Genomic DNA, 69,869 nt, shown 5'->3' on the forward strand with positions numbered 1-69,869 from the left:
CTGCTGCATTTAAATGTGAAGAAGACACAGAAATCCAGAGCTGCTGTCTCTCACATATTGCTTTTTGAAGATGCCCCCACTACTTTGCTGTGTGCCACCCCTGGCAACCTGGGCTGTGGGCTGCAGATTCTTCTCACAAATCCTCTAATGTGCAGACCCCAAACAACCCAAAAGCCAGAAGGAACAGAGTGCAATGAAAGATGCAGACAAATTCTTCTAGGAGGGAAGAGGGTGTTATGCCTCTGCCCAAGCTGCGGCACTTTTGCTCCCACAGCAGGAAAATCAGTTTTGCTGGATGCTGGTAGTGCTGTGAGGATCCAGAGTGGGCAGCCCAGAGAAGGCTGGCATTTTCCTTTCCCTTAGGAAGCAGCAGGGCAGACACACGCAGAGATGGAATGCACTTGCTGGAGCTAGTGGGCAGCAGCCCATCATCTGACTGGCTTTTTCTTTGCACCTGAGCTCCCCCCAACTGCTTAATTAGTCACACGGTTTCCTGGAACCTGGGGGAGAACATCACAATTTTCGGTGGTAGAGGAGAAGATGATGGGGGGAGGCGGAGGTGGGGGGAGAACAAACGTTTGCAAATCAGACTGAAAAGAAATATTTACTCTAATTTGGGAGTCATGAGCAAATTCAGGACACATGGCCTCAGGCTGCAGGTGGCAAACACAGCGAAGGGGGTGTGCAGAGAAACAGTGAGTTTTAGGGAGTGCAGTTTTGGTTGTGTGAAGTCATTGGGTACTGAGCTGTCTGTGGGCTCTGCCCTAGGGACTTTGTACTTACCCCCACTACAGCTTTTCCGTTTGAAATCGCATCTTTTTCACATTCCCTCATTATCCATGGCTTTAGAAAGCAGTGTGGAGGATTGCAGTGCTAACACTACCACTGGGCCAGTCTCTTGGGATCCTGCTTCCAGCCCTGCCTGGTTTTAGTTGCAGACAGTACTGTTTGCCCCTGCACATTCACAGATTTGAAGGTTAACAGAGATTATTAACCACCCCTTAGTATTCACATAATACCTGGATAATATTACCCTGCTGTAAAACTCATAGCCCCTTCAGTAACTTGCAGTTGTCTGCAGACTTTTTCAGATCACTCAAGAAATGAATAATCTGTTTTTTCCCCAGGGTAGTTTGCTACAACTGTTATCTGCTTTCACAAGTAAGGTCCATACACAGTTTTATCTGGTTTTAATTTCCACCTGCCTTTCTTTTCAGTATGTATACTTTTTTCCCCCTGCTGTTACTGGAAAAAGCATTTTAAAAGGCATTTTTAAATGCTTTTTTCAGTAAACCTTTCATTTCTCACTGGTGGCAATGGCAACTGGAAGAGGACATTTTGCACATTTATGTAGCTTAAAACAATGTAAATGAGAGCTGTCAGAGACTCCCCTTACTCAGATACACAGGCACACCCTCTGGGTCACGTTTATGTGATTTAGGACTGATCCACCCAAAGAGGGGATCTGCCTTTCTCTTGAGCAGCTTCCCAGCTGGACTGCTGCACAATCCCACAATCCCACAGGCACTAGGGCAGGCATGGGAGGTGAGGCAGGATGGCAGCAAACTTCAAGCAGTGCCCTTGCACCCTTGGAAACCTTGGGGCCAATCTCAACTACAAAGAGTCGTCGCAGTCTGCTCAGAGGGCCACCAGCAGCACACGGAAACTCCACAGCTCTGGAAGCTGCTGTCCCACTGCCCATCTCCCAGCGAGACTGGCAACTGGTGCATGCTGTCTGCTGGCACTGGTGCGGAAGTGTCTCATGGGCAGCATCCTCAGCAGGATCTCTGTGGCGGCCCATCCCTCCTGCAGCACGGCGGCTGCTCCATGGCGCCCCAGCTCCGCCCGCCCCTCCTGCGGGAATGGGATAACAATCTCCCTTCTCTGGTTTCAGCCTCACCTTATCAGGTCTGAGGTGACTGCCAGTGTCATCTCCTCCGTGGCTAGTCAGCATCATGCAAGGATCCCAGAGGCCCTGGCAGATGTTTTTGCAAGTTTTGCCTCCAGCTGTCTCGCACGGAGCCGCACTAGAACAATTCCCCAGTGACGGGAGTTAGGGACTTTAGGCTCTTCTATCCCATATAGTGGAGACAGGGTAAGGTTCTGTGTCCCAGCCATGGAGAGAGTGTATGGTCTCAGCAAATGATCTCTGGTCCCAGCCATGGTCTTTATAACAAAATTTGGCACTTTGCCATTGTAAAAAGTGGATGGAGCCAGGCTCTTCTCACTGGTGCCAGCCACTAGGACACAGGCAGAAACTGATGCACAGGAAGTTCCTCCTGACTATGAGGAAGAACTTTACTATGTGTGTGATCATGCACTGGAACAAGTTGTCCAGAGATGTGTGGAGTGAGACAGAAAACAGCTGGCAATTAAACTTTCTAACACAATTTAAAGTATTAGAAAGCAGGGATTCTTTATTATGAGTGTGCTGGATTCCCAGAAGGTATCTTCCCTAATATAGCTGTATCCAGAATAAAATTCCATCATGACCATACATATTCATTGCAGTATACTTCCTAGCTAATAGAGAAACATCACTTTTCCTAGAACTAATTTGCATGGGTCCAGCTCAGAAGTCCTTTATGGTCCTAGAGGGTCATCTAAAGGGGTCTCTGGTGGTTATACTCACTGAGTGCCCCTGAGAGGAAAGCTAATGTCTTCACAAACAATTTGATGGGTAAAGGTATGGGTGTTAAAGTCTTTGACATGGGTCTTAATGTCTCTGCCAACTTTGGGCAGCAGGTTTGTTGCAAAGCCCAAAGAGCTTGGTTCCTGAAAAAGACAAGGGTCTGCACAAGCCTGAACTTCTGAATTTTGGGGTAAAATAGTAGGTTCAAGGGGGGAATGTGTGGCAGGCAGTTCAGGAAGGCTGTACCTGCCGAGTACCTCAGCAATGGGGAAAGGAAGAGGGCAACACATGGCCGGGAGTTTAGGATAAAAGGCAGCTGTGCCCTCCGAAACCTCAAGAAAGAAAACCTTACGGGTGTGTGCCCCAGTGAACTCTCCCTTTATTCGAATAAAGTTGCAGGACACCTCTGTCTCCTTTATAGACATAAACCTCTGGTGTTTGTGGATTTTCCTGACACCCCTAATGACCTTGACTTGATGTAGATGACCTTGGCTTGAACTTCTTTTAGGGCATGCCCTGTTGCTTCTTGTTACATGGTGTGAAAAATGCATATTTTATGATTGGCTTTTCACAAATATTAAAATGAATATTATATGTGTTGTGTTAGAAAGTAATGCTGTATTAATTCTCTTAAGTAGTGTGTTAAATATAGTTTTAGGTTATAACAAAATGTTAAAATAGAAACTATGCTATGTAGGATACTTTTTTTCTAAAGAAAGGACTCCCACTGAGATAGCAGTCACAGGACACCTAAATCTTTCAGAAAAAAAGAATTTATTGCTCCATTGTCAGGAGAAATGAACATCTTCCTGCCTCACTCGGGCAGGATGACGCCGTTAGGATTATGAGGAAGAAGTTGCTGATGACCAGACAGAATCCTGTGTTTGAATGAATTTATGCATCATGTATGAGGTGTATGAATATGCAACAGGCTATTGTTTTTAAGGGTTAATCCTCTGTTAACGGGTGCCCTTTTTCAGGATTGTACTGCCAAGAAAAAGGTACCTGGACATCCGTAACTCTTGTTGCTATTGTCTCATATTGTCCTAATTTAAATTGTCCAAATTATTATTATCCTAATTATATTGCTAGTTTTATAACCATTTTATTACTATTAAACTTTTAAAATTTTAAAAACAAGTGATTGGCGTTTTTGACACATGGCTTTGCTACAAAAGCCACTATATTCCTAATTCTCTGTTCATCCATTGGTTCCAGTTATATTCAGCATCCTGTGTGTCTACTTTTATACTCCTTTATCTATTTTGCTGGTTAGTATTTAAGTTCTATTTAGCAGCTTCAAGGGGAACTGAAAACTTCTATTCTCTGTGTTGTCTGTCAGGAGTCTCCCCCACTGGAGATACTCCAGAACCGTCTGGACACAATCCTGTACCGTGTGCTCTTGCACGATCCTGCTTGAGCGGGGAGGTTGGACCACAGTGGTCCCTTGCAACCTGACCGCTCCTGTGACTCATATTTGTTTTCTGAGCACTTGTAAGGAGACAGAAGGGTGGGGGGAAAAAAGACGAGTTAAGACGGACGAGGTGAGGAGAGAGCCTCCCCGGTAAGCACAGCTGCGTCACGATTGCTACGGAAATTACAATTTCCACACTGGCAAGGGAAGCGGAAAGCGCTGCCGTGCCGGGGGCGGCGCTTCCCTCCCGGCTCCCGCAGCCATGGCGGCTCCCGGCGGGATGGTGCCAGTGCTGGAGGGGCTCTACGTGGGCGGCGCGGACTCCTGCTCGTCCCCGGCGGCGCTGTCGGCGGCGGGGGTGGTGGCGGTGCTGACGGTGGACGCGGAGGAGCCGCCGGCCGTGCCGGGGCTGCGGGCCATGCACGTCCGGGCGCGGGACGAGCCCGGCGCGGACCTGCTGAGCCGCCTGGACGAATGCGCCGCGTTCCTGGGCGCGGCCCGGGCGGGCGGCGGCGCCGCGCTCGTCCGCTGGTGAGCCCGGGGCCGCGGCGGGGCCCGGCGCTGCCCGCGGCCGCGGCGCTGCCGCTGACGGGCCGCCCTTGCCTTGCAGCCACGCCGGGGTGAGCCGCAGCGTGGCCGTGGTCGCCGCCTACCTGATGAAGACGCAGGGGCTGGGCTGGCAGGAGGCGCTCGCCGCCGTGAGGGCCGCCAAGCCGGACGCGCAGTGAGTACCCGCCCGCGCCCCATGGCCCGCCCGGCCCGGCCGGCGCCCCCCTCACCCCGCTCTGCTCTCGGCCCCGCCGCAGGGTGAACTCGGGCTTCCAGGCGCAGCTGAAGCTCTACGAGGCGATGGGGTGCGCCGTGGACACCAGCAGCGCGCTCTACAAGCGGTACCGGCTGGAGATGCTCAGCCAGAGGTTCTCCGGTGAGTGGCAGCAGCGCAGGTGCGCGGAGCAGAGTCGCAGCAGGGGAACGGGCTGGAACAGGCTGTCCCGGAATGAGCCCTGTCAGAGGGGCTGGACTTCGAGTGTGGTCCTCAAAGGAGCCGAGCCTGCACTTGGCCAGGGCAAGCATTCACCTTACACCAGCCCTAGGGAATCACAGCTCATCAGTGGGAGAGGGGGGAAAAATGTGCCTTTGGGAGACGCGTGGGAAATGAGATCTGTAAGGAGCTGCGCTCTTTAGCAAAGTGCAAAAAATGGTAAAGGTCAGTTTGATATTTTTCGTGATTTTTACATCCCTGGCAAGGCAAACAGCATCCTCAGAAAATATGTCAATGTGATGAAAAAAATAACATGCAAAACTTGAGATAAAGTTGAAATGCAGGTAATGAAGTAAATTTTCCTCTTTTAATTTGCAAGAGATACATGTGCATCGGCGTAATTTTATAATAAAATAGTAATCTGTAGCTTTTCTTGCAAGATCTGAGTGTTGCATCACAGTACTGTTGCCCTCTATGTACCATTATCCTTAGCAGTTTGCAAGCTGACTTTGTCAAATTGTCCCATTTGCAAGCTGACTTTCTGTATTTTGGGCACTCAAACATTGGCACAACTGCTCAGAAACCTCCTCTACCATTACTTTCTGCTGAAGTAAGAACATAAAGCAAAATATCATTATTTCCATGGTTGAGGCCGTAGTCTAGATCCCAGTTCCTTGCATTAAGCAAATCCCAGTTTTAGGCATGGTGGGATGAGGCTCTTTTGTTTTTAGCTTAATCTATTGGAATTGGTGAGAGAGCAAATGAAAGGGAAGAAGGTGGCTCCTGCAGGCTGTGACTGGGGCAGAGACACACTCCTGTCTCATTCCCAGGAATGCAGCGTGGCTGAGCTGACCTGATTCACAACATGGTCCTGACCCCTCTGCAGAACCTCAAGACTTGCCCCGAGAAGTCTTTGCAGTTGATCCTACCACTATATGTCAAACTTTGAACACAGAGGTTCTCTACAGATGCAGGAAATGCAGGTACTTTATATATTGAAAAAATACGTACTTTTATATATTTATAAAATGCTTTATAGTTCTCCTTAAAATGTCATTGTGAAATTTTCTCAAGAGTAGAATAACCAGTGTGAATCAATGGGCATGTCATTGTTGTCAGGTCAGGGATGAGCTGTTGCCTAAGTTTCTATACTGTGTTTGCAAAAAAAAAAAAAAAAAAAAGTCAAAACTACAAAATACAAAAGCTTTTGTTCCCTGGAGTGGTGCTTGTGAACCTTCTAGACTAATCAAAAAACATGTATAATTTGTACTCCTGTTTAACTATTCAGAGTCAGGAGGCCCATATCCTTATTTTCTATTGTCTGTAGATTTGCCCAGTTAAAAAACCCGTTTGTTTTACTTCTTTTTTCCCGTGTCCTGGAGGGCAGACGTGCTCTGTTCCGTAGCTCCAGCATTTTGTCCCACACGGAAGGAATGGGACCGACAGCCTTTGCCCACAAGAGGATAACAGAGTCTGCACGGCTTTCTGGGAATGGCCAGGAAAAGTGCACCTCATACTTCATCGAGCCTGTGCAGTGGATGGAACCGGCATTGCTCGGAGTAATGGAAGGACAGGTGAAATGGAGCATGTGCTTTTTAGTCTTTGGATTTTTGGTTTGGGTTTTTTTTTTTTTGCAAAGGCAGAATTGTGTTTCTTCCCTGAAAGGAAAACCCCCACACAAGGTCCTAGGCCTCCCCAGCCTTTTTGATGTAAATTTCACAGCTTATGGGCAGATGCTTAAATGTAAAATACTCTTTCATAAGGAAACGAGCTGATGCACTGCTTGTGCTGACAACAACAGCCAGGATCTTGGAGAGGGTTTATCTGTTTGTTTCTATTATGAGAAAGATTTGTGGCACTTCAGAAGCCTGTTGTGGTCTCAGGCTGACCGAGTCCTTTGGACCCTGGTAAAACTGTCTTGGAATCCCACCAGGTCCCAGCGGCTGCATCTCCACACCCTTCCATCTGCCAGCACAGCTGCCTGCTACACCCCAGGGCTAAAGAGCCCTTCCAGTTTGGCTTTTTGGCCTATTTCTAACTAAGTCCACATCAACACATGTCTTAGACTGAGTCCTGGGTCTTTCTTGCAGCTTCTGTGTCCCAAATGCTCGTCAAAGCTGGGCTCCTTCAGCTGGAGGGGGGACCAGTGTTCCTGTGGCCGCTGGGTGACACCGGCCTTCCAGATCCACAAAAGTCGAGTGGATGAAGTGAGGACATTGCCTGTTGGTAACTTCCAGACTGCCAAAACCTGAACTCATCGCTTCACTTCGTGGATTTCTTAACATCCACTGAGAAGTAGTAGTCCACGGTTGCCAGGAAATGAGCTTATGACTTCCAGCCCTTTGTGAGGTGGTGGAATTACTTGAAGACCTTCAGCTTGATGTATCTCTTAATATATTCTATGAAATACCAGAACACTTTCTTCAAAGAGGTGTTACAGAGTGATCAAATCTACAAAATGGGCCAAGTGTGATGTTTTTAGTGTATTCTTCATGTATGTGTTGCTGTTTACAGAAGGTCTCAACTCCTTATTCAAAAGGAGTTGCTGTGGCCAGTAGTGCTGCTCAGCTTCTGATCCAAAGTGCCAAGTGCCCTCAAATGGTACAACTACAGTTGTTTTGCTTGCATGGCAGCAAGAGGCAAACTTACAGTTATACTTTTATTGTATTAAAGTAATGCTAAAAATACCTGCTCCAAGAGTATTTACTACTTGTAACTCATTCATGTAACATGTGAGGAGATTGTGCAAGCTGTAATGGAATGGGAGAACTGAAGTAGAGCCCATGCCAAATAACTGCTTGCAGTTTTGAAGAAATCCCTCAAGTGATGAAGTAATTTTTTCTAAGCAAGCTGTCATCTTTTGTGATGGGCTGCTGTGTACACCACTGTTTAGCATAGGTTTGGTTTGACATAACAAAAATAGGACAGATAAAATCTAACTTAAATCAATTTTATTTTCATTGACTTGAACAATTTTTTTAATTTATTTTTTTTACACAATTTCCAGCAACGTACATTATGAAATATACAAGATAAAGTAGGTGGTGGGGTTCTGCCCATGTTGTAATTCCTCCCACAGCTGTGGAAGGAAGACTTGCAGGACACAGTGAACATCAGAATCTCAACACTGAAAACAGACACAAAACAAAAAGGACAAAAATATATATGAAACTTTGAACTGGTCACACTTCAGGGCCAGGTACAGCACAATAAATATTAGAACTGCATTATCTTAGACATCTTCTGTAAAGTTTATAACATCCTCTATTTAAAGAGATAAGAACATCTGGTTTCTAGCATGAAATGCTACATTGTACAGTGGTGAAGGGTACAAACGATGAGCCCAGCAAGGGCTTGGATGGTGACTACTCATTCACACATGCTCGTTGATAAAATAAGCAGCATACACCAAAAGTTTAGTGAGCTGTAAACTTAAGCGTTCACTACCAGAATATCAGCTGGAGGAGCAGTTTCTTTTCGGGAGAACCAAAAATAGTCAATCCCTTTAAGTTACAGCTGGGCTCTCCCCTGACAAACAGTGGGTTGATACCATAATGGAAGTGGCAGCATTTGGTCCGTAGCACAAGATCCCTTTGCATCACTACTGTTCAAAGCTGGCGCCGGTGGAAATACTTCAGTGCAGAGTTAACGCTCACGCAGGCACAGTGTCACCAACAACAGGTGCTGTCTCAGGACTAACAAAGCCGTAGGTGGCAGCTGGAACCCAGCTGGGCATGGAATGCCACCTGACACAATCGAGAGGGAGAGACTGGAGAGGATGCCAGCATCTCTCTCTCGCACTCTGGAGCAATGGGATGAGTGCTGGGCTTGGGGAGTTTAACAGAAAGGCTGCGCTCTGCTCATTTCTCATCTCAGTCTAGTTTAACCAATAAAAAAAGCCCAAGAGGCAGCAGTTTCAGCTGCTTGACAGAGTGCTTCCAGAGCACAGAGCAGAAGACCAGAGCCACTGGTTTCTCTTGCATTGTAATCAACAAGGCAGGAGTAAATACATTTGTACTCGTCAACCCTCCCCCGTTCATCCCCTGCCCCCAGCTGAGCATCATACATTCCTCTTACACAACAACTGGGGACCTTCTGTGCCACCACCCAACAGGCCAGGTGAGCACAGGTGGAGGAAGAAGGCTAAGCACGTGCTTTCCTTTCCTTGGCATAACCTGGGCGTTGCACTGGGGGCAACTGCACTGGCAGAGCACCACCAAGGAAGGACCACGCTGTGGTCAGCACGTGTGGCATCACTGTACCTTGCCAACCATGACCTGCAGTACATGGCAGCATCACAAGCTTCACAAAGTAAAGTAGCTGAGTGTCAGGAAAATTTACGGGATGAACGGGAGCCAAGAAGGTAAAATTCTGCTGGAAGCTGAGCACCTGTAGCTGTGATTTTAGCTGATGCTGAGTCCAACAGTCCTATCTGTATTAAGCAGGAAGATAAAATTGTATTTCTCCAGTGTACAAAATGATACCAGTCACTTGCATATGCTTATCTTCTAGTTAGTCCCTTCTTGAAGAGGACCAGAGCTACCACATTTCAGTACCAAAAGACTCAGCTGAGAGACTCAGAAATGATAGAGTAGTGAAGGATTTTTGGTTGTGTCAACATGTCATCAGAATATGGTCAAAAATTCTGTTTGAGAACAGGGAGTTCTATGTCTGATAGTCACTTAGCAAAGTGGCAGGTGTAAATGCCCTTCCCACTGCCAGCTCGCAATGTACTGCATGACTGCATGAAGACCTACACCTCCTCTGCCAGTGCAGCTCAACTGGTTACACCCCGAGGTGAAAGACTGGTTACCAGGAGAGCTGGGAGAGGAAAGCTGACATTTTTCCCACCCTAGAAGTGTACAACAGCATTTCCTCACTCAGCCAGGCCCATTCACACATCACTCACCAGACACACAAAGCAATGCCAAATACAAACTAAGAGGAATGTTTCTTGTAAAGACGCTCTCTGAGTATGAACAGGGGAAACACAGGGTTATTTATCAACTCAAGTACTGTTGCATCATAAGGTAGGGAAGCAGAGGAGCTGAGATGAGGAACTGAGAGGACAAACTGGAGTGGTCACAGAGGTCGAGTCTACTCTTCCAGATTTCGAAACGCATTCTGCATGTCCTCAAACAGCTGAGCATAGTCCGCCTTGATTTTTGTTTCACCATCTTTGACAGGGTCCTGAAAGAACACAGCAAGTAAACAGATCCATCAGGAAAAGCCCTGGTTTGCCACTGCTGTAACCTCTTGACTCGGGATCAACACTTGCCAACTGCAGAGCAGGCACTGTAGCTCTGTCTTTGCATCCTGTCTGTCTCACCAACAGCCACAGGGTTTAAATCTCATTCTCTTCCCACATTAATGAGCAGGCAGAATGGTTACTGGAAAGAGATTTTTTTTTTCATGAGCAGTGGTTACTGCACTGTAAAGCAACTGATTTGGAAAGCTATCAAAAACACTGAGGGTCTTGGTTAATGCTGTGTGATTTAAGAGCTGCAGTGATTAATACCAGCTCCTATCCCCACACCAAATGCAGTGCATCCCCAGTAAGTGGAAGAGTTACTCTGCAATTACTTAGAGGTTGTTTCGTTCAAATTAAAATGTATTGCGTAATCATGAAAATCCCAAAAATTTCTTTGTACAGCTTCATTTTCTCAGAATATTTTTCATGAAAGACAAAGGCAAAAAATTTATCAGCTTTGCTCTGAGGCTGCAAGGCTTTCTCTGCAAGAAGCATTAACTGTCAGGCTGTGAAATCTGTTCAATGTCTTCACCATGCTCCTCTGAGTGCTAAGATCCTCTGGGTCAGTGCAACTCTTGGTAAACACAGAGGCCTTACACGTGTGGATGCACTACTTCTTACATTGTCTCTCCAAAGTACCCAAACCCCAGGATGCAGGACATCTGAATCCTCACACCTGTCAGACTGTGCCCTGGGGAATACAATTTTCCTTTCATAACTATTAGAGGTCCAGCTCCACTTAACATATATTCACTCTCTGGACTCCCATTTTCAGCCATGCTGTCCACTGCTCTGCTGTACTACGGGTGCCTGTTGGTGGGCCAGGGTTTGTAGGGAGTGTTTTAATTATTCTATCTACATCAGCAGCTCTCAAAGAAGCTCATGTCCCCAAGGGCATCTTGTTATGTTCTTGATGCTTTGAGAATATATACCAGGAACCCACGTACTGCAGAAACAAGCCAGTACCCTGCAGGAACAGAATACATTGGCATGGCAGAATATTTAATTCTACACGTATTTAATCTACTGCGACTTGTTCTCCAAAGATCTGCAGTATTGACTTACATGAGTTTTAACAGAATAAGCATTTCATTTCATAGAGGAGATCAGTCAGTATTACAGGTTACCATTGTCCTACCAGTAACTGCTATACCAGCACGCTCTGGATGAGTTTTATTAAAGCTGTACCCTAAAATGACAGCTACTGAAGTTACCCAGAGCAGGTGCTCCAATCCACTTGTTTTGTCTTAAGCCCATGCTAAAGTTTCTCCTCCCTTCCTCTCCCCATTTTGAGCAGTCTCTTTTATATTAGAGACAGATATAAGCAGCCTGAAGTTTAAATCCAGGAGAAACTGAATGAAAGAAATATTAACTGAGCTACTGTAAATAGAAGTTAAAGAAAGAAACACTCCTGCAATAATATATGACATGTCCCATGTTTGGCTTCAGGCTGCTTCTCTCTGATAATAGTCTCCTTAGAACATGTTATAATATTATTACAGAATTTTATCACAAAACCCCCAAAGCAAATTGGAAAAGATGCTTGTACTGTTACCATGACTATATGTAACATAAAAGAGAATGCTGAAGGTGGGGTTGCCAAGGCTGTGTGCAGTCAGTATCAGCTGACTGGATTTCTGCACTGACCTCTGCTCACAAAACAATTCTTTACTATCTTCAAAATGATGGCAAAGAGTCTCTGTTCACAGACCTTTATCAAAGCTCATGGGTGTGTTTACTACTTAGTCTTCCAGAGGCCCTGGAAGCTCACAGGAAGCAGGACAACCCAATTCTTTACAACATACCTTGAACTTCATGGAGGTAAGTCTGTAGAGGATTTCACTCATGTTCTCTCGGATGATGGACCACGTGATCTTATTGTCACTCTGAGCTGTGGTTTCTACAGCACGGCGTGCCATGTCATAAAATGCAATCATGTTGGAAAGCATTCCCACTGTTTTATAGAAAGGGCAGAACCTGATGGAACAGAAGAGGACCTGTCAGGCATCTTGGAACAGTATCAGCATCCTTCCCTGACAAAAAGAGTGCCAGCCTGCTTTACTCCAGGGATTTTTAATGTATACTGCCAAAGGAGAGGGGCTGCCTCAAACACATCCCACATTTTTAAATGGTCAAATTGCAGGCCAAGACAATTATCCTGAGGCTGAATGAAGTTGAGGTTTCTGAAGCAGTACCCAAACATTCAGGCAAAACAGGAGTGAACAGGAACTGCTGCTCTACAAATCTCACATTTCAATCTGTGCCAATACTAACAAGTAAAGGAAAACAATGAGCAGCCAACAGAATTCCTCCTTCCTCTTTTGTCCATCAAGGGAGCAGGCTTCCTCCTAACAGGCTGGGATGACAGCTCTGCAAGTTTCTTTGCCCACAGGAAAAGGAGTTTCTCTATGACAGGAGCACTTCATGCAGTTCCATTTTTAATGGGTAGGTGAGTCCCATAAAAGGCACCTCATTATTATTTATGTGCTACTTCCTGTGCTTCCTATAGCATACGCACATACCTGTCCTAGTAACCTGATCAAAGGCACACTGTTACAAAATGATGGATGTTGACATTTCTAGTGATGAAGTACTCGAGATTTCCTGATCTACCTGGGCTGGGGAGTGAGATGAAGTACAAAAAGGCCCCTTGTCAGGCTGTTAAAACACAAGGATAGCATGGAAAGAAGAAAAGAAGAGTTCACTAGGGAGAAAGAGAGAGTAAGGGTTTTTTTTGATGGATCAAACTTACTCAAGAATTATGCAACAGTAACTGAAAGCAGATTCTTGCAGTTCCCTGTGTATTGATGGAATAAACAGGAAGACTTTGTATGTTGTCTATGAAAATAAAGCAGTCCTGTCCTCCTCAGATATTCTACTGCAGAAACATTGGCTAACAGAACAATAGAGGAGGGTTCTGCAGGGTTTTGCTTTCAGAAGGGGTCTGCATGCCTTGGGTAAGACAATGTGAATGCACTGCTGAATGAGCTACCTAAGCACAGTTCTTCCACTTCTTTACAGACAGTAACATGAATTTCTGCACTGGTCAGCTTCCATGTGAAATAACTGTATCAATCCAGACTGCACAGGACTAAGAGGGCAGAGTGGCCAGTCAGATCTCACCTGTCATAAGGCGTGTAACCATTCTGCTGCAAGAAGTCATCTTTGATCAGCTTGGCAACCTCCAAGGTAATTTTATCTGTTTCTGCCAAGGAAGCCTAGAAAAGTAAGGTAAACAGTTAGTTTAGTACTCAAGGTCATGAAGACACAGAATGTCCTGGCCAAGAACAGCTGTCTTTCAGTACTTGTCTTCCCACCCTCCTAAGACAGGATTAAGCAGAACTCTGTCTTTTGAGTATTTCTCACTCCCTGCTCTAGAATAGCTAATTTAACTGACTGCCAGATTAATATGAGCCAAATACTCAGTAAGTCTGCTTTAGGTCTATCTGATGATAAAGTGAACTTCCTTCCCACTGTTTAAGACCATGGAAAAGCCACCAGACACTGAAAATGCACACGGCTTTGTTATGAGATACATTGAAACATCACCCTCCTACATAGAGAGAAATTCATTTTTACCTTCCTCAACCCTTATGGAAGAACGACTAGATCTCAGCATGCTAGATCAAGAAGCAAGCTAAAGGATTTGGTACTAGTCTGCACCATTACCAATGTCCTTTTCCCACCTGGCATTCAAGAAAAGAAAAGGATTTTATGAAAATTCCTCTCATACTCCACAGGAAAGGCACAACTGCTGCACACTACTGCTCTTGGCACCACTTGGCTCTTGGTTGCTCTTCTCCACCTTCATCATCCTTTTGCTAAAGGGGCCTGATTAAGCTTTAAGTAGCACAACTTCCTTTCTAGACAGGAAATTTGGACCTTCTTTCATGAGGAGACTAACAGAATTCAGAATTCATTTCTAAAAAGAAAAAACTACACTGACTGTACTTCCACAATTACCCCTTTCTAAAGGTTTGTTGCAGTTGTTAGCCAAGCCCTGACAGAAAGGAACTGTCAAAGATAACATCTCTGAGAAAAAAATCACCGGTTCCAGTAATTCTATCGTGAGAACAATGCCTAGTCACAAGTACTGGCTTATGAATATCCCTTCCACACCAAGGACCTCATCCTACCCTGCTTTGCAAACCACCCTTTTAGAAGATGGTTTTGTAAATAGAGAACTGCAGAAGGTCCTATGACCCCACTTCCTTTTCTTCAAAGACACATCAAGAGAAGAGAGCTCCACTAGACAAGATGTGATGAAAGGTCTCATCTTGGTGGGACTAGAACATCAGTGAAGAGACAGAGCACCATGAGCAAACTTCCTCTGTGTAACTGTATTTAATACATGTTACTACACACTACTACAGCTCTGTAAATCATAATAGTTCATCTGAACATCACAGAATTAAAGTACTGTCAAGTATGTGCCAGGAACCTGCCAATTATCATATTTACAGTGCTAAGCTGAAACACAGTTTTCACTAGGTCCTTTCTGAGAGCTTTCAATTGAAATTTTCCTGTCCAAGTTTAGCTTTCTCTTCAAAACATTGAAGTGAAAAAAGGAAATTAAAGAATGCCTGCAAAATGGAGCCATATGTCACAGGTTTCCAAAAGAAAAAAACAGATAATCACAAGTTCTTTAAAAAGCAGACTTCACATTGCTTCTACAGGCCAACTTGTAAATGCCAAGACCTCTGTCCTGCAGCTGGCAACATGGTTTCTAATAAACTGTAACCCTTCAGACAACTTCAACAGTAAAGATGGGTTTGCATAATTCCTCTACGAACACTGCTTCCAATGGAATAGTACTTTTAGTTGCAGCAAAGGGCATATCAGCAATAGAACTGAATAGAACACTGAAGCAAGTGAACTTTAAAGCAAGCAGTAGATGTCCCAATATCATTTACATGAGAAAAGCAGCACCAAGCCAAGGTTTAGCAAATCTGAAAAACTATTTGTCATTAGAAGTCAAACAACATGTAGGAAAGTTGGAATAAAGCACAGTTTGAGGTGAGAGAGTCCGACACCTCCCAATGATCTTCTGTGTGCAATGCAGTATCCATCAGGTCTACTCAAAGATATGGTCAAAAGCCTGCACTACCCATAAGGAAATGGAGGATGGCTCAATGACACCACATCTGGTCACTCACCTTCCCAACAAGCTGCACAATCTCTGCAAGGTCCTCTTCCTCCTGCAGGATCTCTTTGGCCTTTGTCCTGAGAGGGACAAATTCTGTGAAATGTTTGTCGTAGTACTCGTCCAGGGCTCGCGTGTATTTGCTGTAGCTGATCAGCCAGTTCACAGATGGGAAGTGCTTGCGCTGGGCCAGCTTCTTATCCAGGCCCCAGAAAACCTGCCAGGAGCCAGAAAGGTCAATCAGCCTCTCCAAATCAAAAGTGAACTAAAATAATTGAAGGCAATTTAAAAAAATAGAGAGGAAGTTGAGCAAGTTGGAGTTAATGTAGCATAGCAAAGGTTTCACAAATGGAAGCCCGGGAGCCTGGTAACTATAGCAGTGACATTCAAATAACACTTCTCAAAAAATGATGCAACTTTTAAGCTGAGTTCAGATTTATTCAGCTTGAGACTGCTCATGAGGAGCACTTAGCCACAGCAATGTCAATATTGGAGTCTAGGTAAAGCAGAGACCGAATAGATGTAACTGCTTTTCCCAAAACTGCAAACAGTTGCAAGACACTCCCAGTCAGCTTCACTGAGGATTTTTTGTGGTTTCAAAACACCTATATTAAGAGTGGTCTGCTTTCCATCTCAGCTGGAACAGATACATTTGCAGTGCAGCTCAACGGGCAGCACTTAGAAAGGACACAGACATCCCTGAGCAGGCAGTGTTGGAAGGAATTGCTGTCTTCACTCCCTCTTCCAAAGGGATCTCAAACACATCAGTTTGAGAACATCTCACAAGGTCGCCTTTCACAGTGTTAGAACATTTCCCAAAACACCCTACAATGCTGCCTGTGTCAAATCGAAGCACACCCCCAGCCACTGGCACAAATGGCGTGAAGTACAACCATTTGGAGTCTAACAAAGTGGACAGAAGAGCTGCAACATTGTGAGACATACCTGAACAATGCCCAGGGTAGCAGATGTGACAGGATCAGAGAAGTCACCACCTGGGGGAGAGACACTGAGCAGGAAAAGATAGGGAAAAGTTATCAGAGTGGCTTTCACAGTTCAAACTGAAGTACTGAACATATGACTGACTGCACAGCTCAGTGCAGAGAAACCAGAAAAGTCAACATGATTTCAACTAAATAACAGATTGCAATATGTTTACAGAAAGTGCTTGATGCATATCCACACAGGGGTAATTATCAAGCATACCATGAAATAGTTACATCAGTGACTGATTGACAGTATTAAGGTGTAATTTCAGTCATGTTAGCTGCAGGTAGTAACTCCAGCTTGGATCATCAAACCTGTCTCAACTATAACAGATTCAGCAAGAGTGCTGATAGAACATCATGAATACACAGTGCAGTGATTTTACAGAAAACAATATGCCAATTTGGAATTATTTTTGATATTCACCTATACAGTAACTACTTCATTTGTGCTTGACACTCCAATACGTGCCTTCACAGAGATTAAAAAAAAAAGTAGTCTTCCAATCTCAAAAGCAGAAAGCCCTTATGTATGTATGTTGTGAACAGAACTAAGCAGAGCAAAAAATCAGTTCTGGGTGTTCTTGCATATGCCAGGGGCCCTCCTGAAAACAAAGGGAATCCACTTTGTCCAGGGTATGATACACAAACCTAGGAGAATGCCTGCAGACAACATGCTCCTCACAGCACATCACAGCCTGAGATACACTGCTCCATGGAATTCAACTCTATTTGAGCATAAGAGTCATGATTCATTATGCCTCCAAGTGCACACACTACTGCTCTAACTGCCCCTTCTTTCCTGCTCTGAGCATGGTTTGAGATATTTTTCAGAGTGCCCTAATAACATTCTTCCCTGAGCCACTCGATCCAATTGGTGTGCCTGTGATCCCACAGAGCTACCTGTCTGCATTCATTCCTTCTGCCCCCACGCACAATTCAGCAGCAGTTCTGGGTGAACAGAGACTAAGCTCTCTGCACTCCCATATTTTTAAGTTCTGCAGCTGCACAGAGCAATGAGACCTTTTTGTCTGAAAAAAAAGGTACCGTGTCATGTTGCAGTGTGATGTCATGGTTTGCCTCAGTTTCCCAGTCCTTCCCCAGGTGCCAATCACCACTCCTTTCCCCCTCCCTTGCCCCCTGCTGAGTGCTGTCCGTCAATCTTGGCATTCCAGAAGGGCGTCAAATGATTGGCAGAGTTCAAAGGATGCCTCTCAGCCCTGGGGACATTGGGCCATCCAGGTGTCATTTGTCCCCTGAGACTTCCCCCCCCTTACCTGGTTGGTGGGATCCCTACCCCTTCCCTCCCCCTCTCCCCGGCGTTAAAAGACACAGCAACCACGCGGTTCGGGTTGCTGGATTCAGAGGCCTGTGGGCCAGGAATAAAGCTCTGGATCAGACCCTCAAGCAGAACCCAACTCCTTTCCTTAAAGCTTCTCCGCCAGTGGTAAACCTGAGCTCCTGCATGCCTGGACTTGTCCCAGGTGCCCAGCTGCAGCATCCAGCCAGCCAAAGGTGTTTCTCAGGTGAAACCACCACAGCTGCTGCCTTTGGTCAAGCAGCAAGGGCCAGGACAAGCCCAGGCACGTTCCATCCGGCTATATTGGTATTTAATTCCAATAGTGTCATACAAAACAGGTGCAGAGGCAAAGCAAAGCAACACTCACGCTCCAACAATGCTGACGCTGCCTTCCCTCTCAGGATTCCCCAGACACTTCACTCTCCCGGCTCGCTCGTAGAAAGAGGCCAGCCGGGCACCGAGGTAGGCTGGATAACCACTGTCTGCAAACACCAACACACAGAGATTCAGTCAGAGGCTCCCAGTTTGAAGGGCTGCATGTACAAGCCTAGGCTGAGGAAAGACTACTCACCAGCTGGCATTTCAGCCAGTCGCCCTGAGATCTCCCTGAGGGCCTCAGCCCATCGGGAAGTGGAGTCTGCCATCATACTGACATGGTAGCCCATATCCCGGAAATACTCGGACAGGGTGATTCCTGTGACAAAGACAACAGCCTGCTGCAGGATACAGTGCAGAAAGGAATTCTATGCTTATATGTCATCATAAATATGTAAATAAACCAAATTATTTGATTTACATTTTGATGGAAACAGACAATGGAAGTTACTCTTTCTTCCCACTTATGTCCCTGCTGTCTTTTTTTTTTCTGTTTATTTCTTCTCACTCACCTCATTTTTGTTTATGGACCACTCAGATTCATCTTACATTCATGTGTATTTCTTTGAAGAGACACTGCAATGTCACTGATGATACTCTTTCCTCTCGGGTCTCTCGCTGGTCAGAGTGACCCCAAGATGGGTTAGAAAGTCTCTTTTCCCAACCCAGCAGTCAAAGGAGTCAGAACTCTTCATTTCTTGGTCTCAAGGTTGTTTATTTTATCTTATCTATAAAATTCTTTCTCCTGTCCTGCCGAGGTCCACTCAAGTGCCAGTCAGAGGCACTTTGCCTGCCTCAGAGATGGTGTTATCTTTTTATACTAAAAACTATGTGTACAATAGTTACAATTACTTTCCAATACCCATCACCCATGTTAGACAGTGAGCTTCTACTCTAAACCAATCTAAAAGTGCCAACATCACAGCAGAAGATGGAGGCCAAGAAGAAGAAGGAGAAAGGCTGGACATGCCCAGATTCCTCCATCTTGCCCCCTGAACCCTCATTCTAAAAGCTCCAAAAATCTATTTTTCACCCTGTGATAAATTCACTATCATTCTACTTAAACTTTCGTGGCTTGTAATTCTTCATATAAGGTTGGTAATTCTTTTTTCCAAGGGCTAAATCAAAAGCACACAGATTTTGGGCTCTGTGCCAAGGTTTCTGAGCCCCCCGGGCAGGGGCTCAAGTCCTCCAGGGCAGCCAGAGGAATTTCCTGGGTTCCGACACTTTTCCTCACTGAAACCATGAACAAAGACTCTTCTAACTGTAAAATGTCTCCTTCCCTTTCAAACCACCAGAATACAAGAGTGAGAAAAAGGTTGTGCTTTACCTGAATTATTTGACAACTGTTCATAAAAAAGAACTTTAAAAAAGCCTTTAAGAGGCTGCAAAGGAAATATTAGTCAACCAGCTCAGAGAATACTATCCCTGTCCATTAAGTAGCTGTACTTGTCAGCAAAAAGCTAGTCAAAACCTAAAGCTTACAGAATTAACACATGCAGAAAACCTACACAAGTCCTGGCACAGTAAATTCACCTTATAAACAAAATTTACTCAATATTCAGAAATGTCAATTATATGCAAGCAAGCCAGATTCAATTAAGATACTAAGACTTGGTGCAGGCAAAGTCTGAAAAGGTTTACTTCTGAAACTAAACTGGCTTCTTGATATGGTCATCTCAGGAATTGAATATACTAGAGCATGATGGCTTGCTTTATACACACAACTTTCTCTATCCTCTTGTAAATCTTACCAGTATAGATGGAGGCTTCTCTGGCAGCCACGGGCATGTTGGAAGTATTTGCTACTAGAGCTGTTCTCTTCATGATGCTTTCTACCTTGCCATCAACTTCCATTGTTAACTAAAATGCAAGAAAAGGAAAAATACCCGAACTGTAACAGTAGCAAGATTTTTTTGTTAATTTTTTGCTGCTTGTTTTTTTTTTTTACTGTTTTACTTGCCTTGTATCAGGATACTCCCCTCAGCTACTCTACCAAGAGCAAAGATGAGAGTCAAAATTTTAGGACATGTTGGTTTGTCTTTCAGACTGCACACAGCTTAATTTGTTAAGGTACATGCTTCAGCCTCACCTCATCTTCTGCAACTGCCAAATCTCTGTAGATCCCATTCAAGTAAGTAATGACAAACCCACTGCACTAGGAAGCACATGGTCCTCTCTCAGACTTCCGGGCTGAAAGAGCTAAAAATTCTTAGCCTGCTGTCATAAGTCCATAAGGAATTAGAGAGCTTTTTTCCCCCCATCTACAAGAAGCCAAGTTAGTATTTGACAACTGGTCATAAAACCACATTTTTAACCTCAGTGAAGCTTTACAAGTGCCTGGACAACAGAATGCACACCCTGATATTTGTGTAGAATTCCATTTGAGATTTTGCCTTCTTCAGGGCTACCTCGGCTTGACTTTGACACTTTGTCACCAATCAACACACCCAAGCCTTCTAGCCCCTATTTCTGACAGTAAAGTTTCTACCTGACAGTTCATACTAGCCGACCCTGTCACAACACCTTCACTAAAACATAATAACAGGTACAAGGATTGCTAAATCTGTTGCTTGGTTGTTTTTGTGGTTTTTTTATTAACAAGGTATTTTCTACTTGATTCAAAAGGTATTCCAAAGCTTAACATGTCAAACTAATACCTGGGAACTGTATCACCACCCTGCAATTTATAAATGGATGCTGCATTTTCTATGCATGGTCAAGTTAGAGACATGACCAGCAACAGGTGAGATGCTTACAACTGTGCTAAATTCTTCTCTGACATTCATTCTGGCTTTATTTTAACCAACTTAGAAGGTACACCCAAAAACTAGTCCAGATGTTTATTGAGGGGTCACTGAAATAATTCTTTAACAAGCCAAAAGGGATTTTTGCCAGAGCTTCAAGCAGGCAAGATGATCTTTTCAAGTCACTCTACCAACATGATATTTTACTCAGTTACAATACCAGTATGATAGTAAGTCTTCCCAGGAAGGTTTACTCTCCATGAAATCTCCATACTAACCTCAGGGAAATCTCTCAGTACTTCAGACATTTCATTTCCTCGTTCTCCACAGCCTACATAAATGATGACATCACTGTTGGAGTACTTTGAAAGAGACTGTGAGATCACAGTCTTTCCACAACCAAATGCCCCAGGAATCGCTGTTGTACCCCCTTGTACACACCTGAGTAAAGAAAAAGGACTCTGATTTGCAAGGAACTAAAAAACAGCTCTTTCCCATCTTAGAATATATTTTTCACTAGAACTCCCTCATCAAAAGCAGAATGGCAGGAGTCACATTCAATGTTCTAGGTGAGAAACACAGAGGTATTTCACGAAACGAAAAAATTGAGGGATTAAACCATCCTTTTCTTCTCCTGCCCTTGAAGTATGTGACTTATGCTGATACAACAGCATGACTTTTGGGCTTGAGACAAAGCAGTTTTCACAGCTGGAAGCAGCGATGGAATGGAAATGCTAAGAAAAGAACAACTGTACTGAGCTGTGCCTTATAGAAAATAAGGAGCACAATATTTCAGGACCAAAATAACTGAATTCAGGGTCTTAGAAGTTAGCTGCTTAAATGAGCAGTTTGTGTTACAGTTAAGTGCAACAGTTTTCCTAAGTGGCAACCTCAAAATCATTGGAAACTACACATCCTCAAGACCATGGAAAGATATCCTACTCATGCATCCAAATGAAGATAGCAAGCTTGAAACTTCTAGCCTTTCTGTAGATGTGGCATGGTTATGTTAAGTTTATGCACATTCAGTTTTTTCAAGATTAATGACCTAGAACAGTTTTGTTAAACTTCCTTTTTCCACCAGTGGGTTCACCTGCCAAATAAATACGAGAAGTTCAGCTAAATATTTTTTAAGATTATGCTGTGACACATGGCGAAAGCTTACCATTAAAAAAACCTAATGCTCTAAGGCCTCTTGCTTCTGCTTCCCCCTGAGGGAGAGATTTCTTACACAGTACAAAATAAAAGGAAGCACTTACGGAAGAGGGCATCCAGGACTCGTTGGCCAGTTAATAAAGGATGATTGGCTGGTAACTTCTCAGTGACAGGACGGACCTGGCGTACCGGCCACACCTGCACCATGGTGAACTTCTCCTTCACACCTTCAAACTCCAGCTCTAGCACAACATCCTAACACAAAGACATGTGAAGTAAGCAAACAGCCGCACGCTGGACCAGCACATAAATTCTCACTTTAACTACTCTGCACAGGCTTTTGGTAACACCACAGAGCTCTTAGAATCTCTCATGCAATCATCACCTCCCAAGGGAAGGCTCTCTCCCATAGTTACAAGGCCTCTGGGGGAAAACAGAGCAAGATACACCATACATTAAAAACAGGCTTTTGAAGAGCAAGTGAATTTTACATATTCATAAGATATTGTAGATCCCCACAGAGGTTATTAAACATGGCACAGTGGAATGCCATTGGGAAGCCACAAACATAGAAAATACCTGCACAAAATAATAATGCAACCCCTGCAGGCAGGGTAGCAGAAGTGATCATTAACTCAGACACCTTGTTGAAACACTTTAGCTGGCCTCATGCAGAACAGAAAGAGTACATCAACCTTATAAAAGAGACATGGATTATACCAGCAGCTGCTGTTTGGGAGACTTACTGAAGTGTCATAGTTTCCTGGAGGAGCAATGTATGTAACTGTACCCCTGTTCCGTGGGGGCAGCATGATTTTGTGTTTGATCAGGGAGTTTTCATTCACCACACCATAAATATCTCCACCAGTGATGTGGCTGCCAACCTAAAATCAGAACAGGTCTATTAGTCATAACTTTTAAAAAAGAACCTTGACAAACTGTAAAAAATACTACAGCTATTAAGTCTAGCACTGTGATTACCCCTTTTAAAAATTCCTTGTTACAGCACAGTAGCTCATTTACATAATTCATTACTCCAACAGCATTGCTAGCAACACTACCTGTGATGTAGTGTCTTTCAAGGCTCAGACAGGAGCAATTACTAACAGACAAAAGAAATTTTCCTCGTTTCTTTTCCACCTCTCAACCTAATGTGCTAAGAAGAGAAAGGATAGCATATGCTAACCTGCAGGGCTGGAAAAAAGATGCTGCAAAGGGCTAAGCCATGACATTTTCCAGCTCTAAGGGTACCTTCACCATTTGCAAAATGTGTGCTGCAGTCATTCTTTTTGCTCAGGTAGTATCGGCTCCTGCTAATGCTCACTGCAATTGCACAAGTTTCTCTATGGTTTGGTAAATACATCAAAACTCTGTAAGTTATATCAAGTAAGTTTTGGTGATCCCCATCTGGTCTCATACATCACTAACACTTCCTAGCACTCCTTTTTGCCAACTTCAATAAATGCAGCATTAACCACAGGTGCCAGCAGTCACAGCCTTAGCACACTGCTCCAGGCCTAAGCTCTGGGGGTAGACGAGCAAGAGGGGAACAAAGGATTGTCAGAACCTACCCGCAGATTTTTGGAAGGTGTGAAGTCCCATTTGACATCTCGGCTCAAAGCTGACACGTTGACACCTCTAGGGATATAGATGCTTTTGGTCAGGGTGCTGATGTCCGAGAGAGGTCTCTGGATACCATCAAAAATAGCTCCCATAATGCCAGGCCCCAGCTCCACTGATAGGGGCTTCCCAGTACGGAGCACAGGATCTCCTACAGAGACACCAGCTACAGATTTGCTGAGGAAAAGTTCATCCAGAACAAGGGAAAGAAACCAGGCAGAAATCATCAGGTTCACATCATACTCTCAACCTTCTTTTCTGACTTTAAGGTAATACTATTCCTATGTTACACATCAGCATCTGAGAAGCAAATGCTGATGTGTAACATAGGAATAGTAGCCTTATACTAAATTCTGAATTTCCCCAAACAGCAAAGTTCACCATCCTCTAGAGAGGCCAAGTAGTGGCAAATATTCTGCTTTATGATCATTTGTTCAAGTCAACTGTTGTTGGCAACCAATGTCAGCTAATATGGATGAGTTCACTCAAGTGCCAGGCAGTGAGATGACAAAACATCACACATTTCTTACATCTTCAAACCTAGAAAACAGATTAGGCTGTTTAAGTCAGATAATGTTATGAAATATGGAATTTTTCCACTTCAGAATTTGCTTAGAGAGCACAACTGTTTTGATCTTGAGCCTTGCACAGCTTTTTTCAACAGCAGCCTAATTTTAAAAGGACTCTGTCTAAGACCAGCACTATTGCCCTCCTGTCTCGTATCAAGTTGTCAGGTCTGTGCACTACCTGAGCTCAAAGGATGCACAATGGGCTTTTCTCTGCAAAGGGCCAGCACTTTGGCAGAAGGGCCTGCAGAAATACAAAAGAAACCTCCAAAACTTACACAAACTCAGTAAATTTAATACTAGTTGACTTCAGAGAGGCCTATGACCAAATTTCCTCTCAACATGAGATTAAAAGTAAACTATACTCAAACTTGCTCCATGTACTGATGGAAAGCTACTTGATACTGTAACAATGATGCCATCTAAAATGATAAATTATTAGGCAGAGACAGGACCTAGTCAGCAGTTTGCCAGCAAGCTCCCTTAGAACCAAGGTTTAGGAGCCAGCACAGCCTTTTTCCTAGGCTCTACAGATACACACAGCCCCCTTGGGAGGGAGAAAGAGGCCTGCCTTCAAATTTTATGACTTCTTTTTGACATTTTCTCATATATATATATATATGTAATAAAAATACATTTTATGTTGCCTAGCTTTTAGAATATATGCTGCATCATAGCTGGACCAAGTTACTGTAAGCCTAGTGCAGCAGAAAAAGTGTAATCTGTTATGCTTGGCAAAATACTCTGTCCAAAAGAAGGCATCCTGCCCACTTCACATTTCTTATTTAAGCATTATACAAGCACAGTTATCAAAAGCAAAGACAAAGACGCAACAAATATTGCTTAGGTTTGCCATTTATGGTTGACACTTGTCAACTGCCTTACAAAGAGGCATTAAAATGCACTTGAATTCTAAGGTACACTTTGATTCCCAGTCAAAAAAAGTCTCCTTGCTACAGAGCTACACAAGGTAAGATTCACCTCAAACCCATTAAAATTTACAAAACACGTGCAGAACAGATGTCCTGCCAGAACCCAGAGTATCTGGCAGCAGAGAGGGAGCAGTGAAAAGGATACAAGTTTCCTCATACACCTGGACAGTTGCCAGATCCCCTTCCAGGCGGATGATCTCCCCCACCAGCTCACTGTGTCCCACTCGCACCAGCTCGTACATGGCAGCACCTGCCATGTTGCAGGCTGTGACCACTGCAAAAGACAAGCACATAGGTGAGTTATTTTCCCTGCAGCTCAGGAAATTTACCCATCACAAGTCTCTAAGAACTGCACAGCATAAACCTGGTATTCACCCATATCAGACACACATTCTTGACTTCACAAAAGGATGCCACAACTCCTGGTATTTCTAGTTCAAAAAGAATAAGTTAAAAAGAATAAGTCAAAAGAATAAATTTTCCTACAGTTTTCACTCTGTCCTTTTTCCAGAAGAAGAGGACACTATGAGAATGTAGTAATTCACAGGACAACTCAGGCCATAATTTCTCTTATCTGTCTTGACAGATTGCAAACGTTGAGGGTGTGAGATGCTGTAAACTTTGACAAACAAGTTCTATAGGCATTTCTCCCTTGCAGTGAGCTAGGCCACATTCTCATCTGACTAAATTAAAGCACACAAGAAAATGGCAAAACTCACTCAATGCCTGGTAGTTACATAAACCTGTGGTTGGGGGCCAGCATTTTCAAGTCACTTAAGCTTCTGTTTACCTTGGTAGCATCTGGATGCTGACATAAACATGGATAGATCAAGCCAAGGCACCTGATTGCATCTAAAGTGATGCCTAGAAAGCTTTTAAAAAAATACTATTTTTTGTAGAAAAGTGTTGTCTATCTTAGGGCACTTAAATTAACTTTCAACAGATGAAGATTGTTGTGCAGCATGTTTTGGGCCTGAAACTTCTTGGTGCTTTGAGTTAGATTTCAGCAGGTCATATCCGGAGTCCTGGCTGCTTTAGAATAAAATTTATTATGTCTTGCAGATTATGATCACAGTAACGCACACAAGAGTCACATATTTACACAAAAATACATTTTCCACTTCTTGGAAAAGAAAGCTGTGTCAGTTTAAAATGTTTTTGAAGTACCACCTCTGCAGTTACAGAATTTGCAGTCAGAAAACTTGTGCCTATATAGGTAGGGAATTTCTTATTCATCAAATACATTGCGTTAACAAAAAAACTTGCTAATCTTCTGTTCTCACATTCCCATCCTTTCCTTCAGCTCCTGAAGAGAATGCAGGAGAGAGCAGAAAAGCCAGTAGAGTCTCCATGTATTCAAAAGCTGTTCCTAGCAGAGCCTAAACTATTTCAGCTGATAAAGATGAAGGAAGAGTCCTCCTTCTCCCAGCTGCTCTATCACCACATTCTATCACCTTCCCTGACTCTTGTGGCTCCTTGCTGAGCTCCCCCAGCCCATGGTGCAGTAAACAGAACAGCTTGACGCTGACAGGGACTGAGGATATCAGAAAGCACAGGGACAAACTTTCAGTGAGAACAGACTATTTATTTCATACCCTTTTAGTGAATCTCAGCACACTGGGCCCTGCAGATTTCCAAGCAAGGGTTTTTTTCTCATACAGAAAGCTTACCTTTTGTTATTATTATTATTGTTATTTTTATTCAACTGCCTGCTTCTGCTCATTATATTTTTAAAAAAAGGTTAATTAATAGTAACATCTTGTTAGCAGTTTTTTTAATAGTTTGACTACAAGTCAGTAATTCTTCTTGAAGTCCTCTACCCCAAAAAAAAAAAGATGAAAAGCACCACCCAGAGCTCTTTTATACTTCTCTGCTTTCAAGTGAAGATTAACAAGATCCTAGATAAAACAAAATTTATTACTTCCTTTACAAAATAATACCTACCAGGTCCTGAGACTCCATAAACATAGCCAACAAAAGCCTCTCTGTCCTCATCACGGATTTTGGGGAGCTTGGAGAAGTCCATTTTGCCTGTTCAACTGAATAAAAGAAAAAGAGTCAGTCCTGAAGAACACACACACATAGTTACTTCCTCCTCTTCCCTCTGCTCTCTTATTTTCAGTTAAAAAGAACTCTAAACTCATAGCCAGAAGCGCCATTAGACTTAAGCACTTTTAACTCATTTTAAAGCTGTAAAAAGTTAAAAAGTAACTGATTTAAACAAACAAAATAACTGAGATTCCTTACTGCAGAAACACAGGGGTAGAACATCACCCCAGAATATGCTCTACAGAATGCTACTGAATGAAAAATATGCAATGGAACAATGCCCTAACACTGTTGCACTGTCTTTAAGCTTGGAAATAGGATATTTAAATGACAGAAAATCTCTTTAGTATTCCACATCTCATTACCCTCCCTCAAAATATGGAGTTTTCCATGATTCTGAGTGAGCAAGAGAATGTTCTGGGTCCGCTTTACTGCCACCAGTCTCTAAAATGCAATACTACAAATATTAATTGTGAAAATTCAATTTTTGCTATCTTAAGGTGCTGAATCACAGTATGTAGAGGAAGAAACACAGATTTTCAGAAGCACCAGCACACAAAGATGTGAATCTTTTCTATGTGTCTCACAGCTACATACTATGCAGTCTTTGCTCTCAGTGAAACCCACGGAGCATTACAGAAGAATTGTGCTGAATAATGGGCAAACCCCTTCAACTTGCAACAGTTAAACAGCAGGCTGTCATCTCATTCCAGTAACTGTTTAACAAATCTAAACAACTGGCACTGGAAAAGCTGTTTTATCAAGAGACTTCCTCCATCCTTGTTTGTCCTGTGGCTGGCAGCTGGGCTGTCCTGCTTCCAGTGCGGATCAGAGGATTTAAGGGTTTTGCTTTGTGAGCCCTTACCATGCTGTGTGTTACCTTGGAAACTGATGGGTGTTAGAGAACTGCAAGGCCACACTCTTCCCTCTTCTCCTGTACAGACACCCTTAGGACACAGCACTGGTGAAAGGTGCAGCCCCAGCACAGAAGGCTCCTGTGCTAATCAGCAGCAAGGCCCCTGGGTTGGTGACATGAACTGCGAGGCATCTGCTGACACTCACACTCAAATCTTTGAGAGCAGCCTAATCTAACCCAGCATCTTCCACAAGACAGCAAATACAAAGGCATACTCAGGCTTAAAAACCTGCCCTGTTTATAATAACCAAGACAGCAACTCCATTGCCACCCTTTCCAGTATAATTAAAGGATATGCTTTTGCCTATTCTTTGGGAGCCAGTAGCTGACTTCTGCTATTCTTGAAAACCTACAACTGCTTTCCAGCTTTTTAACACAGCAATACAAATCCTCTGCCCCTCAGCCTCTTTACTGATCTATAAGTTTCAAATTGGTGGCACTCTCTTTAAGAAGAAGATCTCCAATGATTCCAAACTCCTCTTCATCCTGAAGGAATAGCTTCCCCCAGGCTCCATGTCTCTGTGGAGTGTAATGTCTATCATGGCTGCCACTGATTTATTCCACAGAAGCTGATCATGGCTCAGTCTCCACCAGCTTGGAGCAGACCTGCTAATGGGTCTTGAGCCCAAAGGCTAAGCCAGATATCCATTAGATCCCTCTACCCTCCATAGCCATAGGTTATCTTTCACACTTCCTGGTGTTTAGACCCAGGAGACAATTTTAATTTCACTGCTTTTTTTCTCAAATGCCTCCTCTGACAAATGGCAGAGGGGAGGTCCTCACAAGGCAATCTGCAGTTCCTGAGCAGCTGGTATGAGCTGGCTCTGATCTGACTAACACAACAATCTCATCTTTTTTGCTTTTAACAACTAAAACTCAAGCACAATTGCTGTTCATATTGAAAGAAGCAGTTGTTCTTATAAATTCAAATTAAACATTTACTCCAATATAACAGCACAGAACAATGTCCAGTGTCTTACTATCAACACCTCCAAAAGCACAGTAGAGAGTCAAACCACATTCTCCTAACTGAATCAGCGACACAGCTTGGCAATTAGACAACGTCCCATATGAAAGAGTCAAATTACAAAGGCAAGGAAAAGCAGGAACACTGGGCCAGTTTCAATTTAAATTAACTTTTCTTCATAATCAAAACCTGCTTGAAGCAACTCTTTACCTTTTAGGGAGGCAAGAGAGAACCTCAGAACAGCCATTCTGCAGTTAAATGGCAGCATCCTGACAGCCAGCATCTGCCTCTCCTGTTCCTGTGGCTGCTCTGCTTCCTCTCTTCCTATAGCCACCTTTCCAAATTACTGGCCAAGCCAAGTAGAGCAGGGGAGTCCTCCACTAGACCACCTAGCAACACACTAATAAGCCCTGTCTTGACCATGATCTCTAGCATCTGCACGAGCTTTGAAACACATACCTATTAACTATTTCAAGTGTTAAAGATGTGAACTCCTTCTCTCCTTTACCTCTGCTATACCTCCAAAGTACAGTCTACACAAAGCCAGTGCCCACCCAGCCAGGCTGACCTCTTTCTTAAGTGGCTACACTTTTTTAAACACTGAATACAAATTAGGGGGGAAAAAAAGCTGTTATTTATCTCTGCATCATTTTCTTGTGCTTGTGTACAAGCACTACAGATTTTCAATTTATATGGAAAAGTCCGTGAGGACCGAAACGCTGTCTTACCTTCCCAGCTTGTTAGATGTTTTCATTGCCAATACTCAGAGAAAATGAAATTCCATAAAGCATATATGTACCCTAGAAGCCATGGTAGCTGACCGTTCTAGAAATCTACAGAGCCCCTGAGGCCTTTGAAAGGCCTCTTGCCAACACAAGATATTCGGCACTGTATGCAATTCCCTCCTACAAAAGTCCACTAGCACACCTACATAGGATATCAGCTTAATTTTAATTCCCTTATGAGTAAAGATGCATCTTGCATCCTTTACAATTTATATCTTCCTTATCTAAAACAGTTCACTAATTGATTTCAAACATGCTCTTTAGCTCTAGCAGTCATATTCTGATTAATAGTACCAGAAATCAAAGTATTGCTTGCAGTAGAACCTTGTCTGACTAAAAGGTGATTTATTACACTGATTTTAAAGTCCTAATTAAACAAGAAAGAGCCCCATAACCTGAGCTTTCTATCTCAGTTTCTCCCCAGCACAGTAATCTGGTTACACAGTAGCCTAAAAAATGTAACTGCCCTGCTCTCAACATTGGAGAAACCCATTTTGCTTCACTGTTCCTGGGTTTTGCATCTAACACTTGATTAGACACAGAATTTACATTACGAACTACCTTAACACAAGATTTTTTCAACATTCAGACTCCAGTGAGATTTTTAGGAGCCTTCTTTCAGCAAGGAAGAAAATCTACAACAATTTTATCAAACCCAGCTCCTTACCTTATTTTGCAGAAGCAGGGAGTACCAAAAACCCAGAGGCCCAGTGAAAAAGCTAGAATTCAGCAGTGAAGCATCACCGCTTGCGAAATAATCGTCCTTCCAGTGCCCCTACACAGAGGGATGAGAAAGCTGCTGCAGAGGGGAACGAAATTTCTGACACACAGCAGAGGCACAACCACCTGACTTGATGAGTCATCAGTCTCTCTCTGCCTCTCTCTCCCACCAGCACCGAGGAATGCCGCAATAGCAATTCCAGCCACCTCGAGCCCAGCTGAACTCCCATCTGTGCTCTCCCGACTGCACAGGGCCGAGCAGAAAAATTAAAAGGCTTTAGCATTTGCATTAAGGGCCTCCTACAAAGCTGGGAATTCCAATGTCCTGAATGGTGCATACAACTATACAAATATCCTTGAAAGAGGTGCATGTTTTCTGCTGGATCTGTTCACCTGCCAGCCCTCCAGGGTAATGCAGCCATGTCAGTGTGTGCTGTGCTCTGGAAGAGCTTAACAGAACAAGTGTTTAACAACAGACTGCACAGGGAGGCGCTGAGCAAACTGCAATACTAATTGCTTGAGCACGTTGAACAGTATTGATTGCCTCCAGGAGTCTGGTGGGGCTTCCTTGTGCTCAGAAGCCCTTCCCCTGGCCAGCAGAAGCACTAAGGCAATTGCTCAACATCCAGCACCCCAACAAAGCAGGGAGCTGTGCCACCCTGAGTGACAGCTGCTGGAATCTGTTTTCAGAGATCGACAGGCACTGCCCCGCACACTGAACAGAACAGGGGCAGCTGTGTGATCCCTCCCCAAGAACCTGCATGAAGCCGAAGAGTTCCCTGCAGTCTTCACAACTTCTCAAGTCTATCTTTGCAAGTTCTAGGATTACCAACACTTCAAATTGCCACAAAAGCCTAGACACTAACCATAACTCATCAGTATCAGTAATTTGGAAGCAGCAGTGTTACATGAGTAAGTCATCAATGGTAGGAATCATTCTGCTGGAATAACTTTGAACTTGAAGGTCAAAGATTTTAGTACATCTGAAACAGACTAATGTGGTTTGATTTCCATGGATAGAAAATAGAGTCAGAATATAAGCCCTTACATTTGATATCCAGGAAAGCTTAATAGGCCAAAACAGTAAAATACAGCCAAAGAGTTTTCCAAAGAAAATAATACCCCCTCCTCTTCTTAGTAAAAACCTAGACATTACAGGATAGTAAAGATCACCACCCACACTGGACAATCAGCTTAGTGTCTCATTGGAGAGATGCTTCAGATTCAAGGCTGCTGCCATTCACTGTGTTCACCTGAGCAGACTCTGGCCCAGTGCATAAATCCCAGTGTCCAGCTGCATGAAGATCTGTTGCAAGGGCCTCATAAATAACCGGATAATCACTGCCACAGATTTCCTGTAACTAGGACAGTTTAAACTTCCCCTTCTAACAGATGATATCTTTAAGAGGAAGTAGTAAAAAAAAAAATAAAAAATACAGTGCTTGAATTACTAGACAAATGCAGAAGTCTGGCAGCATTTTCATACCTAGAACTTGGGATACTGTCCCACAAGAAACAAAACGCCCAGAACTCTAACACAGGTCACTGGGAAAGGAAGCCCAATAGTATTCTCAGGAAACCTGCTCCTTCACAGTATGCAGAGTTGTAATTTTACTACAAGACAGCAGGAACAATTACTCCAGATTTCTCAGTCACCAAACAATCGAATTACTGAGGTTCAGGGGCACCTCTGGCAATCATCTACTTCCAACTCCCAGCTCCAAGCAAGCTGATGTAGGCTACTCAGGGCCACATCCAAATGTATTTTGATTACCTCCAAGGATGAAGCCACCACAACTCTCTAGGTAACCTGTTCCAGCGTTTAGACACCCCTGCAGTAAAGTGTTTTCCTACATTTAAAGGGAATTCCCTGTATTTCAGTTTGTGCCCACTGTGTCATGTTACTTCAACAGGTACCACTGAGAAGAGTCAGGCTTCGTCCTCTTTGCTCCCTCCCCTCAGGTGTTTATATATTTTACAATAAGATTCTCAGAACCTTCTCTTCCTGAGGCTATATAATCCCAGTTCTCTTTTCTTGCCTCCAAATGCTTAACAGTCTCCGCGGCCCTTGTCTGGATGCACACCCCTAAGCCACGTCTTTCTTCTACTGGAGAATCCAGAGCCAGACACAGCACTCTAGATGTGGTTTCCATCAAGTTTAACCAAGGTGAAAACCACCTCCCCGAACCTGCTGGCAGGATTCTTCTAAACATGGCCCAGGATAGTGCTGGCTGCCTTTTCCACAAGGGAACATTGCCAGCTGATGTCCAGCTTGGGGACACCCAGTTCTTTTCAGCACTCAGTCCTCAGCCTGTAGCAGGATATGTGGTTATTTTGCCCCAGGTGCAGGACTGGGCACTTCTCTTTGTCAAACTTCATGGGATTCCTGTCAGCCAATTCTTCCAGTCCAGGTCCCTCTGTATGGCAGCACAAGCCTCTGCTACACCAAACACCTTCCAACCTGTCACCTGCACTCTAATGAAACCAGGCAGGAGTCACCTCCTGTGCTCAACTCAACCACGAGGCTCAGTCTTCTCATGACACAGACACTGTGAAGTGAACAGCACCAACCTTCCTGCCACAAGCTCTGAGCTAGAAAGAATATTTCTTATACTCAGCAATATGGACATTTTCCCACTTTGTTATTAATACAATTTCAGTTGTCACAGCGCACTTTGAGGCCATCTCAGCTCTAGATAAATCGAGAACCTGCCTGACTAATGTTCAGCTACATACTGTGGACCCATCTGCAACCCTACAAGACCATTTATCTTTTACATAACTTGCTCCTTGGGTTCTTATAAGCCCCCTCCTCTCACATGAAGCTTGTTTCACTCAGCACATGTACACATAAATCCATGTGAAAGAGAATTATGCTGCCTCTGTCATTGCAGCACATGATTACACACTCACTACAAAGTGAGACCATGCAACACTGAATTCATGAAGTCCACCACAAGCTCCTCCTGTCCTCTTCCTAAAAACAGATGAGGACTTAGCTGTGGGCATGCCAATACATACAAGTTTGATACTTTAAATAAACATCATGCCTTGAAACAAGCTAAAGATATAACAATATATTTATATTTGATACATAAATACAACATGAATTATATATTGCTAAAGCAAGGGTGTGAAGTCTGTCCATGCAAGATGTACCACCACTACAAGCTGTAACTCAAGCACCCAAGCTTTTATTCAGCAGCTTGGGAAATTCCTTCAGTTAGCCCAGAACAATACTAGAACAAAGCTGTTTGAACATGACTAGGAAGTCAGCAGCTAAAATAAAACTAGATAGAAAGGCTGGCAAGGTGTCCTTTGCATAAGTACTCTGACCCACTGATGATCTGATCAGCTCAGTAGATAAGCTGCCTTCAAACCTCAAACACAGCTATCATGCGATATCTAGAATTGATAAAGACCCTAAACTCCTGTTACTAGAGAAAACCACATTGTCCATGTGAAAAAATGTTCATCAACTGACTCACATGCTACAGTTTCCATAATAGGGTTTTCTATACCAATTTTTTCCTCTCAGCTGAGGCTTCTCCAGAGGAGGAAATTGATGAGCCTCTCCTTAGTTCCTACTTGCTACACTGCTTCACAATTTTATTACTGTGAAAAATTGACATTCCTTTCAGCCTACTACACATTCTGCCCTTTGGCTTGATAGACTTTCACACAAAAGAAAGATCTAATGCAACTGAAATCCAAACCATACTACAGAACACTAATACAAAATTCATCTCTGTGTTCTACAGTGACCTTCTTTCTTATCCTGATCCTGTCATCTAGCTGCTAGGGCTGAAAAGTTCTGCAGCCATCTGCTCAGTGCAATGCTCAGTCATTTCCTCTAGATGAACAGTTTTCATTAACCTCCCTAACGTTACTGCTAAACTAAAATCTACCCTAGCTTTTATTAAGTAAAAGTCACTTGATTTCCAGGTGTATTTGGCACTGTTACTTGAAATACTTTTTGTTGCTCTAACCTTTAAGATGACAAATATTAAAATGAAATTAATACGCAGCTGTAAGCAACTATAACAGCAAACTTTACTACAGTTCAGCAGAGTGACTTGTGAAGAGTTGAAGATCTTACATCAACAGACAAAAGGTGTGCAATTTGACAAAACAACTATGGCTAGATTTTTAAGTCAGGCTCAGTTTCACACACAGAATCACACAAGTTGTTTGGGCTCATTAAAATACATTGTCTCCTCTATAAGCCTCACTACTGCCTAACCCCTTCTCCCCAGGTGTAATAGCTAAAATACTGAGCATGAGTTTGGAATAAGCATTTCATCATTACACCTAAGTTTCAGATTACCTTTAAAGTAAGGATATTATGGAATCTTGAGTTTATTACGCAACGTATTTGATAGCTAGTTTGAAGAGTTGAACCACGAGTGAGTCTGCATGAAAGTCTTTGAGAAAGATCCAACATCCCTAGCAGATAAAAATACTCTTTTATAGCACCTTTGGTATAATGAAACACCTGGTTGGAATCACAGCACACCTATTGGCACTGGATTCCAGTAAAAGGAAATTAAGTTGAGGTTGACTTTTCCTGTAATGAAAAACTGCGTCTTCATGTTTTAAAGCAAGCTAAGCTACGTTTGGAAATCTTGTTCAAATAAAATAATACCTGAAGTATTTACAGCTTCTTTAGAACAGTCAGAGGCCTTCCAACATATTAGATTTTACCATTGTTGAAACTACACACTGAGGTGGTTGTCTGAATATCTACCAGCCTCATGCAAATCTATCCATGATAAAACCCTCAAAATTTTAAGGATCTATAGACAGTTCACATAACAGAATTGCTTATTTAGCCATCTTTACCAATATAGTCTGCAGTTAGTCTAAAATACCATCTTAGGGTTTTTCTGAAGAGCTGCTTTTTAAGGCCTTGCTTTCAGACTGGGAAATAAAGTAATGATACAGTGTAACAAGAACAAGGGCCAAACATTTGCCCCACGAACTGGAATTCTGGGAAGATGCAGTTTCTTTGCTTGGCTATTAAAAAACTGTCAAGTCATTTTTCAGGCTCTTACACAAAACTTGCACACCTGAAAGCTTTTGTCCAGCAATAATATGTTATTCCCATAAAGGCACAGCCGTCTCTCTATGAAGTCCATGGCTTTTCCCACATCCTTTCTGTATCTCCTCATGCCCAACCATCCCAACCACAACAGGACGGCTCTTCATGCTTAGGGCACAGAACACAGATCAGCATCACAGACATCCAAACCACCTCTCTTTTACATGAACCACCACAAACCACTTCAGTAAGCAAGCATGGCTTACAGCAGCCTGAAGATGGGACACAGCACCTTCACAGCACACATTCTGGCATTTTTCAGGGGATGCTGTCTGGCAGAAACACAGCTGGGCAGACTGGTCAGCTGAAACTCGCCAGAGCACCAACATTTCATCTTGGCTATGAGAACCCTTACAACTTGAGCACTTTTCAATTGTTTGGGAAGGACAAAGATAAGGCTTTTATATTACAGAGACCCTCTGGAACACCACATCTCTCAAGCATTTGTATCTGCAATGGGCCTATTTCCAGCAGGTTTTCTAGCTCATTTACCTGTTCAGCACCATGAGTCTGGGTTAACTGGGGCAGCTTCCCATACTAGCTTTGGTCCTTGCTGATTACTTTTGATTTGAACATAACAGACTCCCCAAAACGTAAACTATGACAAAATTAAAAGAGAGGCCACTGTCAGACAAATTATTTTTGAACAGAGTGAGCAGTGACACTGAATTTTACCATTACACAAGCTCAGAGTCAAGCTGATGAAGCAAGCAAATAAATTCAGCAGCTAAAACTGGTCTCTATCTGCCATTTGGTGAAGTGGTAGTAACAAGGTCTGTAAGACTTTCAGGATTTATCCATATACATCTTACTGGTTTTCACTGTAAGTGTATCATCATTTCACTAAAGCCAGGCCTTGGAAGGCAAAGTCTGTCAAAACAGCCATATCATGTATGGACATCCAAAAAGCTGGCAGCAAATGGTCAATGTTTCTGAGACATGGGAGTGTTGAACTTGAGACTTGACAAACGCAGGAGAAGTAAATGCTTGGATGAAATAAAGCAAACAAACAAAAAATATTTACAGGTGCAGAACTTAATGCCATGGGAGATGACCAAACCCAAAAATTTGGTATAAGCTTAGCTGTCCACTCCCAAAGGGAAGAATGGAGTGAGCACATCAAAGACAAGCAAAAAGCTTTTTATACCATAAAAGAAGATACAACAATGACAAACAGAAGATCCAGTCAAAACCAGTTCTGCATGTTGGACATTTAGGTGATTATTGGCTTATTCTGTACAGGAAAAAAAAGGGCTGAAAAGCTTAAATTCATTTTGGTTCCTCTGCTGGAGTAGGACCCTGTTTCTCTCTGCCCAGCTGGAAGCTAAAGGAGTCACATGTTTTAAGATGTCGAGTAAGAATGAATGAGCATGATATTCCAGTTGACTACATGGTCTGTTTTCTTTGGCAAAATTCAGGCCTAAAAAAAAAAAATCACATGGATACCATCGTTCAACAATGCCTCAGTATTTCCAAGTCTGAAATCCCCCAATTTTTAACCAATGAAACAAGCAAGGAGAAAAGACTATATGTCAGGCAATGTAGCATTGGGTTGTTGCATGGTTTGTGTTTTGTAGGGTTTTCTTAAAAAGACAGGAAAAAAAAGAGAGATTACTACTTGGTCAGCAGTGGCATTCAACATTCTATGGTCAACATCAAAGTAACCAAAGACCCCAACTAGGTTATCCTGTAATCCTTTTTCTAAAGGAGTAATTAGGAATGCAGCCATAGTCACAAACATGCAATTTAAAAGCACGAGGGAAACCCACCAGTAGGAACTTTCAGGGCTTGAGAACCCCAAGACAAACCATTATGGCATCAAAACACAAGGGGGAATGCACAGTGCCTCTAAAAGGGGTATCATTCAGAGGAATCATCTGGTAACCTGCTGGATTATAGCAGCTTTGGATGACAATGTGTAACACCAGCACCCATGCAAGTCTGGAAGATAAAGGCATGAAGTCATCCTGGGAAAAAAATTAGATAAGAGAAGGACACTTAAGGCCCACAGACCTTGTAAATGAGGGCCAATAAAGCATAAAACTGTTAATATATACTTAGACCAAAACAAAAGCTAAATTTAAGCTAATGCTCTATAAAAATGAAGCAATACTAATCACTCATGGCTCAACTCTATTACCAGTACCTGCAGAAAAGAATTCTTGATTTAGAAAATGACAAGGCAGCATTTACAGGAAACAGAGATCTTGTGTTACTATTGCAACACAAGACTTCAACCCCCCTTTGAACAGTCAGCTGATGCCAGCAACCATTTTCCACTGTTGCCTTAATTTCTCCTTCCCTGTTCTCTCAAGCTGATGTCCATGGTGATTTAGTATTTCTGAATGTCAGACTTCACCACCTGATCACAAAATAAAGACTAATTTTCCCCCCACATAAAGAATAAAGCTTTCCCAGAGGACTTTACAATACAGACTGACAGGCACATCAAAAATATTCTGCAGTATTTTTGGTAATACAAAGACCTGTAGATTGTGATCTCACTTCACATATTCTTACATAGAAAATAATGAAATGTAGACATTACTACATATGTATATTTGCTGGTCATTGAAAAGGCTTTGGAAGTACCACACAGAGAAGCCAAACATTCAGCTGCTGCAGATCTGCACAGTGCAGAAATACAGCACAAATACACCACAACTCACAGATCTGCCTCAGTTACTCAAACTTCATTTGCAAATGCCAGTTGGTATTCGGCATGTTCTTGCTAATAAATCACTTCGTGCAGTCTGTCACCAGGTTTTCCTACTTTTCCACCCCCTCTCCACTTCAGCAAGCAGAATTAGCATTTGAAATACCATGCTAGATCAAATAGCCAGTGTACTTTGCTGAAGTATTGCATTACAATGAATAAAACGATCACCAAATTGCTTTTATGCCCAACAGGAGTGCAATTTCTCTGAGGGAAGACAGTAAAATTTCAGGAAGAAAGATTTTACTTTCTTCCTAAGAAAGTAAATCACTATGGGCAGCTGCATGGAATGGACAGATCTTGACACATAAGTGCCACATATTCCAATGTCACAGCTACCTGTGACATTGGAAAATCATCCAGAATCCAGTCATGCAAGATTTCTCTCTTGCCTCCAAGTGAATGCCAAGGGTGATGTTTGGAACACCTCATCTAAGGCAGAGTTTTGCGACTGGCTGCAGGAATAGGAGGCACATTTGATGCGCCACCAGGATATTCAACTGCAAAACAAAAGGGGGGCTGTTCTGCCGCGGTCGGGCTGCAGTGGGAGGCCCGCAGCAACATTCCCCTTCCAGAGCCGCGTTCCTCTTCCAGAGCCGCGCTGCTCGCTCTCTGCTGGGCTGCGCTCAGGCACCCAGAGACTCAGATCCACCCACTCAAGATGGTGGGATGACCTGGCACTGGAACCCGGCCGCTATCACCCCGTTCCTTTTCTGTAAGGAATTCTGGCACAACCCTAAAGCATCTCAGTGGGCGCCTTCTGAGGTTTTTCATTCAGGGGCCGCTCGGCTTTCCAGGTCTCCGCTCCCGGCGATGCGGGGCGGGGAAGCGCATGGCCGCCCCCGCGGGCTGCCCTGCCGGACACGGCTCCCTGAAGGTCGGCTACCCAGGGCCAGGGCCCGGCGACACCCGCTCCGCAGAGCTGGGGCCGCGCTCCCTCTGCGAGCGGCTCCGCGGGGAGACCGCGTCCTGCCCGGGCAGGGTCCAAGCGCGGCGGAGAGCGGCGAGAGCCGACCTCCCCCGCCTTCAACGCAGAGGAGGGCAAGCCCCAGGGCGCACCTCGGGAGCGGCGGAGGCAGCGGCACGGGACAGGGGCGCGGGGCCCGAGCGTCTCACCTGGGCCGACCCGGCGCGCCCGAATCCGCCCGAGTCCCTGCAGCGGCGGCGGCAAAGGAGGCGCTGGATCAGCTGACGCCGGGCCCCGCGCGCATGCGCCGCGCGGCACACCGGAAGCGCCGGGCGCGAGCCGTGCCCTACTCTGGGCGGAGCTTCGCCCGCCCGGCCCGGGCCGCTTCCGCGCAGAGGTGCACCGGGCGCAGTAGGGCGCGCTGATTGGTTTCTCGGCGTCACGTGATGGCACCCACGCCCCGCCCCCGAGACGCGCGGGGCCTCCCCGCCCCGCGGGGCGCGGCGCGTGCGCGGCGGGGGCGCGCGGGAGGGGCGGGGCGGCGCGGGCGGGTCATGGCGGGCGGGGCGGGGGCGCGCGCGCGGCGTGAGGTGAGGGGTCACGGGGCGGGGCGGGGCGGGCGGAGGCCCATGTGGAGCGGGAGCGGGAGCGGGATCAAGATCGGGACCAGGAGCGGGATCAGGAGGAAGCTGAGTTGCCCGCCCTGAGCACGGGGAGGCCGGAGCCACACCCGTACCGCCGGGCCTCGGACGCAGGCAGTGCGGACGGCGGGCAGGCCGCGGACGCGCCATGAAGGGGTGAGTGCGGGGCTCGGGCCGGGCCGGGCCGGGCCCGCCCGGGAGGGGAGCTGGAATCGGGGCGGGCCCGGGCGGCGCGGCTGGCGGGAGGCGGAGAGGGCCGAGCGGCGCCGCCGCCTCTGAGCTCGGGCGGTGTTGCTGGGACGGGGCCCGTGGCGGGGAGTCCCTCTGGGCGAGAAGAGCCGGCGGTGCCGCCGTTGGCGCCCTTTGGGCTGAGTAGGAGCTGCCCGCGGGGTTCCCGCGCCGTCACGATCGTGGCACCGCCGGAGCGCGGATTCTCCGCACGGAGCCCCGCGCTGGAGCGGGCGGGACGCGGCGGCTCCTCGTGCTCGGGGGATCCCGCCCTGCGGGGTCTGGGGAGCTGCACGGCGGGCGGGGATGCTGGCCGGGCTGCCGTCCCTGCCTGGTCCTCGTCTGGCGGTAGCGAAGAAGCGCCACTCACTGTGTGCGAAAAAGCTGCCAGTCTCGGATGTGTGTGGTTTTGCAGTGCTATTGTGTGCAACATCCTCTGAGCAGTTTTGTTGGTTTTTTAAGTCTTTAATTGCTACGTGCAGGCTGTACAGCGTGGATGGATAACAAATGAGCTGTGTTCTGTGTCATGTTTCTGTAGCACGCCTGCTGATTTGGGCCTGGCATCGCTTCTCTCTGTCTCCTGAAAACTAGAGATTTCAAATCTGGTTGGCTGAAAACACTGATTTCCCTCTCAGTGGGGGCCAGTTTTGTACAGGAGACTGGAGGCCTTTACACTCACAGTTGTGCTTTGGTGTTAGATGACCTGCCTGACCTTGTCCAGGTCACTTTGGGACAGGTTTTTCAATGTTGGCTAAACTACCTAATGTTTATTAATTTCAGCATCACTTGTGCTCCACAAAACGTGCTTGTTCCAGTTCTGTGCCTCAGTTTCTTCACAGGCACAGAGGAAGCTTTCCCCAGCTGATTCTCAGAAGAGCATTAAACCAGTCCCCTTGGAACTGGTGTTATGCAATGATGGGTATTATTATTCCAGTTTGGCAGCTTAAGGCAGGGTGAATGGAAGCTGAATCACTTAAGCTTTTACTAAGAAATGGTAAGGGGTTTAGCTTATTAGCAATAGGGGTGAGGTCATACAAGACTGCTTGATAACATACTCTTAGCTGGTTCTTACAGTGTGTAAGCAGCTTCAGGCATCCTGAGGGGCTGGCAGGTGTATGTAGAAAGACATTCAGAGATGATTGCAAATAAACAAACTCTCAGCTGACATAAGATAGGTGTGTTTGGGACATTGGACAACCCCTTATCCACCTGCACCACCCTACATAAAATGGGACACTGCCACTCTTAGTCCCCGTGTAACGAGGACGGTGGGGCTTGCGGGAGGAGCAGCAGCAGCAGCAGCAGGGATCAGCCAGGATGAGGTGGCAGGATCGTTGTTCAGCAGCGCTCCCGACAGAACTGGGTTTCCTTTTATCCTTTGTTGACCGCTCTGCTGTTTGCTGCAGCTTAGCCTTGCTTTGGTGGTGTGTCAGTCGTGGGACGGGGTTACTGGGACCTGGCTGTGTGAGTGGGAAAGCGGCCCAGGCGTGCCACGCTGGTGCTGTGGGGATGTCCTGGCAGGGCACGGCCAGAGCTGTCTGCCGTGCTCAGTGCTCCCTGAGGAGCTGAGCCTGGCTTTGCTTGCACAGATCAGGAGTTCTCATTTCATGGGCTTTTTTACTCCTTGTAACTTTTTTTTAGACTAAAAGGCTATGGAGAAAAAACCTGCATACCACTCTTCTGCTTCCAGAGCACCAAACTTCATTTCTGTCACTTTACTTTTACTTACAGGCAGCTTTATTTCTGGTTCAACTTCAGGGCTTACTGCTTTGAGTTCTGCACTTGGTATTTCTGCTCTTCTGGTACTCTTTCATCTCTTTGAAGAGCAGCATATTCCTGTCTTGCCAAAACACTGTTAGCACCACACAGCAAGTTCTGGTGCAGAATAAATTCATATTCCTGTGCAGATTCTCATATTGAATCCAGGTGTTCTCTAAAAATTCAGATGGAGGCAAATATGCCAGCAGAGCTCAAATTGAAAAATAACCCCATTTAAATACAACGAGACTCAAAGGACTAGAGAATAGCTCAAAAGGAATGTATAAATTACATAGGGGGACTTGGGAACAAATCCAAATTGTTTTTTAAGTTACAAAGATCGGTGAAGATCCCTAAAGTACAAGTACTGTCAAAAGATAGGTCCAAAAATAGATCTAAAGCTTCAGCTCCCAGCATACAGAAACTGATAGGCTTGAAGGGATCTGGTCTGTCTTCAGTATTGAATCCAAAATTGTGGACAAGTCCTTCTGAACAAACTGACTCCATCTGACTGTTTTTTCTGGGAATGCATGCACTGCATTGTAACCCATACCACAAAATGCAGAGATGATTTTGGAAGCGCTTGGAGCAGCTGATGTTTAATCAGCTGTCATTATGAAGAGTCTGCTTTGGCAGAGAAAGAATTAAAAAAGAAACTATCCGGTTCATTGGCATGAAATTTCGGATCTAAAAGTCTGTGTAGTCAATGTATGTGTTGCAGCCTTCTTTCTTAGCTCTCTGAATTTGAAATAGCACATAGATGTGTGTTAATAATGCATAGCAGGTTGCAGTGTCTCTGTCATCAGGTTGTTTGAGGTTAGGTGACCTACCTGGGCCCTCTGGTTTCAGAAATAGCTGAGGTTTTTTGTGCTTTCTCAGCTGCTTACAATTTTGTGGCTTTTCTCTTATTTGATGAGTTAAACACCATCTTCTCAACTGGGAACTGCTATTAGCTTTCACCTGGTGTTGTGAGACTTGGCTTTATGTTCATTCTATCCTCACCTTCTGAATAATTTTAATTGAGTCTCATTATGTTTCCCTTTTTTTCTTAAATGTGACTTGAAAAACTGAGTTAATTCACTGTTCTGTTAGTGAACCTTGTGATTCTCTAAAGATTAATTAATGTTTTCATTTTATTATATGTAATTATTGTTAGTTCTTGAATTTGAAAATCTATTTTAGAACTGTGTTTGCATGAGGAAAAATAGCAGGGGACGAGACTTAGGTTCCACTGTCTGTAGTAATCAGGCTGTTTTTATAGAGCAGTTGTAAATAATACTCCCTGCACTTTGCTGTTTTCATGGTGTTGATTCACTTGTTGCTCAGTGATTTTGTGTTTTCATTGCAGTTGTTATGCTGCTGGTTTTCAGGAGAGAAAACTGAAAGTCTTGCATTGATTCTTGAGCATTTGCTGATTGCTGTTTGTGACATTTGAGGTCTTAAAGTAAGGATGCATTTCTGACTTGTTTCAGTTCAGATGAGACCTGTGAAAGTAAGGCATCCAGCCTTTCCCTGTAGCCTTCCCTAAAAATCACATTACACGTGGCTATTGCAGGACCTGCGTGCTCCATTGCATGCATGTACCTGCTGTGGGACCAAGATTGTCACATACAAGGAGCCAGTAGGGCCTGTTACAAGCAGGGCCCAGTGCCTGTGAATCCTGTGCGTGCGTTATTTTTCACATTGACCAAATCCCTCTCCAGTTTTGATGGGAAACACCTGGGAGATTTTCATGTAGCAGCACATCTTGAGCCATGTGGTGGAAAACTGATTGAAACAGGGAGTAAGTACAGTGCTGTGTGTTAAACCGGCCTTTGAAAGAAGTGTGCACTAACTACTTCTGGGTAAGACACTCCTAGGAGATTGCCTCTCAACTTTGTTGTGTTTGCAGCTAAGTCTCAGGTTTGGTAGTTCCTAAGGGTCCTCCTGACTTGCTGTGGAAGAGTCCTACAGGTAACATCCTACCCAACAGGTACCTGCTGCCTCAGGGAACTTCCCAACCCTGAGACTTTGCAGCTTGTGCTGCTCTGGCTGCCTTTGTAGGACGTCACAGCTGGGGAGTACTAAACATAACAGAAAAATAACTATCTTGTTCCTGAAGTGTGGGGAGTCATTATGGTAAGTTCTGATACCTCTGCTTGTTTTGCCTGGATTCAAGGAGTAAACCTTTCAAGGTCCTGAAGATGATCATGTTTCTGAGGAGAACAGGGAGGGATATTTCTCTCCTGAGTTAGTATGACAGAGTTTGTGCAGAGCTGCTGAATTGTTTCCGTTTGCTCGGCACAGTGCTAAGCTTAACATATATGGGAGGAAGTTCCAAGTTTATGAGAAAACTGCTGAATGGCCATATGCACTGGAGTCAGGACAAAAAAGGTAATTGAGCTTGAAAATCACTTTATTTTTAGGCTTTTTCTCAACCTAGAAATGTCCAAGTGTGAGCTAAAGTCTGCTTTTTTTTTTCATGGACAGTAAATTTAAACCTTGCCTATATGCAAGCTTACAAATGGCTTAACAGCTTCTAAATGAGTTTATAAAAAACTCAGTGCAGTTTATTATAGGTACTTTAACCTGATTTATAACTCTGACCACTTTGAGTTTAATTCCTTAACCAGATTAAGACATTCCACAAAGTAGGAAGGATTGGGAGGGTAGGAAGGTAGCAGAGGAGTTGTAGGCATTTTACTGAAGCACTTTAGAACCCCGTCTTGTGTTTTGAGTACTGTTTGACCATTTGGTTCTTTCTGCATGTAGATGTAGCTTGGTGGTTTGGGACATTTCTATGAAAAATGTGGTAACATTAGTTAATCAGCAAATGCCACAGACTCTGCTGCCATCTCCTGAGGACAAGAAATGATGCATCCTCCTTTGCTACATTAAATCTCTTTTAAAATGGGGAATAATGGTGATGGTTGAGCCAGAAAAATACTTAAATCCAAGTGGAAATCATTCAGAACTTGAAGAGCCTGCCCATTTGGCAAGCATTAGAAGTGTTCAGACCAATAATCTGAGAAGGCGCTAGATATTTTTATCCAGAAGAGGAAAGAACATGAAAAGTTGAAGCTTTATATTTGTTTGGGAATTGATAAGAGAGAAGTGCAGTACTTCCTTGCATCACTCCTGCTCTAAGTGAGGCAGGCAATGCCAGGATTACTTTCTGCTCCAGTCTGGAAAAGAGAAAGGGAAGAAGTGACCCATGTGGGAGTTATTGTAGAGCAGCAGAAGTTTGTCAGGAAGGGAGTTTGAGGCAGGGAAGCCAGGGCAAGAGAGTCTGTGCACAGAAGAATACCTGGTTATTTAGGGACTCTTGGCCTTGAAGACCTGAGAAGCACAGCACTGAAATGGGGTAACTGTGTATTTGTGTCAAAGCATATTGAATGAATTCATTATCACAAGGAAATATGAATTATACCTTAGGCTTTGTTGAAAATAGAGCCAAAACCATTTCCACAACACTGTCACCAGGTAACTAAGATTAAGATACTTTAATTTTCGTGTCTTTAATTAATTGAAAGTACTGTGCTTCATAGTAAGGTCTTCATGCATTAAGTACTTCTTGAGCTCACTTGGCCTTCCTTCTCCCTGTTCCTTTCCAGGCTCCATGTGATTTTTGGCCCTTAGCAGACTAGAATCTCTAACCCTGAAAAAAATTCTGATTTCCACCATCTCAGCATTGTATTTATGTTCTCTTGAGAGTATGGGATGAGACCTGGGCACCAGCTGAAGGCTTGTGAAAGTTTACTCTACATGGCACTTGGAACTGTTGGCAAAGATCACAAATTAAATTGAAAATTGCATTTAAAGGAGATTTATTTGGTTTTTGATCTTTGGCACAAATTTTTATTTGAGAACAATTCATTCTTAGTGAAAATTAGGAAGAGAATGGGGGAAATGATTGTTGCCTTAGAAGTGTTTTTAAGGTTGGCACATGAAACTGATTCAGGTAATTTTTCACAGTGTGTTATTAATGTGATGTGTGATTTGAACACCTTGCAAAACCCAGCTCTGGGACTGAAATCCAAAGTATAGATAGGAAAGCCATAATGAACTCACTTTTTTTTCCCCCCACTATTCTAATGCACAAAGGCATTTGTAAAGAAATGCATTTTTGGTGACCTATAGAAATAGTTTCTGTGAAGCAGAAAAATTATTTTGTCCTGATATGTCAATCAGGTAGTTTGTTACCTGTGAACATACAAGAAGTGCCCTCAAGATGTATTTATGTAAATAAGGTACTTTGTAAACATCACTTCTATTTTGAATTTGAAGGTAAGACTGTTCTTACCTGATGATCATCAGGTACTTCATGAACACTAATTAGCAAAGGCTCATGATCTTCTGGGAGGCAAGTAAGGGTTATAATTGTTAGATCTGGGGACACTGAGGGTGTGGAAAGGGGCAGTAATTCATAAGGTGTCTCAGGATATAGTTAGTGGAGGCACAAAACTAATTTTGAGGGAAGGTGTTTCAAAATAGGGAAGTACTTCTGTTTAGCAATCATGGATAAAAATCAATGTTCTTGTGAGCTTGCTTTATAGCAGCAACAAAGAGTTGGGGTTTCTGGCAGCCTTTACCTGCTGTATGATGGCAGACAAGTTGTTCCCTCTTTCACCTGATATCAATGTACCTGGGATAGACTGAATAATTATTTTGGCCTTAACCTTTTGAGGTGCTCTGGAGCCGCAGAATTTTGTGGACAACTAAGTAATATATATGTGTCTGCTTTTCTGTTCTAGACCAGCTACATTTATTCTTGCTATTTTAGAGTTTGAAAATTCTGTCAGCTGGGCGTAGTGATTTATGCTCTTTGTATCCCTCTACAGAATAGGACAGCTTATCATTTTCTTGGGAAAGTTTATTTTTCACTTGAAGACTTGAGACCTAGGTAGGACACGTTTCAGCTGGAAAAACTGTGAGGCTATTACAGCATAACTTTGCTTCTTGCATATGAAGACTGGCCAGTCTTTTGTATGTGGTCAGGTTTTCTAGGTTAAAGCAGAGTACATTATACAGCACCCAGATATAATGAAGAAACTTGGCTGTAATGTGCTGTGTATTATTTTTCCTTTTTTAATGCTAAAAGGAGAGGCAGCAAGGGTCTGATGTATGTCTTGGGGAATTGTGATGCATGAAGCCTGTTCACAGTGACATCCAGTAGTCTTGCAAGTCTTGAATGAAGTCTTCTGTTAATTCTGATTCTAAAATTGCTTTGTTTTCTTCTGTACATCATTGTGCTCTTCTGCAGGCCAGAACTGGGGGTAACATCCAGCAAGGTATCAGGTGTCATGCAACACATGTTTTCAGTAGTAAGCAGGACTAAAGAAGATCAGGGGTCTCAGAGCAAATTGGTAAGACTTTTTGCATGCTAGGTTTGTACTTATCCTTCTGGTTTTCTGACAAGCGAAGCAGAGTAGATATGCAGCCCACAGATCTTTGAGATAATTGAAAACATAATGGTCTGCCCACAAGAACTAGACTAACTTGTGTGTGTGTAGCAAGACAGTTCATCCTTTAAAAAAATCCTAAACAAAAACAAAGCAAACAAAAAACTCCATAAAAATCTCAATGACCCCAAAACTCTAGAAGAGGCTCTTTTGGCCTTGGAGTAGAATCTAAGCAGAGCCTTCAGGTCTATAGCCTTCATAGTTCTGGTTTGGTTTGATTTTATGAGCAGATTATCCTGTCTAGACTCCTGCTTTGACTTGGATGCCAAAATAGAAGCAATAAAGCTAGCTGGCCTCTTAGCAGGTGACAAACCTTCTCTGAAGTCCTCTTAATTTGTTAGGGCCCATTTCTCAGTGCTGCCTCTCCTGACTTACTCCTCAGTAAGTTTTGCAAGTTTCAGATACAGCTCTGCTAAATTTAGCCTGCCAGATGCCTTCAATAAGCTCGAGCCCAGCTATCAGTTACACGGAGATCTGTTGCAGTCAGGCACAGCCCTCTGGGGAGAGACTTGCACTATTTAAAGTTGAATGAGACTGAGATTCTTATGGCATTAAGAAACTTGAAATTTGCTTTTTCTCCCTGATGTTGGTTCTAAACTAGTGCTGGGCACTTGTTATTCCCAGGGAGTGAATTTGTGTTTCCTGTTGAACTGTAGCTGGAAATTGGCTGCCTCTTGAGCTGTCATTCTGTATAGCAGTTCTCCTTTGGTATATGTTGAGCAGCAAAAGGCAGTCTTAACATGAGTAACACTAATGTCTCATGTAGCCTGTGTTATTTCCAGCAGTATCACTGTAAGACATTGAAGAAAAATAACTGTTCAAATCACAGCACTGTAAGCTGCAGGCAAAGCAATGCAAGTGCAGCAGGACTAACTGGATTGCATTTGGTCCTACAAAATGTGTGAGGCTTTTTCTAGCCAGTGCCTGGAGGATCTTAGGACACTGGCATGCAAGAGCAGGAGTGATAATGCCAATGTTCTGGGCATGCATCCAGCTTCAGGAAGTGGTGCCTGTCACCTCACTAAAGTCACACTTCCGTTCAGATTTGGTGGATCACTCTTCACTTCCACTCTTACATCGCTGGGCAGTGTTGCTGTGCACTTTTAACAGACAGCAGCCTATGCACCAGGAGCTGATTCCCTTTACTAGTGAATTCTCACGTGTTTTTTCCCCCAGTGACCAAGTCATGGAATGTAGCAGTCGTGAAAAATGCTGAATGTTTCTCATGGAAATGTAGTCCTAGGATATGTCAGGAAAATGCTTCCAGTAGTGAGAGGAAAAGCTTAGTGTCAATGGACAGGACAATAGTGTTTGGGCTGCTGTAATTGATTTTGGTTAGCCATATTTAAGGAAAATCAATTTTAATCAGAAGGAAATGTAAGGAAGAGCTAGTATGGCAATAGTAGGAATTAAGAGCCAGCCTTACAGGAGAAGGCCAGGAGCTTGGCTTTAGTTAGAAGAAGGGTATGAAGAGATCATGCTAACTTTCTGAAAAGGCCTAAGCAATGGTGCCCACAATCTCCAGGCAGCATAGAGCTACATTTGAATTGCACTGGAATAACTAACTGAGAATAATGGTAGCATGGGAGCAGCCTTACAATGGAAGATATTTAAGTGCTTCAGAAGGCTGGTATTTCATTGAGGAGAATATGGATTTGTAGAACACTGCAGTAGTAAGAGATCTGACCTGATAAGCCAGGAGTCCCTCATTCCTCTTAAAAACATTTGCTTGGAATGGGGTGACTGGCTTGTCCCAGGAGCTTTGACATCTGAGATGGAGTACAGTTGACTATTGCATCTTCCATGGGGTGCCATTTGAGCTATGGGGTGCCACTAACAAGTGTGGATCTTCTTAGGAATATTAGTGGCATCATAGGGTTGAATAATTTATTATGGGAGGGTGTGTCCCTTCTGGGCACTTCAGGTTCTTTACACATCTTTATGTTCTCTCATATAATAATTTGAGCTCATAATTTAATTTTTTTCTTTGCAACAGCAGAGGACAAGTGCTTCTGGTACACCTTCTACTAAGATGGAATGCACAGGACTGTCCTAGTCAGACCTTACCTGACACAGTAAACTTGCTTAAATTACTGATTTGGCTGAGACTTCACTTGAAGAACCAGGTCTAGTTGTAAACTGCTGTTAAAAACAAACTAACAACAACAAAAAAGACCCCACAAAGCTGCTTGCTTTACTTTGGTGAAAATAAGAGAGAGATAATTTTGAGTCCTTTGTTACAGGTGCTTTGTCTTGGCTCTTTGGAGTAGTTTCTCAAAGTGCACATTGTTCTATGGATGATATTGTAGCGCAATATCTGTAGACTGTGTTCACAGATGTACTGGATAATCTACGTCCCTGTGCTCCTCTTGCACAGTACTTCCAGCTTAAACTGGGGTCAGCTGGCATTTCTGCTCAAGAACCAATTAGTTCTGCCTATGGAAACTTTTTTTCTCTTCTTTATTGTGGCAGAGGACTTGTGTGAAGTCAGGACCGATGTGGGTTAAAACTAAACTTTCCCTTTTTTGTCCAGGTTAGTTTTAATTGGTGTTGGTTCACTACATTGATGAACAAACGTTTGTGCCAGCAAGAGGATGGAAATGAGTGGCTTGAGGACTGCTGCTTTCTGCAGCAGTGCTGGCTTTCATATGATTTTACTCAAGGCCCCAGTGGCACTTTGGCCATGCTGTCCTCAGGCAAAATAATGAATTCACATAATGTGGGTCTTCCTTTCCATGTTCTTACTTAATTTATGTATTAAATGGTTTTGTGCATATCAGATGTGCTGCTGATTTAATCAGCTAGTGCTATACATTAAAGTAATTTATGGTTTAAGTACATGCTATTTAAACAGATATGTTTAGGGTATTGATTTATGCTTCCTGCAGCGTTTCTCAAACCTCTTTCATGTTATTCTCCAGGGTAAGATACTGTCCCTGGTGCAATTCTTGCAAGGACAAACCAGATAGTGACAGAGCATAGGAGACAAGCAGCTGGAGATGGCAGGAGGCAGCAGGGAATGTGGCAAGTGGTGAGAGATAGAGGGGGGAAGTCCAGGGGCACGAGGAAATGTGTCAGCAAGTGCCTTTTAGCCATCTACTAAGAGAGCTCATTTCTCTGGCCTGATGCCAGGCTCAGAGGTGATGTCTTGGCTCGGCAACTCCCAGCCTTAGACTCTGTTTCTGCATTTATTTATTTATTTATTTGTTCTCTGTCTAAAACCTTCTTGGTGAAGATCCATTTTCTGGCCATGTTCCCTTTCTTGGCCATTTTGTCCTGGCTGCCTGTGGTAATATATTTTTGTTCTGTTGGGCTGTTGTCATAAATATTTCATAGTGGCTGTCTTCTAATGCCTGGTTTGTTTGATTAGTAACTAATTATCTTTAAATAATATTAGAAAACACTACTTTATGATGGTCTGTGTCAGGGATTTTTGCTCAAAAGGAGACCTGGTGTATAGCAACTTTGTTGTGGGTTTATCATGCTAGCATTGCTGATCTACTGAAGCTTGGATCTACTGATACTTCTTTGTATCACCAAGGTAAATATTGTGTTATTTGGAGAAGTGGTCTCGGCTTTCAGTAACTGAGCGTGAATTGAGGTTTGCCTCCTCCCTTACTGACCTCCTGCACTGAGGCTCATCTGACCTAGCTGGGCAGTTGAGACCTGCTCCCTTTGGTTTCTACCCTCATGCCGACTGCAGCAAAAGGGACTCTTCGGGCTTCTTTTCCCTCCTAGTACCAGATTACTCTTATTCCAGCAAAACTCTTTCACAGACACAAATATACCCAGGATCCCACATGCCACAGTTTTACTCCTGCCCTTTGTGAGGAAAAGGCAGCAGCACTGCTGGCTGGGATCAGAACTTGCCTTCTGTGAGCCTGAAGAAGCCCTGCTGTGCTAGGCTGAGCAGTTGTGCCAAGCTGGGCATAAAACAAGTGCTACAGTTTCTCCACCATCTCATAGCTTTGATTGCATGCTTGTTTACCCTGGGAGTACTTGTGTAGTGTGAGAACATCATCCTTATTAGCTCGGGACTTGCACTGTGTTGGAATGTAATTCTCAGAGGGACTTGTGCAAGTGGCCATACATGAAGAAAGGAATCTTGAGAACAAACAAGATCTTTACTGCTATTTGGGCAGAAAACAATCTTGCTGCCCATGTCTATTCAGTAAAACAGGGCTGATATGAACCTAGAATTATGTGATTTCTAATTCCATATTCACTGGCTTTCTGCATATTCTGGTGATCATTTGGGAAAAGATTTTGATTATCTTGCTCTTTTTATTTTTCATTCTTGTAATCATTGTTAAAACTGCTTGCACTCACCCAAGGGTAACTAATCTCTTCTTTTAAATTTATTTTTCTTTTTTTTTTTTTTAATTTTCTTCTGTATGTATAGTCTTTCTGTCAACAAGTTAGTCTTAGAAAAGAGAGAAGCTTGGTCTGTTTCTTCTCAGTATAATTCAGTGTATTTTAAGTTGTGGTTCTGCTCTCAGCAGGAAGAAAGATTTCTGTGATGATCAAAGTAGATGAAGATATCACCTTGAGAAGGGCACAGTTGCATATTAACAGGCTTCATATATTTGTTGCACGCAGTACTGTTGGTTTTTAGAGAAAGATGTCTAGTCGTGACTTTGTCAAAGCATTATATTGACAGGTGCTAAAATTGAGGCTGTCTTTGAAGCATGGATAAGGCTTCATTTCCTTGGTCTCTGTTGTAGCTTCCTGTTCCTCCCATATTTTCACTGGGGTTTTTATTTTTTTTTTTTTTTTTTTGTGATCTTGATGATCAGAGGGGAAATGAGTGGGATAATGTTAAAGCTAATACTTCTGTAGAGATCCATGTTCTCCTGTCTCCTACCCAGTAAAACGACATATATACTATGGTACATTGGTGTTTAGTGTGGCCTGAGAAACTTCTGACTGTATAGGACTGACTGAAACTAGATTTGGGACTTAAATCAGCCACCAGCATAAGCCTGGATTGTATGGGTTGGATGTGGCAGTTCAAATATGTATTGAGCTGACTGTTAGTTGGAACAGTTCTCTAAGGATAAGCAAAGTAATTGATCTTGGGTGTCCTTAAAAATGTTGCAGTATGTCAGATGTTAAGCATGTTTTGATTTGTTCCAGTAGCCGGATCGAGCTGGGAGATGTGACGCCACACAACATTAAGCAGCTGAAGAGGCTAAACCAGGTCATTTTTCCTGTCAGCTACAATGACAAGTTCTACAAGGATGTACTGGAGGTTGGCGAACTTGCCAAACTAGGTACAAATGTTCTTGCCAGTAATTGTGGGCTGTGGTGGCAGAAGTGGTCATCATTGCTATCCATAACGGTTTTAAATAACAGCTCCTTCTATTTAGTTGTTTTACATCATGAAAAATAACTGTTTAAGAACCTCAAAGAAGCCACAGAGGGTCTGTGTTCTGACTATATTATGTCCACTGGGAATAGGCATGTTTTCTGTTCCAGAAGAAAGCAGTTGTCCATTGCAGCTTACCTCCTGATGCCATTGCTGGTCGGTGTGAACAGTGATGAGCAACCACTGTGTCAAACCAGCACTAGTTACTTCATTCCAAGTGTGAATCCACAATGTATGTTATTTTATCCGGATAGGAGAATTAACGAGAGGGGAGGGAGGAAGATACAGGCTGTAAATGAAAGAGCTGTATGTGTAGTTTGAGACTTGTTACTGATAAACCTTTGTTTCCCTCCCTGGCAGCCTATTTCAATGATATTGCAGTGGGAGCAGTGTGCTGTAGGGTGGATCACTCCCAGAACCAGAAGAGACTGTACATCATGACACTTGGATGCCTGGCACCCTACCGAAGGCTAGGAATAGGTAAAGAGGGGTCTTCTTCTATATCTGAGGCATCAAAGAAACCAGGCTGCTGTCCAGCTTTTTAAATGCTCTTTCAGATCTTTAACCAAGTTAGTGCACTTTAGACTGCTGAGTTCTTTGGAAGGGACTTGGGGGAAAGAGTATGATTTATCATGTGTTCATTCTTCCCTACCTTTCAGAAATGAACCTTTTGTAGAAATTTTTAATTCAGGATTTCAGATTAATTTAATCTTAATCATATTATCATATTGTGATGTAAATACTCTGCTTCTATGGATGTGAAAATTATGGCAGAGAGAGATTAAATAATTTGTCAGAGATATGTAGCCAGTATGCAAGTCATACGTAAGAAGAACACAACATTCCTTCATTGGCTTCTCTCTTCTAAATTCACTCTTCTAAATGTAGGGGCTTTATATTTATTTTGTCTTTATCACTACTGATTATTGCTGCTCAGAGGTAGCACCTACTTTTGTCTATATTGCATTTAGTTCTTTGCTCCACATTGCAAACCCATAGGACAGATTAATCAAGACCTATAGTAACCTGTTTGCCCTGACAAACTGGAATGAAAAGATAACTTTATTTTAAATTATTTTACTAGGTCTTTAGTATAAAAGCTTACCAGTGCCCTCACTGCTTCATACAATATTTTGGCTGTATTTTGAGCTGAGTTTGAGACCTTGAAACTAGTATTAAAATAAGCTGATTTATACAAATGCTTCTGGTCTGTTGTGATTTTTTATTTCTTCTTCAAAGAAACAATGAATTAAGGTTTATGAGCAATCAGAGACAGAATGAAGTACTTACACATCATGTTTTATTTGCCTTTCCTAGTTTTCACACTTTATCATTTTAGTCTACCTACAGTTAACCTGCCTCTCCTCAAGGAAGCACCTAGCTAAGTACAGACTAAATTGTGCCCTTCTAGTTTTCTTACCTATCTCTTTATCTTTTGGCAGGAACTAAAATGTTGAATCATGTCTTAAACATCTGTGAAAAAGATGGCACTTTTGACAACATCTATCTGTAAGTAAATGAGTTACACTCATGCATTTTTTGAGAGATGATAAAGGTAGATATGGGAGCAAAGGGATGGAGATCCAAGTGTGGGTTTAGTGTATATTTTTGTGGGGTCATGGAACATAGTAGGAAAGCCAGGGGTCGTATTCTGGGTTTGTTGTGTAATGCTGAGAAAACCAAAAGCTGCTTGATTTAGAAAGGGTTCTGCAAATTTGCTGAATTTGAAAGTAGTTTAGTTACAAAATTATGTTCTAGAGCAAAATTATACTGTAAGACCAAAAAAAAAATCTTTTTAAAAAGATTTTATTTTTATCATACATGGTCATCTTCAGAATGGAAAATACTGCAAGTCTTGAATACAGTTTTGGTGCATTTGCTTTCTGTCTTTTATGACAGCACTCTGTGGTGCAGCACTCTGCAATATTAGAGATGTTTGCAAGCACTGAAAGTTTACTACATTCAGTAATAAGGCCCAGCTGCTATTCCCATTCTTGCACACTGCCAGGTCAGCTCTTTGTGCAGCAACACAATAAACTAGATCAGTGCCCTGACCCAGCCAGGGAAACTGTTTTCAGTTTTGTTTCTGGGTGTTGGGCTTTTTTTGTTCTAGTGTGGTTTTGGATTTTGGAGGTGGTTTTCTAGTGCTTTGTTTTGGTTATTTTTAAAATCAACTGCATGTCTGTGTAAGCACTTGGCATGATGCAGGCAAGAGAACAAGCACTGGGGTAGAGGGCAGTATCAGTAGTCCCCCTGGAAAGAGAGTCTGAAATCCATACATGCCAAAACTATGCTTTTCCTTTGCTGCTGGTTTCACACTTCTGCTTTTGTCTGTGTGGTTACCAAGTGAGTTTGGTTTGATGGCAGTTTTTGCCTGATCGCTTCTCTGAGCCAACTCCTCCTTGGCCATCACATCAGTGCAAGCATGATGTATGATGCTGGGGATAGCCCCACAGCAGGTACAGCCTGGATGGACTTACACTGCCACAGAACTACACCCTGAATACTTGTCAGGCCTGTGGAAGATGCCTTGTGAGGAGTGTTTCATACACTGATATCACTGTAAATGGAGTTATTTTCTCCTCAAACTCAGTCCACTTCTGCCATGGAGGTGCAGACTCTTCCATGTCCTCTGCTGTTGTTGCTTTGTTCCATCTCTGTGTTTCAAAGAGGTGTCTGAGTAAAGTTGCCTTTGGCTTTGCCTTCCTGCTCTTCTGCCTCAGGAGAAGTGGTAATGAACTCTCTCTGAGATGCCTGCGTAATGGGACAGAGGCTGTCCTTTTTACTTTTGCATCTTAACTGTGTGCACAGTGAAGGAACTATTTGCTGGTTCTGATACCAAAAAAACCCCAAATCCTTCATAATCCTTCTTTATAGTTCCTAGACTAAGGATTCTGGCATGACAATAAATAGCCCCCAAAATTGGGCTAAAGTTCTTTTAGTGGCCCATTGATTTTATTACTATGTCTATTGCTTGTGCATTTTCTATTTGAACATATTATGCAGTTTAGCACCAAATTTGATATCACTGCCTGAATTTGTCATTACAATAACATTCCCTTTTAGCTTTTTGGTGCTTATTGGGCTTAACACTAAGATCTTTTGTTTTGTTCTGCTGTTGCTTCCACTTTGGTTCTATGGTTATGCAGTGTGTTGTCATGACAAAGTGATTAATGAAGTTGTGCAGTGTCCACTGAATTTTGGAAGTGTTTAATGAATGCCTTTTATTGATATAAACATTTTTATTTCTTTTTTCTCTTTTTTTTTTCAACAAAACTTGTGCAAATAAATGTCCTAGTCACTTAGGATAAAGAGCAGATGGCTGTTTGTTTTGGAGGCCTTGAAACACGCTAGCAAAATACGTAAAACTCTAGGGGAAGTAAATACAAGGGAAAGGACTTCGTAAATCCATAGGACTTCTTTCTATTACAGCTTTTTGTTCGGAGAGAGGAGTGTTTAGAGTAGAGCAAGGTGTTAAAAGAATATCAAACACCATTGCCAGCTGTATGTTACAGTGTGTTGGTCATCCCTGAGACAACTCCTCTGGTCATCTGCAAAGTGTTACTACAGGAGGTTAAAAATGGCTTTTTAGTGAAACTGTTAAATATTTCCACTGAATATCTGCCATATTGCTTTAATGAGATGAAGAAAAATTGAAATTACTGAAGTAATAACGCTTCAGAGTCTCTCTGCTATTTTGTGTTCCTTGAAAGAATTTTACTGAGGGGAAACATTTACTACTGTTGACAACCATGGGCCATCCAGGAGCTGAGTGCTAGCCCAGAATTGAATTGGGAAGATGAACATTTCCAGTCTTGGATTTACACCGCTGTTCCTGTCTCAGATTTACACTGCTGTTCCTGTCTCTATCTATCTAGCTGCTTTTCTTGTCCTTGACCATTGTGAGTATAGAGGCAGATTACTGACCCCCATGTCTCTATGCTCTGTTGTGTCCCAGGCATGTCCAGATCAGCAACGAATCTGCAATTGACTTCTACAGAAAGTTTGGCTTTGAGATCATTGAGACGAAGAAGAACTACTACAAGAGGATAGAGCCCGCAGATGCGCACGTGCTGCAGAAAAACCTCAAAGCCCCTTGTCTTGGCCAGAACGCAGATGTGCAAAAGAACGACAACTGAACAAAACCCCTGCGGACACTTTCTTGCACTTGCTTGTCGCCAAATAAGGAAAGAGAGGCCTCTTGGTTTTTTTTTTTGTTTTTTTTTTGGTTTTTTTTTTTTAAGTTGGTTGATTTTTTGTTTTGTTATGTTTTTTTTTTTTTTTTTTACTCCACCCCTTCATCTTAATTTTTTTTTCTTGACCTCTCTCCAACAAAATGTAATGCTTCTTCCAAGGATTGTCCAATCATGTTTGGGGTTGGGTTTTGGTTGGTTTTGGATTTTTTTTTTTTTTTTTTCTTTTGAGCTCTCCTTTCTGGTGTTTTTTTGAGGGCAGGGGGGCTGATTTTTTGGTTTTTGTTGGGGTGGGAAAAGGTGTGCAGATCTCTTTTAAGTTTGAGGTGTGGAGGGCTTGAGCAGGTTATCCTGATGACAAGTTTCCTTCAGAATTATTCTTTCAGTAAGCAGAATGTAAACCCAATGGGGGGGAAAAGGCAAAGCAATATCTTGTCCTTTGACTCCTACATTATTGTGTTTTTTATAACCTACAGGGTACTTTATTCTCTCCCAACCTTTGAATGTTACTTCAGTACTTCCCACTCTTCCTTTTAATTCTCCCACCTCAAAAAAGTATATTTAGTTCTTCCCAATATTTTTGAGTATGGCTTTTTCCTCCATCTTTTGCTGAGAAGGGTGGGCTACTTTACCATACCTTTTCACTCTGCCTGGGCTGATCTTTTTGGATGCTTTTTTTAAATACTCCTCACCCAAGCTGGTGCTACACTTCTTAACTGACTGAGAGGAGGATTTAGAGTGGTCTTTGTTTTTTCTTATTTTCATTTACCCAACTCCCAGCAGACTTTTGCCAGAGCAAGAGCTAGATCTGGTGTTGGCAAGAATAACCTTGTAAAAATATGAATCCTGAGGCAACACCCTTGCTTTTAAAATGGGTGAAATTCTGCAGGGCTCATTGAGAGTTAGTTTATCTGTGTTGTTGGGATGGAAAAAGTGACTGTGACCACCTTACCAGCTTTGATGACATAAGGCAAGCACCTGTCTCCAGATAACTTTGTTACAGCTACTGAATCTGTGGTGACAGATGTAAGGGTTGAGGAAACCAGGCAGCAAGGCTAAGAAGGCAGACATGAATCTGACCCTAATCACATAGCTTTGCAGGGTCTCCTGGATTTGCTTGGGATTGGCTTGACTTGCTGTGTTTATGAGCTCCTTTGGGAGGAGGTGGTGAAGAACTGCGTGGTTTTGCTCCTTTGAAGATTATTTTCCCCTTCCCTGTTCAGTAGTAATAATGCAGTTCTCCTCTGGTGAGAGGGTGTTGGTGGAGCACCGGAGAAAGCAGCATATATTAGAGCATTTTATGGGTTTGGAAAATAGGCTGGCTGGCTTCTTCCTAGTACTGTAACTTTGAGGCTACAGTAAACTGTACTAAGCTCTGCTTTGCATCCTTTCATGCTTTGTTTGCGTGAATACCAGTGCTCCTTTCTAGGCACTGTTGCCAGCAATTTTATGTATGCCAATATAAATACCAACTTGAGCTTGGACTCTTCTCCAAGCATCTGGGAAAGTGCACTGAGCTGAGACAACACCAACCTGCCCCATGCCCCATGTAGATGCTGAACTGTATTCTTTTCCTGTTTGTTTTTTAAAAGTTTAGGTCTGCATCTTGAATTCTTCCGCTCTGAAAGCCTCCAACCTGTAGCGTGCATTGCAGCATACATCTGGTTAGTAGGTGCTGTCCAGTCATTAGAGGGTGACTTGGAAACCAAGGATTCCAAAATGGGAATTGTGAGGCAAGGGATGGCACCCCTCGCTGCACGTAGGGTGGTCTTTGATACCCCAGGGATGACTATGCCAGCTGCTACAGTTACTCCTTCTTTGACAGAGGTGTGTAGCATTTGTTGGAGTGCATCTTGACAGACCTGTGCTGGAAAACGGCTGCTTAATTTGCTGAGTTTGCACTAATGGAGTCTTGGAGATGGGCAGGTGGCCAACACCAGCCCGTCTGCACGGCCCGAGCACCTGCGTTTGCAACACGTGGTGGCAGACTCTGGCTAGAAAGATGCAGACGGTTCCCGTGGCCAGAGGCAGCCTAGTTCTGACAAAAGCTTATTTTCTGTACAGCTAGGACCTGCTCGTGGTGGTTGTGTTGGCAGCCCGGCATCTTTCTAGAAGGGGATGTATTGAAGCACAATTGGCTTGTCATATGCCAGCATAGTTTCCCTGGCCATCTGTAGACCAAACCAAGAGAAGTATGTGGAGGGAGAGAGAGATAGTATTGTATTTGAGGGTGTTGGTGCAGCACAGCTGTAACTCAGACCATAGCTGCCTCTGGTGCCAAGCAAAGTACTCTTCATTCTTCTAGAACTAAGTGGTAAGTGTTTGGGTTGGGTAGATGGGTGTGGGGATATGAACTCTTAGGATTTGCTGTTGTCGTAGGCTTCCACAAATCAGTGTGTTTCACAGACAGTTATTCTTCAGGTTTAAAAGTACAAGTCTGATGTCTGAACTTACTTGGATTAACCTTTGTTTCTGTCTCTTTTTGCTTTGGGCTGCCATCATTCTATGAATGTATCCATGAGAACAATTCTTAAAGCTCCTATTCCACAGCAGACCTGCCTCATTGTAACTTCTAACAAAATGTTTTGTAGGAGATGGAAGAGAGAATAAATCTAAGACTCCTTTTTCCCAGGCTATTAATCCTGGAAAACAGTTGTTGAATCTTGAATACAAGGTTTAATCTGAATCTTAAGAAAACTGTGTTCCCTGTACATGGGTAAGGGCAAGTGAAGGTCAGTAGTTCTGGATGACAAACAGTTGTTATTTTATTAGTCTACCAGTTGTGTTGAGTGAGGGAGGAGAGTGCTGTATCTTAGTGCTGTTAGCTAGAGACACTGAAATTGTGTGAAGTATGGGCTTACTTTGGTTGTTGCTGCAGGAGGACATCCTTCTAGTTTGAAAATAACAGCTTGTGAACAACTAAATTTTTGCAAAGTTGGGAGTTTCAGTGGGGGAAAAAAAGCCACCAGCACCTCCTGTTCTGGATGAAGATCTAGCAAGAAAAAGTACACGACTAACAGCTTTAGAGTGTAAATTGTGTATATACAAGTTACTCCTGAATCTCTGCAACTGGCTTTGTCACACATCGGTTGAAGTATGAAGATACTACCTACAAAAAGACTCCTTGAGGAAACCATGGTACAGGAGAAAAAGAATCATCCAGAAGAGAGATCCCTCATTTTTGGGAGGGGTAAGGGGGAAGAATGTATTTAGTGTATACAGAAACTGGCTGAGTTTACATGATGCAGCTAATGGTTAAACCTGCCAACTAAATATGACATACTGTTAAAATTGAAACAAACTTACATGCTATTTAGTTAAATCTTGATGGTGCCCTGTGTCTAGTAAAAATTTGATCCTCCAAATTGTTTTATTCTCCCCCATGTTGTAATCCAGGGTCAGCTGCTATGCACAATGTCTGTGTTTTGTAAAGTGTTTGCTGACTTGGATGTTTCTTTTGAATCTGCAACTGCTTCCTGATTAATTTGGCTAAGACCACCCCTGGTCTCTTGAGTTAAGATTTAGTGAAAGGTATGCTGTATGCAGTTTACAGATGCATTCTCAATGTTACAAGTTAAGTTGCAGGGGGAGCAAATTCTTTACAATAAGATGGTCCATTTTTAATCTATATCATTGCCCTTGTTGTACATCAGGAGCATGTTTTTGTTTTTCTCAAACTCTTTAGAAATACCGTTCAGAATAAACGTGCACTATTTGAGTTATGTCATTTACAACTTGTTGAGTGCATTTTTTTGCTGTCCAGCTGTTTCCTTCAGAAATCAGATATAGACTATTCCTCAGATGTTTCATAAACTGTGTAACTCAGAAGATTTCTAACATGAACTGTGTGTTGGGCTGCTGGGATGAATGCCAAGGGTGTCTGACAACTGTGCAGAGTGAGGTCTGTTTGTTTTCCCTGAAGTTACGAGCCTTTCCTCAGAAGTCCTGTCTTGTGGGGTAGGAGGGAGGAGAGGAAGAACAACTGTTCTGGAATAATTTTGATTGATTACTGAGCAGTTTGGAAACAAACAGACCAGGTGTCAAGAACTCTGGCTTGGGCTTTATAGGTTAAAAAGTTTAAAGTATTCAAACTAGCTGCTAGTCATTGCAAATCTTGACCACAGCCTTTGAAAAACTATGGTCCATGTTTGTAAAAGTGACTGGTCTTAACATCCAGCACTGACTTTTCTCAGAAAGGTATTTAAGTAAAACTCATCTCTCTTCTTAACAATTCCAGTCTCTTCTGTTAAAGCCATGTTTTGTCTGTAATTTCAGTGTGCTCCTATTCTGCTTTGAAATGCCATTTATGAAGTGATGAAGTTGCACTCTGGCCCAGGTTCTGGAGGAAAATAAGAGTTTTCCTAAATTTGTACATTGTATTCTATTCATTTATTTAAGTTCCTCTGGAAACTGCTTTATCAACAGATGGAGTAGCTGCATTCATTAGAATAACAGTGCAAAAGCAAAGCTCAGGCTCTGAAACTTGTCTGTAATCTTGAGTGGCTGCTTCCAGCTGTCTTCCCCGACCTCTGCTGGAGGGCCTGGAAGGCACAGCTGGAAGTGAACTGCTACCAGAAGTGCAACCTTCATCACTCCAGCCTCACCAGCAGCTGCAGAGGCTGGAAAACCTTTGCTGTACTTAAACTGCTGCAGCTGTTCTCCAAACCATCCGGCTTTTATTGTTTTGTGTTTCTTCTCCTTCCTCATTCCATTTGCCTCTTAGAACAACCTGTACAACACCAGACAACTGAGTTGTCCTTTACAGGGAAACTAACAGGTACTCCTGATCATTTGGGCTGTGCGTTCCCAAAGCTGTGCTGGTTCTACAGGCACTCCCATTCCCCTCACTGCATTCAAAACTTGGGTATTTATGGCACCTCAGTAATCACTCAGATGTGCTGTTGTCTCTAATTTGTTACTGGTACAACTACTTCAAGAACAGTTACCACACCAGGATCGAGTGAGTGGTCAGTTATTCACTTCATGTGGAACACTGGCATTGTTCTGTCTTTTCATCAGTTCTCTGTCCCTGTGTGGACATTATCTTCTGATCGTGCAGTATCTTAGATTACTTAAAAAAATCCCTGTCCAAAACCTCTTACGTGAAGTCCTTTTGGGAATCAACCGAACCAATCTTGTCAGATGAGCATTGTCATCTGTTTCTGGCAGTGTTACTTTCCTTTCCATAGGGGTTTTCTAAATCTATTCAGCCCATCTAATCCAGATGCTTTGTAAGGGACAAATGTCCTGCCTTGTGTTCTTTTCTCTTGCCCCTAAAGAGGCATCAATTCAAACAGATAATGGAATGGTTACTCTATCCCTCTCTTTTCATTCTGCCTCCTTCCCTCCTCCTCAGTGCATTAACACTGTAAAAGCATTCAGCTTTGCTGCCATTCTGCCCGAAGGCATTGTGGCACCACCAGCTGAAGCTCTCTAAACTGCTGAGTTGCCAGCTTGCTTTCACTCCCTTGAATGTACATGACCCATAGTCCCAAGAAACTCCTGCACTGGGAAAGATGCACTGACCTGTGTTCTGATTGCCTGTCAGCTGCTGGATCACATCATACAGACTTAGGCCAGTACTGCTTACTGAATTATTGAACCCAAACCAGCACTACAGCCAAGAATTTAAATAATAGAAAAAAAAAGTTTAAAAAAATTGCAAAGTTCTTGATTAAGACTATCTCAAATAAAGCTGCAAAAACTTCTTGACTTGTCAAAAGAATATCAAATTATCTATCCAATGTAAAGCTTTCCTTGCAAGTATTTCTACAAAAGCTCTTCATTTTTTTTAAGCACCTTGTCATATAACTGTAAATTTATATTCTCCAAGAGAAACAGGTAGGTTCTTGTTGGATGTGATATTCACCTGTGGATTATTGCCTGCTGCTGGATTCTTGCCACAGTATTTCAGATATTTAACCCTGTACTGGTATTGACCACTTATGAACTCAAACACTGTAGATCACAACCTTGTTGTGTCAGAAGGCAAACTTGGTTTTGCTGCTTTGGATAGGGGTGCCTATTTAGTGAAAATCTTCACCAAAAAAAGCACACTACTCTTTAGAGAAATCTCCCCCCCTCAGTTTTTATTGGAATAAATTGATGAAGCAGTGGCATTTCAGATTTCACTTGTCTTCCCGTTTGGTTGTGTCATATCAGAACCAAAGATGATGAAAAGCGAAAAAGTGCATTTACATTCCTGCTTTACACTTTCAAGCTGGTATTTATAGTAATGTTAGAATTCCTCTGCAAAAACAGCTTGGGCCTCAATTTTCTTCACAGCTCGCACATGGGCTTTTCACTTAATGTCAGCTGCGAGGTTATTTTGCAAGTGGCAGCTATTCAAAATGCTTTGGGTTATTTAACATCCGATTGCTGCTATGACTCATTTCAGCAGCAGCAGTTCTTGGACACTGCTTCAGAAACTTGTCCCTGCTCTATTATGTTGTAAGAAGGCATATAGGTACAAGATGCTTTCTCAGGGAAGCAGTTGAGCTGGAACTGGGAAGCTGCCTTACCATGGATGATAACTGAATTAGGCATTAGCAGGAAGCAAAAAGTGAGGTCGTGGGGAGTTGTTAATGATCCACAGTCCCTCATTTCCTAAACTCTGATTTAACTCATGAGGAAGATGGATGGAGTGCCTTCTTCCCAGAGCTAAAAATGACCAGAGCGTGTGACAAAGTTAAGGAAAAATGTCGATTAAAGCATCACTCATGGCACAACACAGTCACAGGACGTGGTTGGCTCCTCATGGACAGCTCCATGTAGCAAACCTTTAGCCAGCCTTATCTCTGCTCGCCGCTCCGTCCCGGAACGCTGACTGCCGAGGGCGCGGGGCAGCAGCTCGGTGCACAAACGCTGCTCTGCACTGCTCAGGGCTCTCACACCCCGCGGCTCAGCTCGGTGAAGGGCAGCGCTCGGGTCACTCTCACCCTGGCAGGACGGGACTGTTTCATCTGACAGCAACACACACAAAATAACGCGCGGCCTTTCTCACACGCGTCCTTTTCCATTCCCCGGTGCCGGTCGTGCCGCTCAGCACCGACCCAACGCCGCAACCTTTCTTCCCGTCCCGTCCGTCCGGCGCGGCGCGGCCGCGGCCCCTTTAAGCGCTGCCGCCCGCCCCTCCGCGCGCCTCTTCCCGCTGCGCTCATTGGCCGCCGGGGACGCCGCTCCCCGCCAGTTCCTGTTTCGGCCACCTTACCTTGTTGACGCCAGTCGCTGCCTCCCTGGCCCTCTGATTGGCCCGCGCGGCCAATGTTTGTGGCGCCCATTGGCCCGCGCCCGCTGCGCCCCGCCCAGTTGAGGGCGAGCGACGCCCCCTCCGGCCCGGCGCTTGTTGATTGGCCGCGAGGGTTGGCCCCGCGCGCGGTGATTGGCTGCGGCGCGTGCAGCAGGGTGGGCTGCGCGGGCGGGCAGCGGCGCGGAGGCGGCGGCGGGGCTGGCGCGGAGTGTCCGCCCGCCGGAGGATGGTCCCGGCGCTGGGGCCGCCGCGCAGCGCGCCCCGGCCCGACCGTGAGTGCAGACCGCGGGACCGGGGGTGGGAGCGGCAGCGGGAGGGGAGGGACCCGGAGCGGCCGCGGCAGCGGGGCCGGGACGTCGCGCTGGGCCGGGGCCGCGCTCGCCCGGGATGCCGGTGGGGCCGGTGCCCCTTTGTCCGGTCCCGGTGTGCCCGGCCCGGCCCGGGCAGGGGCTGCGGGGCCGCGCCGGGCCGGGGCGCAGCTGCAGTGCGCGGGAAGCCCGTGGCGGTGCGGCCCCGGGCAGGCGCGGCGCGGTGGCGGTGCCCGGACTCTGCTGCCCGGAGTTGTGCGGCTGCGGGGGCCGCCCGGGCCGGGGCTGGGCTTGGGGGAAAGTCGGGGGAACAGCGGTGGGGGCTTGGAGAGCGGCGAGGGCTTAGGGAGCGGCGTGGTTCTATCGCTTTGCGGTCTGGGCGCTGCGAGACAATCGAGCGTGAGCCGCCGATCGGGGACATCGCTCGGGAGGCAGCGAGAGGCAGGCGCTGCACCGCATCCCGGCACCTCCCCGCATCCCGGCCCCTTCCCGCATCCCGGCCCCTTCCCGCATCCCGGCCCCTTCCCGCAGCTGGGCACCTTCCCGCAGCCCGGCACCTCCCCGCATCCCGGCACCTCCCCGCATCCCGGCCCCTTCCCGCATCCCGGCCCCTTCCCGCATCCCGGCCCCTTCCCGCAGCTGGGCACCTTCCGGCATCCCGGCACCTCCCCGCATCCCGGCACCTCCCCGCATCCCGGCACCTTCCCGCAGCCCGGCCCCTTCCCTCAGCCAGGCTCCTTCCCGCAGCCCGGCCCCTTCCCGGCGTGGTGCGGGACGCGGGTGCTCCGTGCATCGCGGCGGTGTGCTCGTGTCGAGTGCCACCCCCACGGGAGGGGGATCCCCACGGGTTCAGGGCATGGTGTGCCTCCAGGGACAGCTTTCTTGCTTAGAATTCGGTCACTCGTAGCTAACGTTTCTCGTGTAGTAAGCTTGGTCTCCGAAGGAAGGAAGTCTGATGGATGTGTCTGTCCATTCCTTCTCTGCCTGCTAATTTTAGCTCTCTGGCCGATTTCGGTCGAATTTGCCAGCAGCAGGGGCTTTAAAGAGTTGGAAGGCTTCAGTTTCGTGGGAATCAACATTGACAGGCACAGAAGTGTTTGTAACTTACAGGTACTGCTCGCATTAAGGGCAGGCCACCTAAAATGCAGCTCCCTGTGACAGCACAAATGAGCTGAGTCCATTGACATAGCTATAGTTAGGTACAGCTGTGGCACATGATGCCCCTTGTCCAGGGGAGTCTGTAGGGAAAAATTGGAAGTAAGGCAAAGAAAAAGGGAGCAATGATGTGTTGAGTTTCTGCCCATAAGTACAAAAATCACAAAACTGTATTTTTGCTTTTCACATAATAGCTTGGATTTCTATTAGACTTCATTTAGACATGCAATTATTAAGCATTTCTAGCAGAGATAATGATGGCACAGTTAAGCATCCAGAAGTCAGGTGATGTAGCAGCTTGTTTTAGAGGCTTGATTTGAGCTTTACTTTTAATATTCAAGTCGTTGGGACCATCTTATTTATATGACTGTGTTATGCAGCACTTCATCCAACTGCAGAGCCTTGTTCGTTGCTCACGAATTGTGTGCAGTAATCAGACAAATGGGAAGGAAGGAACTTCCTATGAGTAAATGCTTATTATTAGAAAGATTTAGAAACTTTAATTTTTGATTTTCAATTAGTGCCATAACAATAACTCATAGGTACATTTTGGGATGAAGTACATTTGACAACTGAAAACATGTTTGCCACTAAATGGGAAATAAGCTTAGAGAAATGCTCATGTTGTGAGCATGATTTTTAAGGTGCTTGTATTCAAAATATCACATCAAGTATGTGAAACAGTGGAAGAACATTGCAAATTTTGAAGTGTTTGGAAATTACTTATTCCCTTAGAGACTTACTTATTCCCTTAGGTTGTGGATACACGGGAAGATTTTAACGGAGTAGATGAAAAATGGTGGTGGATCCTGGAGGAGTCTGGCAGCTGCAAAGAGATAATTAGGATGTAAATTTTTGATAGTGGCTTAGCTGCTTTGATTGCCGGTGTTTGAAGCAGTGTTCTCAGGAGCTGGCCAGGGACACACTGAAGGGACTGTCACTGGAGTGGCCCTGTGACACGCGCCTGGCCCACGCCTGCTGTGTGCATTGTGGACTCCTGCTAGTAGCTGAGGTTTAGCTGTACTCTGAAATGCCAAAGACACCTTGGGAGCAAGAAGGCAAAGATTCTGTGAATGTGTTCTGCTGGCTGAGCTACTTCAGCTGTTCTTCACCTCAGCTCTTCTTCGGTGAATGTGGGGGATGCTCCTGACTCTTTTTAGGCAGAGGAGTTACCGAGGAACTTTTTTGAGCATTGTTTGGTTGTTGATGGTTTCTCCCCATGTGCTGAAGTTGTATGAACACCTCGGGCTTCCACATATTGAAGTATAATGAATTAGGCTGCAGAGAGATTCGGGATGGTGCATTCCAAGTATTTAAGCACACTTTTAATTTGCAAAGTGCCTTCATACAAAGTGTGTGACACTGTAACCAATCGTGTCCCACTTGGATCTGAATTAATACAATGTATGAGTTGAAGCTGGATGCTGCAGAAGAAATAGACATGCAAGGAAGTCAAGGGCTGGGACATGCTGGATTTGACAAGAGCCATTCTGTGGTTTAATTTTTGTACAGTAGTGCTTTTTAAGGTCTTAAAAATAACTTTGTAAGTGACACCTGGCTGGGGGGAGGTATAAGAAGCATAGCATTTGATGCAAAGGGTTTCCCAATGAATCATGGTTGGTTGTGTCACAAGAACTTGTGAAAAGTACCACAAAGTCTGTGCCACTTTGAAGGACAGTGACGCCTTTCAAAATAGGAAAACATGTTCCTGAGGGAATTAATTTGATTAAAGGAATCACAAACACAACTGAGATGAAGAATTATAAAATGACTGGCAATACTGTGGATGCACAGTCCATCGGGCTGGAGGCAAGTACACTTCTTCAGAGCCCTGAGATTTATAACTGGAGTTGTTACAAAAAGATTAGGAACACTAAAGCTGTTAGATTGTATGCATGCACACATTTACACATCCATTTTCATTAAAAAACCTGGGTTGTATGCACAGCTTCACTGACATTTTCATCAGGGACATGGCTCAGTAGTGTTATTTAATTGAAAACTGTCTCATCTGGAACTCTGCACCGTGATATGTATTCAATTTTAATAACTCAAGCAGTGTTTGAGTTATTTCAGATTACAATAAAACACGTAAAGGTCTCAACTCCTTGATTAGGAAATGTTGTGCAGTTTATGTAATGCTGACCTAACTTGCTGTTTAAAATGCAATTCCAGCTTTTATGGGTGGATATAATGTGTCCAAAGTGTACTTTGGTTTGCTACCTTACCAGTGTAGTGCTGTTGTCATGCTTAGAGTAAGCACAAAAGAGGTTCTGCTGTGTGCACAAGATTGACAAATTGTGTGTAAACTGGGTTTGTTTCCTGTATGAAAAGCCATGCTTTAGTCCTCCAAGGTGAATTAGTTCCTTTTGCAACCATGACTTACGATAGCAATCTCTTACATCAGCCATGCTGGGTGCCATTGTGGCTCAGATAAGAAGAAAGTACTAGGCTGCTAAAAATGTTTCATGCTTCCTGGTAACCAGTGCCTTTCTCACTCAGTTCCCTGAACTTCTGTCAGGTTAACTGACCAGCGTGAACACCATGAATTGAAATCAGCTCCCTCTGAAAGCACATCTCAGTCATGCTGGTATTCTGGTACCCGAATGGGTTCTTTATGGTCCATCTCTAGTGAGGCTGGAATGATCCAAGTATGGAGCTATTAGCTTTTAGGTCTAAATCCAGGCTCCTCAGAACCTATGATCCATTTTCCAGCTTCTGGTATGGTGGGCAATGCCATGAAGAGATTATAGAAAACATTGTCCATTAGCCTGCTGACACAGTTAATAGAAGTGTAAAGGTTTTTTGGGGAGGGAGAGCTTAAAGATTTGTTTATTCTCAAGTAACTGAAGTTCAAGTGAAAATAATACTGTCCATTGGGGGTGTCTGTCTGCATCTGTAGTCTGTAATGTGGTTGGCTTCAGGGACACTTAATTCATGCCAGCCTCCCACCTTTGAAGTTGGACTCTGCTTTGCTTTCATGCATCCTTGAAGCTGTTAGCTAGAAATTGAACAGAGTTCTTGTACAAAGCTTCATGCTGCAGCTCTTCTTGCTCATCTACTCCAGGAGTAAAATGGAGCTCCAAATCAGCAACATAATTTTTCCACTATTGGAGTATCCCTAATATTCAGAGATGTTTTAATTCGGGAATGTTTAAATACTGTGCATCTATAGCTTAAATCCCTCAATCTTCCACATAAGTCTCTCACCTGCTGGAAATTCTGGGACTTCTTGTGTAATTGGAGAAGCTTAACTAGTTTTGGCATCATCTTGGGTCATAGTTTCACACATAGTTTCACAAAGCCAGCACTGTCACCATTAGAAGCAAACTTGTTGTTTCAGTGTACTTATTTGGGAGTGTGGGGTGTCTCTGTGATCCTTTTGCAAAGTCAGTTTTAAGTTGAAGTAGTGTTCTCATCTGGCCTCCTGGGTGAGGAGTGCCAGTGAACCAGGGGAGAGGCTGCATCTCTCAGCATTACTTTGAAGGAGCTGGGGTAGTAGGGGAAGATAATCACCACAAGTATTTTCCCATTATTGCTGGGAGAAATGGGCTGATAGGAATTTCATGCAGCTCAACAAGAGCAAAATCCTGCACTTGGGGAAGGACAAATCAGTCCACCAATATATGGTGGGATATATGTAGCTGGAAAGCACCTTGGCAGGAAAAGACCTGGTGGACACCAAGTTGAACCTGACCCAACAAAGTGTCCTTGTGGCACAGGTAGTGAATGGGCTCCATTGATACAGGAGTGTCAGCAAGCTGAGGGAGGTGATCCTTCCACTGCACTTGGCACTGGTGAGGCCACACCTGGCATCTTGTGTTGAGTTTTAGGTTCCCCAGTACAAGAAAGACATGGATGTACCATGGAGAGTCCACTGAGAGGCCACAAGGACAATTAAGGTACAAGAGCATCTCTTGTCTTGGGAGGCCAAGGGAGCTGTGATTGTTCACTCTGGAGAAGAGAAGGCTGAGGGAGAATCCCACCTGTGAATTGTCTCAAGAGGCTTTACAGTCCATCTTACTCTGTGGTTTTTCTGTTTTATTCTGGGCAGGAATGGGAAGACCTTGTGTTTCCCAGCTTGGAAGTATTAAGTGTCTGAGCTATCCCTTGCTAAGGAATGCAATGGAGTTCTCCCACTCCTGGTTTCACTTTAAGGTACTTTTGCCAAGTCAGTCTTAGGTGGCAACAGGGAGGTGATTTCATACAGTTATAGAAGAAGACAGAGTAGAGGTAAGGCATTTTCATTTTATGGAATGATTTT

At 44.0% G+C, this 69,869-nt stretch overlaps 3 protein-coding genes across 5 annotated transcripts; 2 read left to right on the plus strand and 1 right to left on the minus strand.

The window, feature by feature from the left end:
- Nucleotides 1–4,285: 4,285 nt before the first annotated feature.
- Nucleotides 4,286–7,715, plus strand: DUSP12 (dual specificity phosphatase 12). The gene is made up of 6 exons (XM_036402309.1): nucleotides 4,286–4,577; nucleotides 4,657–4,770; nucleotides 4,853–4,971; nucleotides 5,915–6,011; nucleotides 6,416–6,602; nucleotides 7,119–7,715. The coding sequence occupies exons 1-6, from the start codon at nucleotides 4,309–4,311 to the stop codon at nucleotides 7,278–7,280; spliced, it is 948 nt and encodes a 315-aa protein (XP_036258202.1). The 5' UTR covers nucleotides 4,286–4,308; the 3' UTR covers nucleotides 7,281–7,715.
- Nucleotides 7,716–7,962: 247 nt separating this feature from the next.
- Nucleotides 7,963–30,624, minus strand: ATP6V1A (ATPase H+ transporting V1 subunit A). The gene is made up of 15 exons (XM_036402487.2): nucleotides 30,488–30,624; nucleotides 27,048–27,142; nucleotides 25,249–25,377; nucleotides 23,557–23,771; nucleotides 22,732–22,869; nucleotides 22,086–22,240; nucleotides 21,109–21,271; nucleotides 19,838–19,946; nucleotides 18,280–18,402; nucleotides 18,076–18,190; nucleotides 16,368–16,431; nucleotides 15,436–15,639; nucleotides 13,403–13,497; nucleotides 12,085–12,256; nucleotides 7,963–10,218 (listed from the first exon to the last, which is right to left on the minus strand). The coding sequence occupies exons 2-15, from the start codon at nucleotides 27,127–27,129 to the stop codon at nucleotides 10,126–10,128; spliced, it is 1,857 nt and encodes a 618-aa protein (XP_036258380.1). The 5' UTR covers nucleotides 27,130–27,142; nucleotides 30,488–30,624; the 3' UTR covers nucleotides 7,963–10,125.
- Nucleotides 30,625–39,911: 9,287 nt separating this feature from the next.
- NAA50 (N-alpha-acetyltransferase 50, NatE catalytic subunit) lies at nucleotides 39,912–60,620 on the plus strand. Of its 3 annotated transcripts, none has more exons than XM_036383996.2 (5): nucleotides 39,912–40,061; nucleotides 52,469–52,605; nucleotides 53,061–53,180; nucleotides 54,143–54,209; nucleotides 56,659–60,620. In XM_036383996.2, exons 1-5 carry the CDS (start codon nucleotides 40,054–40,056, stop codon nucleotides 56,837–56,839), a joined length of 513 nt encoding a protein of 170 aa, XP_036239889.1. In that variant the 5' UTR covers nucleotides 39,912–40,053; the 3' UTR covers nucleotides 56,840–60,620. The 3 variants fall into 3 exon arrangements, with proteins under 3 accessions (XP_036239889.1, XP_036239897.1, XP_036239881.1); XM_036384004.2 differs by having other exon boundaries at nucleotides 52,472–52,605; XM_036383988.2 differs by lacking the exon at nucleotides 39,912–40,061 and having other exon boundaries at nucleotides 52,416–52,605.
- Nucleotides 60,621–69,869: the final 9,249 nt, after the last annotated feature.

This window comes from Molothrus ater, chromosome 2 (assembly GCF_012460135.2).
Source record: "Molothrus ater isolate BHLD 08-10-18 breed brown headed cowbird chromosome 2, BPBGC_Mater_1.1, whole genome shotgun sequence".
Classification (NCBI taxonomy): Eukaryota; Metazoa; Chordata; class Aves; order Passeriformes; family Icteridae; genus Molothrus; species Molothrus ater.

Coding starts and splice junctions, on each gene's coding strand:
- ATP6V1A (XM_036402487.2), bottom strand. CDS start 27,129: ATGGACTTCTCCAAGCTCCCCAAAATCCGTGATGAGGACAGAGAGGCT. Junction 16,432..18,075: donor AGCGTCAGCATTGTTGGAGC/GTGAGTGTTGCT, acceptor TTTCCTGCTCAG/TGTCTCTCCCCCAGGTGGTG. Junction 15,640..16,367: donor CTACCCTGGGCATTGTTCAG/GTATGTCTCACA, acceptor GGCTCCTGGCAG/GTTTTCTGGGGCCTGGATAA.
- DUSP12 (XM_036402309.1), top strand. CDS start 4,309: ATGGCGGCTCCCGGCGGGATGGTGCCAGTGCTGGAGGGGCTCTACGTG. Junction 4,771..4,852: donor GCCGCCAAGCCGGACGCGCA/GTGAGTACCCGC, acceptor GCCCCGCCGCAG/GGTGAACTCGGGCTTCCAGG. Junction 6,603..7,118: donor TCGGAGTAATGGAAGGACAG/GTGAAATGGAGC, acceptor TCTTTCTTGCAG/CTTCTGTGTCCCAAATGCTC.
- NAA50 (XM_036383988.2), top strand. CDS start 52,434: ATGTCAGATGTTAAGCATGTTTTGATTTGTTCCAGTAGCCGGATCGAG. Junction 53,181..54,142: donor CTACCGAAGGCTAGGAATAG/GTAAAGAGGGGT, acceptor ATCTTTTGGCAG/GAACTAAAATGTTGAATCAT. Junction 54,210..56,658: donor ACTTTTGACAACATCTATCT/GTAAGTAAATGA, acceptor GTTGTGTCCCAG/GCATGTCCAGATCAGCAACG.